Source organism: Talpa europaea (genome assembly GCF_964194135.1).
Source record: "Talpa europaea genome assembly, chromosome: 2".
NCBI lineage: Eukaryota > Metazoa > Chordata > Mammalia > Eulipotyphla > Talpidae > Talpa > Talpa europaea.
In genome coordinates this window covers 140,771,806-140,843,894 of record NC_140068.1, presented here as the reverse complement: position 1 = coordinate 140,843,894, position 72,089 = coordinate 140,771,806, and the positions used below count along the sequence as shown (strand labels likewise).

Sequence of the window (72,089 nt, the reverse complement as noted above, 5' to 3'; positions counted from 1 at the left end):
CTAAAAAGCTCAATATTTCCTCCTAACTCATTTCTCTGTTAAATTAGTCCTAACCAGATTATTTGCTGGCTTATTCAGTTATATGCTGCTAGAAAGCACTTTAGTGGCTTAAAGCTGAATAAACACATTTTCTCAAAGAATCATGTTTGGGAAATCTGGGTACAGCTCAGGTGGGGTCACAAAGAGCAGTTATGGTGCTGGCTGGGCTGCATGTCATCTGGTGACTCATGTGGGGAATAATCCTCTCCCCATTTTCCTCTAATTGTTGGCAGAATTCCTTTTTTGTGGGTATAGCAATAAGCCCTGATTCTTGTCACCTGAGAGCTGCCTCAGCTTCTGCTAGCTACCACTCATCACATGGCAAATGCGCCTTCCACATGGCCACATTTCTTTAAAGTGAGCTGAGCTGAGGAGATAGTCTTTAAATTAAGTCAACTGTAATGTGGGGTCCTTCCTAAGGAAACATGACCATAGTGGTGCATCCCATCATGTTTGCCATTGCTCAGAGGCAATTCTCAGGTTATGTCCACACTCAGATGGAAGGAGTTTTACAAGGCTGGGAAAATGAGGAGGCAGGAATCATGCAAACACCTTGGAGTGGCCCTCTATTGTGCCACCCCTGACCTGCGCTCATCCGACTCTACTTAACATCTTTATTAGTCCTACCTGCTGCAGGACTCTTCAATGTATTAATTCAAGGCTACCGCAGAACCTGCTGAGGGTGGGCACATAATTTAGAGGATCTGTATGTTATGTCATTATAACCTCAAAAATATTCTGAATTTTGTATTTGACCAAAGGTTTTCAGATATGTGATTATGAACCTGTTAGTGATTCCTCTCTCCTGTCCTGACAAGTGAATACCTCCAGCCATTTAAATTAGAGTATCTCTGATTTTGATCCAATAAAGACACATGGAAGGGAGAAGCAGGAATTGATGTAACTGGTGTTCATATTTCACTGAGTGGATTTATCTCCTGTTATCTTTTATACAAGACGTTACATTATGGTTCAGTGTATTTCTGAAATCAGCTTCTGCCGCACATAAAGGATTCTTTTTCTTTTAAAAGCCCTCATTTTTAAAACATCTCTTGCTACATAATTGTTACAAATAAACTATAATCAATTAAATGGTATTTGTGGAGGCACAAAGGCCCAGGTCCCCTGCGTGTCCTTCACTGTGAAGAATTGTGTCTCCTTCATCTCTGCCTCTAACCACGATTTGGAGCTTTTCAGGAGGAGCCACGGCCTCAGCCCCTGCAGCCAAGACATCAGGAGAACAATCAGGAATATCAGAGGAGCAGCCAGGGATGTCAGGGGAGCAATCAGCAAGTAGGAGATGTCCCTTCTACCATCCTTCGATTCAGCAATCAGTTATTAGGGAGTTTTTGCAGCGTTTAGATGAAGCCATCAGTGCAGCCCCCAAGGACGTAGAGGGTGAGAAGCTGTGTGAGATACACGCAGTGCGGCTCCGCCTGTTCTGTGAGGACACCGGGCAGCTCATCTGCAAGTTCTGTGCCCGGTTCCGCAAGCACAGAGGACACAAACATGTTCGCGCCAAAAATGCCTGTCTGCGCTCCAAGGTGAGTAAGGGCCCCGATCCTGCAATGGCACGTGATCTGAGGCAGAACTCCCAGATCTAAGGTTATTTAGGCTGAAACGCAAGATGTTGATCTGGAAATATAACTTTCATCATCTCATCCTTATGAAAATTAGTTCATGTTAGTTCCCCAGAACACATCCCATGGTCCATATGGACTTTCATAGGGTGGTAAGTCTCATCCCTATTCCCTATGCTCTGACGCCCCCTGCTGTAGAAAACGGTTGTCCAAACACACGCTGCCCTGTTTTCTCTTCATATGCATGTAAGTTAAAGAAATTGCATTGTGAAGGTCATGCGACGGATCAATAAACAGGCACAGAGATCACCAGAATTTATTTCTACTGCAGTCTGTGAGGTTCAGCAAATCCCCAAAAGAAAATTCCCTGGAGTTCTTTCATGTAGGCTTAGTTCCCACCCATTTGGGAGTGAATCCGGGGAATTTTGGAAAAGAGTCCTAATGGACACAGACAACTTTCCACATATAGGAGCTGGAAAAAAGCTTCTTTTAGATGGTTACTGTCTTGTTCTGGGTTCAGTGTTTCTGGCAAAGCTGTAGAGACCTGTATAGCTCCGCCTGAGGGTTAGCACATGAGAGTCAAGAAGCCAATAGTCATAGCCCTCAGGCAGGTTAGTTACCCTTTCCCCAGCCTCTGATTCTCCAGCAGACATGATGGCAGCTATCCTGCCACTGTGTATCACTGCACACAGTCCTCGGGGCACTTATACTGAAAGTGTAAGGACTCAACACTATTTCACATCATTCTGGTCTCTTGGAAGGCAGGGATTCCTGATGAATCTGTTCTTAACTGTACTGTGTTTCTTCACCCAATTTTAATCAGGAAAAACTCCAGGAGGCTGTTACAAAACCGGGGGAACAGGGAGACCAATGTGACAGTCTGAAGTTGAGCACAGGAGAGCAAACAAAGGAATTGGAGGTAAGGAGTTGAGTCTTTTCCATCCTAGAGCATACACAGAGGGCGTGGTTGGGCAGAGCATGAACTTGATGCCTTAAAGTCAACAGCCATGAGAAATAGATGACAGCCAAAGAAGCAACATGCTCTATTTGTATGTTCCTAGTGTGTATGAGAATTTTTCTGTAATCTTTTCAGCATTAAAATTGTGATTGTTATTTCGCTGAGCATGATCCCTTCCAGTTCCATCCATGTTGCTGCAAATTGCATGAGTTCACCTTTTTTGATTGCTGAGTAATATTCCATTGCGTATATGTACCAAATCTTCTCGATCCAGTCATCTACTTTTGGGCATTTGGATTGTTTCTATAGCTTAGCTATTATAAGTAGTGCTGCTGTAAACAGGGGGTGCAGGTGTCCTTTTAGCCAGAAAAAGGAAAATACTGGATGTTCTCACTCATAGCAGGAATTTAGAAAAACTAAATAAGGGGGGGCCTCCCTGGTAGCACAGCGGTTGAGCGCTGGGTTGCGAAGCTGCCCGCGGCCTCTGCGGCGCCGGTTCGATCCCCAGCTGCTTCCCGGCCACCAGAGGAGGGTCCCACATGGCGCGCATACCTCTCCTGCCGCCCGCTGCTCCCCTCAGCAGTGTACTTCGGTCCTTCTGCCTGCTCTGCTCCCCGCTCTGACTCTGGTGAATTCTCTCACCCCCCCGTGCTTCTGACTGTACCCAGTGCATGTATAAACAAAACAAACAAATAAATAAATAAATAAAAACATGCCTCTATTAAAAAAAAAAAACTAAATAAGGGATCAGGAAAAAGACTAATTATAATAAAGTAAAAATCAAAATCAACAAGCAGCTATAAACCAGAGACACACTACAGGGTGGTGGGGGGGAGAAGCGAGTAGGATCAAAACGGGGTGGGGTGGGAATTTGGGAATTGTATGGGGAATATAACCAAGATGAAAATGCATACATTGTTCAAAAAATGAAAAATGATGAAAAAATATGTAAAATAAAATAAAAATGCTCACACAAAAAAATAAAGAAATCCAAAAAAATATCGTGATTGTTTAGGATGCCCACCCTTGCTTGGTGATGTTCATCAAAAGCCTTCCCTTCACACACTCCCTCAGGAATGGAGATTTACACATCCTGTACCTGGTGGGTAACAGTGGGAGAAAGAACAAAGGTGATGGTGTTTAGTGGGTGGGTTTCGTGTGGAAAGGATTAACTAGTTGTGCAGATGGAGAGTGGAGATGGGGCTCCACAATGTGAAGATGATGCCGATGAGAATTATGACAGCCTCCCAGGTGATTCAGCAGCAGTAAACTTCAGACATTTGTCCACTTCCAAGGACTTATGTGGAGAGTATCTTTGTAGCTGAACAGACTTTCCTGTGTGTGTGTGATGGGGGCATAGTGGAGAGTGTTCAAATAAATAAATCAAAAAATTCACATGCTCCCCATCTTATACCTTGTCTTTATTGCATCAGCATCACACTGTGGAGCCCCATCTCCACTCCCCATCTGCACAACAGGTTCATCCTCCCAACCTGGAACTCTCCCCAGTTAACAGTGTCCCTCTGTCCCTGCTGTCACCTGGTCCACCATACCATGTTCTGTTTTTACATCTGACTAGGATATATATTGTCTTTTATTCTGTGACCATAGTTTCTTCCTGGCTCATGTATGTTGTAACACAGCAGAGTTTCCTGTTTCTTTCAGGTTGAGCTGTTATGGGAGATTTTCTTTAGGGAAGCAGGGAACACTCAGAGAGGAGGAGGGAAGTTCTTTATTTGCGCTGGCGGGCTTTACCAGCAAGGCCGGAGGAGATCTCTCTCCAAAATCTGAGCCCCCACAACCAGGGTACAGAGTATTCATTGACTAAAAAGGAATACACTCAGCTGGGGATGCATGACTCAGGGTGCCTGTGACCTTGAGATCACTTATCCGTTGTTCCCTAAAATTCCCAGTCTATGGTCTCTGTCCCAACTTCAGCTAACCAACAGGTCAGCCTGACATTTTCCACTACATTTCCCCCTTTTTAAATTTTATTCCGTCATTTCTATGGTGCTCAGATCTCAGGGTGCAGCCTTTGAACATGGTTTTTTTTTTTTTAGAATTTCAGTGTGTGTAAATGAAACTAGTCAGTCACTGCCCAGTGTACTGTTTTTGTTTCATCCTCCCGGACTTTCTGACCTCCCCTCTGGTGTATGTTGGTTAACACTTAGAATTTGCTGTCTTTGCCTCAGAAGCCTCTTTAACTCTCTTGAAGTCCCTGCCTGCACTGTCCCTGAAACTGCCTACTTAACTGTAACTTGCCCTGGGATTCAGTCCCCTTCTACAGATGGAGTCCCTCACTGTTCTTAGGACAAGGGCATCAATCTGACCAGTTGCTGCTTCCTGCTGAAAATGGGTGACGCGGGCAAGCAGTCAAGGCTCCAAAAGAGGCCAAGATTGATTTTAGCCTACTAGGTCCTTATCCCACCTATAAGGCCATCTATTCTATAGATATTTTTTAATAAGTTTAGGTTTACTTTTTTCTCCTAGAATTGTGAAAGTGTCCTAGCTCAGACTAGTCATCAGTATGCCAATTTAAGGAAAATAGAGCAAGGCAGAGTAAGTGGCCTCTAATTCACCAAGATGGTGATTTATTTTTGACTGCCATTTTTAGGGTCATCCAAGGTTTCTCTCATCTCTGGGCTTCTTTAGAAAACGTCTTCTCCTGTGCCTGGTTCTTCATAGTCAGAAGCAACTGACCGTCAATTCTGTCCTCCCATCGTGGCCTGTGGTTTGGGCTGCCCCCCCCGTCTCTCTCAGAGAGAGGAACAGCCCCTCTTGCAGTGACCTGAGCAATGACACTGAGGACATAGCATGGGGGTTGCTTCTTCAGACACTGGTGGCTGAGGTGTCCCGGCTGCTGGCAGTAGAAGCAGGCTGGCAGCCCACGAACGGGGTGAGGTCCCGAATGCCTGGGACGATGGGGCCTGGGGCGAGTCAGAGGAGGCGGGGGGGGGGCTGGCAGTGCCAACTGCCATATACTGGGCCCTTCTCTTGTCTGTCTCCCTCATTTTTCTCTGTTTTTCCTCAGCCTGACTGGTCTCCTCCTTGTCAGTGTCAGTCTTCGATCTTCAAGACCATGGTCAGTCTCTGGAGCTAATGAAAGAAACTTTGCTAGAATCACTTGTCCTTTTACAGTTGTAGTGTGTCGTTGCAGCACATACACATTTGTTTTCCCTAAGATCCCTCTCTCACAACTAAACACTTTCTACTTTTCTTTAACACTTGCTTTTGCCTTTTTTCACTTTTTCTTCTTTTCTTATGCTACTTTTTAACACTTACTTTTTTGCTTTCTTAAAAATTTTCTTTCTCAAATAAGAAAAATACCAGATGGTCTCACTCATAGCAGGAATCTAGAAAACTTAAATAAGGGACCAGGAAAATGAATAACTATAAGAAAGAAAAAATCAAAATCAACAAACAACTATGAACCAGAGACACTCTATGGGAGGTGGGGGGCGGGGAAAGGAGGGCTTGGGGTCAAAATAAGGGGGTTGTAATTGTATGGGGAATATAAAAATAAAATTTAAATTAAAAAAAAATTTCTTTCTCAAACCTACTTATTTTTGTCTTTTCATCTCTTATTGCTTTGACCTTTTAAACACTTTCTTAAAATTTCTTTTCCTCCCTCTCAGACCTTCAACACTTGCTTTTGCTTTCTTAAAACACTCTCACTCTCTTTAAGATGTTTAACATTTGCTTTTACCTTCTTACTTTTTCTAAGATCCCTATTTCAGACCTTCAAAATATCCATGTTTAATACATTTTTTTTCTTTTAAATGCACATCTCACTTTACTTTCATTTAGGGTTATGACATCCTCTGTTTTTAGTAAGACATTGCAATAGGCATGATACTATTATCTCTTTGAAATACATGACTTAAATGGAAACACATGTTTTAAAAGAGAACAGTTTTCTTTTTTTACAATGAGGATTCTTGTCAGTCCCGTATGCACAGAACCCTGATTGTCAAACTCTCTCCTGAGAGACGCCTCGATATGACTGGTGCAACCACAGTTGTTGGGTAACCATGTGTATGAGACCTTCCTCCCTTGTTTGTGGACAGCTCACTTGCTCCAAGAGACCTTTCTGGACCTTTTTCTGAGGCATGAGGGATCGACCCCAGAAACATTAATTATGGGGGCTGTTTATTTTATTTGCCACTCAGTCCCAAGGACAGTGTTTCATGTCATCTGACTTACTCCACCTGCACAGGCCACCTGCCACCATCACAGTGGCCCATTCTCATGAGCCATGTGTGGATTCTTCACTAAGGAAAGGCCTGTGTGATAAGTGATTTAATGGAGACTCATCTGAAGGCAGGCAGGTCCCTGAAAGAATGTCTTGCTGGGGGGAGCACAGGGTCTCCCGGCCTCCTCTTTGAGCCGCCCACATGCTGCTGTGATCACAGTCTTGTTGGATGGAGGGTTTACAGAGAACACCCCTCACGCCAAGCCCCATGATATGGGTATTCCCTAACTCTCCTTTTGTCCTTGTGTCTCTGCAGGACATGAAAGACACCTTGACCAGGTAAGCGTTGTCCTTATTTGAAGGGAAGGGTCTGAGTACGTAGAGCTCACGGGATGTCCCGCTGAAGAAATCCGTCCTCTTCTGAGTCTAGGAGTTCAGTCCCAGAGTCCGCGTCTTCGGAGCCTCACACTGACTGCAACGATTCTGAGCTCCACTGTGATGAGAGCAAAAAGTTAAAGACTGACAAAGGTATGGAAAGTCAAGAATTCTTCAGTGTTAACCATGTTCACAGTGGAGATTTGAGGATCCCCCAGAGCTTCCTCAGGGACACAAGATACTGGGGACCTCTGGAGATCCCTGACATGCCTGCTCGCCCATTGATTAACTGTGTCCCCAAGTGAATCAAATCCTTCATTCCAGTGTCCCTTTTTCTGGTTCTTATAAAAATTGAGTGCCTCAAATTTTGTAAGGAGCTAAGTACAGTAACTGGGCCATAAAGTTTACTGTTAATATATCAGGATGTCTGAGAACAAAACAAGAAAGGTAGATGATGCAAATAGTTTTAGGACCTTGACCCAAATGACATTTTCAAATCCATCATCCACAATTACAGAGTTGTCAGGCTCAAAAATCTCAATGAGTTCCCCCAGCTCATATCTCTGCTAAATTTACCCTAACCAGAATATATTTGCTGGCTTATTCAGTTATATGTTGCTGTGAAACACTTTATTGGCTTAAACCTGAAGACACACATTTTCTCAAGGAATCATGTGTGGGAAATTTGGGCACAGCTCAGCTGGGGTCACAAAGAACAGTTATGGTGTTTGCTGGACTATGTGTCATCTGGTGACTCATGTGGGAAATAATCCTCTCCCCATCTTCTTCAGTTATTGGTAGAATTCCTTTTTTTTTTTTTTTTGGATGTAGGACTTAGGCTCCGATTCTTGTCAGCTGAGAGCTCCCTCAGCTTCTGGAAGCCACCACTCATCACATGGCATATGGGCCTTCCACATGGCCTGTTACTTTTTTAAAGTGAGCTGAGCTGAGAGATAGTCTTTAAGTCAGTGTAACATGGGGTCTTATGTAAGGGAATAAGACCATAGTGGCACATCCCATCATTTTTACCATTGCTTGGCGGCAATTATCAGGTTATGCCCACATTCAACATGGAAGGAGTTTTACAAGGCTGGGAAAATGAGGAGGCAGGCATCGTGCAAACACCCTGGAGTCATCCTCTATCATGGTCCCCCCTGAATTGCACTCATCTGACTCCACTCAACGTCTTTATTTGTCCTATTTGGTGCAGGACTATCGATGTATGGATTCATGGCTCTGGCAGACCCTGCTGGGGGTGGGCACATAATTTAGAGGTTCTGTATATTAGGCCATTATAACCTCAAAGATATTGTGAATTTATATATTTGACCCCAAGGGCTTCAGATAAGGGAATATGAAGCTGTAAGTGATTCCTCTCCCTGTCCCAATTAGTGATTCCTCTTCCCTGTCCTGACAAGTGAATTCCACAAGCAATTTAAAATAGAGTATCTCTCTGATTTGATCCAACAAAGACACATGGAAGGGAGAAGCAGGAATTAATAGAACTCATGTTCACATTTCACTGAGTTGATTTATCTGCTGTTATCTTTTACACAAGACTTTGTGTTATGGTTCAGTGTATTTCTGAAATGAGCTGGTGTCACCCCTAAAGAGTTCTCTTTTAAAAACCCTCATTATTAAAACATTTCTTACTACATAATTTTTACCAATAAATTGTAATCAACTAACTGGTATTTGTGGGGGCACAAAGGCCCAGGTCACCTGCATGTCCCTCACTCTGGAGTATATTGTGTCTATTTCTTCTCTGCCTCTAACCATGATTTGAACCATTTCAGGGGAACAACCAGAGACATCAGAGGAGGATCTAGGGACGTCAGACGAGGACTCATGGATATCAGACGAGGATTCATGGATATCAGACGAGGATTCATGGATGTCAGACGAGGATTCATGGATGTCAGACGATGATTCATTGATGTCAGATGTGGAGCCAGGGACATCAGATGAGGAGCTAGGGACATCAGACGAGGAGCCAGGGACGTCAGACGAGGAACCAGGGATACCAGACGAGGAACCAGGGACATCAGAGGAGGAACCAGGGAAATCAGAGGAGGAATCAGGGAAAACAAGGTAGGAAGCAGGAACAACAGGGAGCACCAAGGAGGAGATGACTATGGTGTTGGAGGCCACCCTTCAGCTATTCTTCGTGTGAGGTAGCAAATAATATGGAAGCTCCAGCTTGAAATGGAAGCCCATTATAAGTCGAGAGGGGGGCCCCCAGGGAGGTAGCGGATGAAAGCTGCCTGTTGTGTGAGGACACTGGGCAGCCCCATTGCAGGAGCTGTGCACAGTCTCCCCAGCACAGCGGACACAACCATGTCCTTGCCAAAGATGTGTGTCCGAGCTACGAGGTGAGTGAGCACCCCAGACTCCTGTAGCAGCACCTGCTCTAAGGTCCATGCTCACATCTGTGGTTATTTAGGTCTATACCTAAGATTGTGATGTGGAAATGAAAGTTTCATCCTCTTATTCTTCTAAAAATTAGATCATGTTGTTTCCCTAAAATACAATCCCACAGGGCCTCCCCGGTGGCGCAGCGGTTGAACGCTGGGTTGCGAACCTGCCCGCAGCCTCTGCGGCGCCAGTTCGATCCCTGGCTGCTCCCCAGCCACCGGAGGAGGGTCCCACATGGCACGCAGACCTCTCCTGCCACCCGCTGCTCCCCTCAGCAGTGTACCTCGGTCCTTCTGCCTGCTCTGCTCCCCGCTCTGGCTCTGGTGAATTCTCTCACCCTCCCGCGCTTCTGACTGTACCCAGTGCATGTATAAACAAAACAAACAAACAAACAAATAAATAAATAAATAAACATGCCTCTATAAAATTAAAAAAAAAAATACAATCCCACAGTCCATATAGACTTTCAGAGGATGGGGGGAGTCTCATCCCCATTCACTCTCGCTGTGATGGCCCCCTGCTTTAGAATACAGTTGTCCCATCATGTGCCAGCCTATTTTATGTCCACATGTGTGTGAAATTAAACCACGATGTGCAAGGTCATGTGACAGATTCCCAAAATGGTCACAGACACCACCAGATTTTATTTTTCCTGCAGTGTGCTAGGGCAAAGCAGTCAGCGAAAGAAGACTGCCAGGAGACCTTGATGTGGGTGGTAGGTTTAGGCCCCACTAAGTTGGGAGTGGAATCTGGGGAACTTTCTGGAGGAGAGTCCTGATGGACACAGACAACTTTCCACATAGAGGAGTTGGATAAAGGCTTCTTTTAGATGGTTACTGTCTTGTTCTGTGTGCAGTGTTTCCTCACGAGCCTGTAGAGGTGCCTGTAGTTCCATAAGAGCTTTAGCAGATGAGGCTCAAGAAACCGATAGCTTATATTAAACATACACTGGTTTTATTTAAGGTGCACTTTTGTTATCTGATAAACATGTCATTGTTGGTTTATGTTTCTTCTCTTTTGCAGTCAGCGTGACTCTGGATGAAGATACAGCTCATGATAACATAACTCTGTCTGAGAACCAGAGAGAAGTGACTTATGGACAGACCCTTAAGAAGAAGCTTCACACTTCCAGGACGTTTAGGGTGTGACCCTGTGTCCTGAGCTGTGAGGGCTTCACCTCAGGGAGACGTTACTTTGCGGTGGACATGGGAGAAGGAGCTGAGTGTGATTTGGGAGTTTGTCTGGAGAATTTGCCCAGGGATGTAGACGGGATGCTGGAGCCTCAGTCTGCTTTCTGGGCCATCAAATGCACAAACAATGACCACATTCACCTGACTGGTCCTGCACCCTCTCTTCTTCCTCGGAACCCATGCCAGATTTGGGGGTCTTTCTGGACTGTGAGGCTGGACATAACAGCTGGCTCCCACATGGAAACTTTTGCATAGGCCTCCTTCCGTGATACTCTCCAAGCCTTTTACAGGGTTAGTCATTCTTCTTTATTCCTGCCTCCACCAGAAACATAGGAAAAGAGTAAAATCTTTGGTTTACTCTTGGTTTAACCTTCCTTTAACCCTCAGAGGGACGACCAGACTTAGCGAGTCTATTGGGCAACAATGGAGTGACGTGAGAGAGATTTACAGAGATTAGTGCGAGGGTCTCGGTGAGGGGGAGATTATGAGTGAATAGGAAGTCTGTTGAAGTCTCAGTAGGAAAAAAGTTGCTCTATGCCAGACTCTGCTAGTGCCAGTTATCTTGAATTATTAGAAAATCTCACACATACATTCGTGACATTGTTCATAGTCTTTTCATGATAAAGATATGATCATATAGGCCTTTGTCACACCTAAATTTCCTGACCTGATTTGGGAAAGGACAGCAGCACAGTGGTGTAGTCAGCCTGGTCACAAAGCATCAATGATGACAGAATAAAAAGTCACTGAGTGGGCCTCCCCGGTGGTGCAGTGGTTGAGCGCTGGGTTGCAAAGCTACCCGCAGCCTCTGCAGCGCCGGTTCAATCCCCGGCTGCTCCCCGGCCACCGGAGGAGGGTCCCACCTGGCGCGCAGACCTCTCCTGCCGCCCGCTGCTCCCCTCAGCAGTGTACTTCGGTCCTTCCGCCTGCTCTGCTCCCCACTCTGGCTCTGGTGAATTCTCTCACCTCTTGCCCTTCTGACTGTACCCAGTGCTTGTATAAATAAATAAGTAAATAAATCTTTAAAAAAAAAATTAAAAAAAAGTCACTGAGTTGCCAAACATTACTGTAATGGTTTTTGATATAAAAAGATCCATTTTGTTGACATTGCAATCTTCTGAATCATCGGTCCAAGAAAGGAGTAGTGAAGTCAAGCAGAAAAATCTGTAAAAAAAAAAATAACGTAAACAAAAACTGACAATTATAAACCAAAGACATCTAGAAGGAGGGGAGGAGGGAGAGGGATCAAGGGAGGAAAGGAGGAGCACAGGGGGCTGAGGTGATGGTGCACGGGTGCATTGGTGAAGGAAATTCTATGGGGACTACACCTAAGGGAGTGGGGGAAGCAAATATTGTTTAAAAATGAACAATGATGTAACAAATAAGTTTAAAAAAGTAAGTAAACACATACACACACTCAGAGCCCACCTTGTACCCTGGATGTCAGGTGCAGTCACCAGACATTGCATCGATGCTGCTATCACCTGCATCCCCAGCATTATAAGGTCCCCAGCCGCGTTCCTAGGGTCAACTTGTGACTTGGAAGTGACAGATTACAGAACGGACCCCTCCAATATGCATTTTCGACACAGAATAATGGTGAGCTGCAGCCTATTGAGAAAAATCAGATGAAGAAAAGTTCTCTGCTCTCTTCTTGCTGCCATGTTGTGGAAATACATTTGTATGATGTCATCATCTCTTCTTATCAGAAGACAGAAGTTATCACCAGAGACCTCCTGACCCTCCTCAGCCCAGAGACCAAACCAGGGGGCAGCCACAGAACACACCTGCTGACCCTGACCCTTGTCTGCCATCACCTCGTAGAGAAGCCTTCCTGTAACTTGCCACCTACAAAGAAATTTATTTGTCTTGTCAGTGTATAAAAAAAAATTACAGGCTTTACTGAAAATTCCCTCTCAGCCCAAACTGTAACCACCCGATGGAGCTTTTCCTCTAAGGGCCCGTGTCCGTGCAGGAGGCACCTGTGTTGGGGAAAAGTCCCCACTTTCTCCTTTGTGCTCCCATGACCACACACACTTCCTGGCTGACACAGGATGTGGGGACATTTGTGTGTCTTGGAGGTCAACTCAATGGACACAACTGAAGTGAGAGGCCCCACCTCCCAGCTCTAGACACTCTCTGAGTCCCCCCTTCCCTCCTGGTGTCCTGGGTCCTGTGTGGCCCAGTGTGGCCTTCCCAGCCAGGGGCGGCTCCCTCCTCTGGGCAGGCCAGGTTCAAATTACTGTCCTCGGGAAATTATGTTCCTTCAACATTTGGATTCTGAACAACAACAACAAAAATTATGGTAAAGAAATCATTCAGACAAGGAAAATAAAAACAATTCTTGGAAAACTGTAACAAAAAATATAGTAAAGGGAAAATTAGACATTATTTGTTGCAGGCAAATTATAGAAAGAAAATAGGCCCTATTGGTCTTTTAGGCGAGAACGCTCTCATTATAGATAAATCACTGGCCACCCACATTTTTTTAACAAGGAGCACTCGGTAAAACAGAAGCATGCAAGAGCATATACTGGAAATTTTAATTTTTTTTTCTAATTTTAAGATATATTTTATTTTTTTTTTAAATAATAAATTTTATTTTTATATTCCCCCATACAATTGCAAATGCCCCATTCTGACCCCAATCCTTCCCCTCCCGCCCCCCCCCCCAAAAAAAAACTGTCTCTGGTTCATAGTTTTCTGTTGATTTTGATTTTCACTTTCTTATATTCATTTTCCTGGTCCCTTATTTAAGTTCTCTAGATTCCTGCTATGAGTGAGACCATCCGGTATTTTTCTTTTTCTTTTTGGCTTATTTCGCTGAGCATGATCCCTTCCAGCGCCATCTGGAAATTTTAATTTTGAGAGTAACTTGAAGAACAAACTGCAAATTAAATGAAATCTATGGTTAAGTGCTTCTGAAAAGACTGACGTAACTGACTCAAGAAGGGGAAGAAAACGTTAATACATGCTGCATTCATAAAGGTGCAGAGTCCAATTCAATAAGGTAACAGGAGTTGGAAAGTGATTGGCTTTGGAAAGGCTTGGTGCTGGGAAGAGGTGATATTGATCTACCTGCAAAGTTTGGTGCTTTTACTCTAGGAAGGGAATGTACACAATATATTAAATGTCCTTCCAAATGTCCCCTACAGCCTCCAGACACCCAGGGAGTCTGTCCTTGTGTTCTGGTGCCTGTGACAGGCCAGCTCCCTTGCACAGACCCAGTGTCCCTGTACCTGGTAGGCCACTCACCGCCCTCACCTAGAGGGGCTGGAGGCAGCTCCCGAGGATGTCTTGAGTGTCTCCAGGGAGGCTTTCTGCTCCTTTGTAAAATGAAAGCTCTGAGAAAATGGCTGACTCTAAAGGAAACTGCAGGAGATCAATGGGGACTGCAGGTGTGACTACCTGAGAGAGAAGAGAGGTGAGTGCCCCTCACGGTGCTTTGGGAATGGTAGAGGGCAGCAAATTCTCCCAACTGGGGGCCAGCCTGATGCAGAACCAGAGAACCCACTACCCCTGTCACTATATTGGATCAGACTGTTCTCAGATGGACTAGGGGATGAAGAAACTGAAGGGAGAATGAGCCACAGCCCCTCAGTGCAGCCATGCTCTGACATGGTTTCACTGATATGCAGGGATTTGTAGGTTTCTAGTTTTCACTCAACTTAAAACATGTTCAGCTGTTACTTCTTCAAAAGTCCTTTCTGCTCCCTGCCCAAGCTTCTTCTGCTTTCCCAAGGCCAGGGGCACAGCTCACTGATGCCTGCTCATTGTGTTTTCCTTCTGTGTCTGGGTTTCATTTTCTATAGTTTTTAGTCCTGTGCCTTCCAGTTCCTAATTGTTTCTTTTGCAGTGTCTAATCAGTTGATCCCATCATGTGCCTTTCTGTCTATATCCTAGTTTCCTTTTGTAGAAGTTTACTTTGGGTCTTTTAAAATCCTCTTAGCACCTCCTAAGAGGTGCTTGGCGGCCTAAGGGTTAAGTCTTAGCACTATGACAGTGATGCTCCTCCTTGATATTCTGAGTTCTACCCCTAGAGCACAGATGGTGCAGCAGAGCTCTCCTGTCTTGCCTGCTGCTCCCCTCAGTAGCATATTTCAGTAACCCGCCTCTTCTGCTCCCCACTGTGTCTCTGGTGAATCCTCTCACCCCACACACCTTTTGCTTACACCCCAGTTCTTCTACTCAAAAAAAAAAAAGATAACATCTTTGAAAAAAAATCCTCTTAGGGGTGTGTGTGTGTCTTGTAAACATGGAATGCAGTTAAAAAATTGCCAAAAAAATCCTTTATACTTATTCTAGCAGGTGTGTCAGTCCTGGTAAATTTTCATTAACTCATCCTTCTCTTTATTATGATTCACTCCTGTCCACAGGCAGGGACTTCAGTTTTCAGATTGCGCCTACCTGCAGACCTTGTATTTCAGCCACATTCTCCTACTTCTCTGGTGGAAATGTGTGGGGTTGGTTGTTTTTACATGATGCTACCACTTCTGAGCACTGGTTTTAGTGAGATGGACACGCTGGATCTGATGAAGATACTAGATGGAGATAAAAATATGTTTTTCCATCTTCCAATGCAGAGTCTGATTTATGTCTGATTGGATTTTCTTTAAAACTGGGCAACTGGGGCCCCCCTGGTTGCACAAGTGGTTATGTTAGGGGGGAAAGGATGTCCCAAAGCTAATTCCATATAGGCTTTGTGGACTCCACCCCCACCCCAGGTCAAAGCCAAAGACACTGGGAACTCCAAATCCCATCACCACCAAAGGGAAGGTGGCTGGGACCTGAGGGTGGGGTTAAGCAGCCAGGTGGATACAAAAGGCAGACACGTGGGCTTTGGGGATCCCCCATTTTGGCTCTCCGCCAGCTCGCAGCGTGGCCAGCTCTGAGAGTGCCTTTGGGTTTCCAGGTCGTCGGATTGGGTAGGACACATTAAAGACTTTATTTCTCTATTTTCTCCCTGAGTTGTACATTTTCCTTATTTCCTTTTCCCTTGTAAATAAACCTTTTATTAACCCTTGTGTGTGTGTCTGTAGTAGAGTATTCATAAGTCCCTTTAAAATGCGCGGGTGAGGACCCACAGCCAGGAACCCGTTTAATATCGGGGCTGCTCTATAACAGCTATGACACAACCTCTGAAGCTGTCCGCAGCAATTGCAGCATGAGCTCGATCCCTGGCCAGAGAGCTACTTACATGGTGCAGCCAACCTCTCTTGACTCGCCTGCATCTCCCTTCAGCAGTATATTTCAGTCAACCCTCCTGTTCCTTTTCCTCCCTTGTGTATGGTGAATCCTCTCACTCTTCACACCTCTGGCCTGTACCCCAGATCTTGTATCCATAAATAAACAAATCTTAAAAAAAAGAATTTGACAAGTGACACCATCCATCCAGTCCCAGTTTCCTCAGTGTAATACTGGGGCTCTACTCGCAGGTTGTTGTGACAAGTGCTCAGGCGCAAAGCCTGAGGCATAGAGCACAAAAAAGGGTTTTGGGGGTGTTAATTCATATGAAGACTGCAAAGCATTTTCACATGTGTGATTTGCTAATTGGGATTCTTGGACCACCATCATTTCATCTTTGTGGAATTTTCTCCCTTCTTTGGGATCCATTTCTCCAGAAAAAAATAGAACTTCAGCTAGAAATGACAGAGGAAAGGATTCTTTCCTGGGTTGGACTTAGCCAGATTAGAAGTCCTTGTCCCTTGCTGTGTATCCGGTCACCTGGGAAGCTGCCTGATAACACAGTGACCCTCAGCCTGGGCAACATTCAAAAGTCCGTAAAGAGGCCCCAGGCAGAGGACTGCTATGTAGTGGAGCTTCCACAGGGACACGGAGGGTCTCTTTCCCAGAAGTGGTGCCCATGGTCACTTCTTTCTCCTTACTCAGGTCCACGGGAGGCTCCCAGAGAGAGGCTTGAATGATTTGAGCACAACCCCCACCCCCAACACAGCACCCGCTGTGCACATGTTGTGGGTGCTGCAGACATTCAAGGTAACACCCAGGCTAGGGCCTCTACCCTGGGCCCCCTGAGGTGGGGACATTCCTGAGCCACAGGTGAGCAGGATGGAGGCAGGGCAGCGCCTGGGGCTGTCTTTGACCTCAGTGCCCACTTCCATCTACAGGGAACCGTGGCAAAGGATGAAATCCAGCCTCTGCACAGCCCATGGTCTGACAAGGGCTGTTGCCTGGGAGGATGCAGGAATTTCAGTGACAGCCTGTCCCTGGCATTGGCAGCGACATCGTCCTGGAAACTAAAGTGATGAAAGGCCGTGGGGCAAGCTGATCTCTGATAAAGATGCTTGTCATGACTGGCCCTTGTCTGAGAACAACCCACCATGCTCTCGGGTGATTCTCTCACGGGATGGTCAGTTATTGAGGAGACGCCCGCAGATGAGAAACAAGAGCACAGAGGCAGGGGCTGCTTAAACAGGGGGGGCTGCACTCTCCAGTCCCCACAACACGCAGAGGGAGGAGAACAAGCAAGGGCCCCGCCAGCATCTATGGGCAAGGAAAGCTCCAGGGAGCGCCTACTGGGGGCTCCTTCCTGTGGACCCTCCTCCCCTTCCCCCCCTCCGGGAGCCCCGCCCCAGTGCTGACCCCGCCCCCACGAACCCCAAGTTGCAGCCCCGGGAAGCAGGTCTGGAAAAGGAAGACAGCTAGTCTGACTGGGGGGAGTAAAGAGAAGGGAAGTATTCCTTGGTGGGGTGGGGGCGGGTCTGGAAAGGGAGAAACCGAGTCTGACTGGGGGAGTGAAGAGAAGGGAATGGGGGTGTCCTTGTGGGGTGAGGCGGGTCTGCCCGGGGAGCAGAGGAGGGGGAGAGAGAATCAGGGGTCCTGGGGGCCAGGCTGGTGCTGAGCCAGAGAACCCCCCTCCCCCCGCAGCTTCCTCTGCAGTGACTGTGGTGATGCTGGTGGAAGATGAAAAAGTAGCGTGATGCCAACCTGCGTGTTCCCCCGTCAATTAAAAAGAAAGTCAACATTTCCCGCTCCCTCAGGTGGTTTGAGAAGAGGGGGAGGAGGTGAACTCGGGGCGCCCTCGCCTCCAGCACAGCCCTGCTCCGGGAGGGGCTGATCGGGCCGGGAGGGTCTCGGGACGAGTCTCGGGACACGGGCGGGGCCGGCAGCGCAGGAGCTGGCGACAAGGCCCCGCCCCACTCCGGGCTCTGCGGGCCCCAAGTCTCGTCCCCCCCCACACACACACCCCCCGCCCACCCCGGGGCGTGAGCCTCGAGCCCGCCGGGAGCGGCGGCGTCAGCGGGGAGTGAGAGTCGCCGCCGGCCGGGAAGGGACGACGTCCGCGGGGTGACGCGCTCCCGGCCCGGGGGTCCCGCCGCTGCCGGGCAGGTGAGGGCGGGGGTGCAGGGTGTCCCCCGCTGCGGTCCGCAAGGTCTCCTCGCTCGCGCTCTCGCTCCTGCTGCCTCTGGTTCCCCAAGGAACTCCCCCTCCTGGTCGCCCCCTCTCTCCCCACACCCCCAGCATCCCCCGTGCCCTCTCCCCCTCCGGGCTCCCCTCCCCTCCCCCTCCTGCTCTCCCCTTCCCGGGCTACTTTTGTGAATAAAACTGTCCCCCCTTCATTCTGTCCTTGAGTCCGCTTCTGGCGGTGGGGGGTGGGGGAGGACCCTCCCCCTGGTCACTCTTTCCCCCCGGGGCGCCCCGGGTCGTTTCCGGGAAAGCTTTACAATGGCGCAGCTCACAGACGCCCTGGGCGCTGCTCGGTTTGTTGTCTTGCGCTTTCATTGTCCGGAGTTCCTGTCGCTGTGCCTGCTGCTTCCTCATTGCTTTTCTCCAGCGTCAATTCAATCATTAATTCCTCTCATTGTACGTTTATATCATATGCCAGAGTTTCCTTTTCTGGGGCCTTTGAAATTACTTTTAGGTGTCTCTGACTTTGGAGCTTATGAAATGCAGTTAAAATGACCCCCTGAAGGTTCTTTTTTATGTTTATAACAACCTTGTTGACCTGATCAATTTTAATTGATTGATTCTTCTCTTTATTATGGGTCAGTCTCTTCTTTCTCTGCATATGTGGATACTTTTTCCGAGAGGCTAAATTTTTATCAAGTTCTATTTTGTGCAACATAAAATCTACACTCCAAGTTAACTTCTTTATTGTAACTGCAAGATATCTCAGTGTAGAGGGACTCTAAGTGAATATGGGGCTGTGCTGAGTGGCAAAGGTAGTGGCCAAATCCAGGCCAGCATTTTTTTAAAGGTAGTGCTAACCTGCCTGTGTGTGTGTGTGTGTGTGTGTGTGTGTTTTATGGGAGGCAGTGAGGGTGGCCATGGAATCTGAAAGCAGTCAAAACTTGCTTGTAATGGCTTCCCCTTGTCTCTTTCGCAGACCACAGGCCCCACTTCAGAAGATCCAGGTCATAAGGTGAGTGAGGGCCATTACCTCAACCCCGGGTCAGAAGATAGAGCTTCTGTGCAGTAGTGCAGTGCCCTTTTGCAGCAGAAAGGCCAACACATCCTGGGGCTGGGGTCAAAGGATAACCCGCCAAGGAGCAAAGTCTCTAGGAGAAAATCTCAGTGGAGGCAGAGGGTCATCCTGATTTTTAAGGGGCGTAGCCTGATCAGTAGTTTAATTGAATTCCAGATTTTAATTCGGAGCACTGCCACTTCAAAGAAAACCATACTAAAGTTTCATCCATTTCCACTGTCTTCCCACAGCCCACAGCAGGGAAGGTGGCATACTAGGTTCCCTGAGCAGGGGCTGGATGAGGAAGTCCCTTGGCTCCTGTTCTTCCTCCCCTGTCTGGCTCTCAGATGAGGATTGTGAGAATCTAGGGGTCCAGTCCCTAGTGTCCCAACAAGACCTGCCTCCCCCACTGCTCCCCACCTCCCCACGCTTGGGTGGTGCCAACCCTGAATTCCCCTCCTTGGGGACTTGCTCTGGGGACAGCTCATGGTTCAGAAGGGACAGGTGTCTCCTGGGGTGTACTGGAGCTCGGCTTCCAGGATCACCTGGTCTTCCAGCTCTCTCCAGTTCTCTTTCTCTCCTGTTGTTAAAAACAACAAAAGGACAAAAAGCTTCTCACTGTCTTGTTGAGTTTGAGACAGGGCAAGCTAGGGTTATTAGGCAGTTTTAGGGATAGTGCAGGAGGGGACCTCTGAAGAATTTAGGGAGGCTTCAGAGATAAGGACAAGCAAGGGAAAGTAACCCATTCCATTAGGAAAAACAAACATGCCAGGACCAAGGACAACATTGTTAACGCTGGTCCTGGTTTCCTTCAGGTGGTAAAGGGAGGCGGAGATTGGAGAAATGGAGAGTGGTTTAATTTATGGTCACATTAGAAGGGCAGCTGTTTAACTTCAATGCAGGGATGCCCATCCAGAGGACTGGGCCATAAATTTAAAGATGCAACAAATGGGGGGAAAAAAAGCTGTTAGATAAGGAATGTGAAGATCCCCACTCAGTAGCAAATTAAGTGAGACAGGCGAGAACTAACCAATCACAAAGAGACTGGTGAAGTTTTAGAATAATGAGGGAAAAAATGGTATATATTCCCTAAGACACGACTCTACTTTGGCTTCCTTGCCCCTCCCAGGCCTGGTTCCCTGGCCTGGGAGTCCCACTTTATTTCTGCTCTTTTTCTCCTCAATAAACTTTTTCTTCTAAACAAACCTGCCTCTTCTCGCTTGCTTGCCTGAGCGTCTGCGAAGTTCCTGCTGCGGCTTCGTGAGACACCAACCCGTGGGGGTCTAGCGGCTGGGGCTCAGCGCTGCCCTGCAGCCTGGGATCCGTTCCTGGCTGAGAGACTAGGCCTGACAATTCCGGTATCAAGTTTATTATTATCCACTTCGCGAAACTGTTTATTTTGTTCTCTGGGTGTGTGAGTTGGGGCAGGAGACCCGGGAGTTGGAGGTCAGTAGGGTCAGATATATTTTGTCTCCCTGGAATCCCGCACAGACCCCCGTCCTAAGTGGCCCTACTGCTCACAGAGAAGCGGTTCCGGCCACTGATTCTCTGGACATTCAATCCAGTAGGAAAGAGTCTCACTCCCCCTCGCTGAGATCTCTCTCCAGCTGCAACTTTTGTGAGGAGTCTCCTCTCTTCTCTGTCTCTCTTAGCCTCTCTCCAGGAAGAGTTTCTGCAGTGAGGGGACATGGTGTGTCTGGGTGTGATGTAGCCACGTCCCCAGGCTGACATGAAACCATTGAAACACAGCTCATGGGGCTGAGGAGCTGAAATTTAAATGCTATTGCTTTTCAATAACTTCTATTTTAGTTGCCAAATGTAATGGGGATCAGTGTTTTGTACAACACATGCACATGGTGAGCATCTTCCAAATCCCCAGTTTTCTTTTCCAGACAGATATCCAGACTTATGGAGGCACAAAGGCCCAGGTCACCTGCGTGACCTTCACTGTGAAGAATTGTGTCTACTTCATCTCTGCCTCTAACCTGGACTTGGAGCTTTTCAGGAAGAGCCATGGCCTCAGCCCTGACTAACAATGGGATGAGGGAGGAAGCCACCTGCCCTGTCTGCCAGCAGCTGATGATAGATCCTGTGAGCTTCTACTGTAGGCACAGCTGCTGCCGCGGGTGCGGAGAGGGAAGCGTTGAAGTATCATCGTGGAGTTTTTACTGTCCTTCATGTCGGGCAGATTTAAAGATGGAGAGAGACTGGCTTAGAAATCTAGCTCTCTCTGAAGCCGAGGAGTTGCTGGAGCGCAAGGTACCGTGTGAGGAACACGGGGAGCTGCTCCAGCTGTTCTGTGAGGCGACCTGGGGGCTCATCTGCAAGAGCTGTGCACGGTCCCCCCAGCACAACGGCCACGACCATCTTATCAAAGTTACGTGTCCAGGGAATTCCTGTTGGCGCGGGGGTTAAACACAACGCTATCAAGCTATTGCCAGCCACTACAGCACCAGTTTGATCCCCAGCAGGCCAGGGAGCTACCCACATGGTGCAGCAGACCTCTCCTGTCTCGCCCTCTGTTCCCCTCAGCAGTATTTCATTTGGTAAATCTGCTTGTTCTGCTCCCTACACTCTCTGGTGAATCCTCTTACTCCCCGCACCTCTGGCTTGTACCCCAGCACTTGTATGTATCAATAAATAAATCTTAAAAAAATAAAAAGATACGTGTCCAGGCTTCAATTTGAGTGAGTGCCCCCGACTCTTGAAGCAGCACCTCCAAAGTTGAACTCGGATATATGGACATTTAGGCTGAAACCTGAGATTGTGACCCGGAAATAAAATTTTCATCATCTCATTCTTCTGAAAATTATGTTAGTTCCCCAAAATATAATCCCATGACCATATGGACTTTGATAAGATGGGATGTGATGCCCCTGCTGTAGAATATGGTGGTCCAAATGTACACCAGCTTATTTTATGTTCACATGTTTAGTGTAAAATTTGAGAAACCACAATGTGCAAGGTCGTGTGACAGATTCCCAAAACAGGCATAGAGACTGCCAGATTTTATTTCTCCTGCAGTGTGCTAGGGCAAATCAGTCAGCAAAAGATTTCCTGGAGACCTTGATGTGGGTGGTGGGTTTGGGCCCCCCTAAGTTAGGAGTTGAATCCGGGGAACCTCCCAAAAAAGAGTCCTGATGGACACAGACAACCTTCCATATATAGGAGGTGGAGAAAGGCTTCTTTTCCTGGTTACTGTCTTGTTCTGTGTGCAGCATTTCCTGGTGAGGCTGTAGAGATCCCTATAGTTCCACCTAAGGGTCAGCAGATGAGGCTCAAGAAGACGATAGCTTACACTGATCACAGGCTGCTTTTACCTTTTTTTTTTAAATTAATTTATTTATTTATACAAGCACTCACTGGGTAGTCAGAAGCGCAGGAGGGTGAGAGAACTCACCAGAGCCAGAGTGGGGAACAGAACAGGCAGACTGACGAAATACACTGCTGAGGGGAGCAGTGGGTGCGGCAGAAGAGGTCTGTCACGCCATGTGGGACCATTGCCAGCCTGGGATCGAACCAGCGCTGCAGAGGCTGCAGGCAGCTTCCCAGCCCAGCGCTCAACCACTGCGCCACTGAGGGAGGCCCACAGGCTGCTTTTATTCATGGTGAACTGTTGTTAGATGATAAACATGGCTTTTTTTATGTTTGTTCACTTTTGCAGTTAGCATGACTGTGGACCCAAACACAGCTCATGATAACCTAATTCTGTCTGAGAACTGGAGAAGAGTGACTTATGGACACATCCTTGAGAAGAAACATCACACTTCTAGGAAGTTTAATGTGTGGCCCTGTGTCCTGGGCTATGAGGGCTTCACCTCAGGGAGACAGTACTTTGTAGTGGATGTGAGAGAAGGAGCTGAGTGGGATTTGGGTGTTTGTCTGGAGGATGTACCCAGGGACGTAGAGGGGATACTGGAGCCTCAGTCTGCTTTCTGGGCCATCAAGTGCTCAAACAATTACCACATTCACCTGATGGTCCCACAACTTCACTTGTTCCTTGGGAGCCATCCCAGATTTGGCAGTCTTTCTGGACTGTGAGGCTGGACATGTGTCCTTTTATACCTGACAGATGGCTCCCATATTGAAACTTTCCAAAGGCCTCCCTCCATGACACTCTCTGGCCCTTTCTCGGGGTTAATCCTTCTTCTGTATTTCTGCCTCCGCCAGATGCCCCAGGAAAAGAGTAAATTCTCCCGTTGGCTTAACCCTCATAGAAATATAATAGAAACACTTTGGGGCAGAAATTTCATTTGTTTTCTTTACCTTGATTTCCCCATCCTGGGAACAGTGCTGAGCTGTCAGTGAATAATCAATAATAAATCTGCATGAAACGAATGGATATGGAGACTCAAGATGCTGTAGATGACCAGCCTGTGCTGGGGGGAGCAAGATACAAGCTGTGATCTCACGTCATCTTCTCCATCCCTCTGCAGTGGGGTCAGAGGCCTCATTTCCAAGGGTCTTTGAGCAGCATTGTGGCCAGCGGCTTGGAGAGCTGAGTGCTCCAGTGTGTTTGATGCCATTAAAAGCCTCCTGTGGGGAGGAGGTGAAGTTGTAGTCACCTCTGTCAACTGCAAAAACTAGAGGATAAGCATGTGGGCTAGCTTCTTTAACCACTGCCATGTGGATGGTTAATATGAACTGTAGTCCTGGGTGACTCCCAAGTGCAGACAATGACCAGACTTAGTGAGTCTACTTGCGGGAGAATGGAGTGACGTAGCAGTGATTTACCAAGGTCTAGTGAGAAGCTCCCACTTGGGAGGAGCTTACGTATAAAAATGAAATTTCCTGGGGTCTCAGTACCTGAAAAAAGATACGTGCCAGACTGTGCTGGTGCCAGTTTCTTCAAATATTAGGAAACCTCAAAAAATATTTATCAGTTGCCAAATTGTTGATAGTCTTTTTATGATTCAGATATATTCACTACATAGACCTTCACTACACACAGGTACACTCTGTCACATCTTTATTTCCTGACCTGATTTGGCAAAGGCAGCACCATGGTGTAGTCAGCCTGGTCACACAGCATCAATGATGATGAAATAAAAAGTTGCCAAACACTACCTTAATCGTTTTTTGTTTTCTTTTTTTTTTCACGTCAGAAGGGTAATGTGCCGACGTCGTAACAAGGTTTAAGGGAGGCACATCTCACACAGCCGCGTGAACACCCAATCATCATGCTGATGAACCGGAAAAGGATCGACCTTAATGGTTTTTTGATAGAAACATCAATGTTTGTTGACACTGAAGTCTTCTGAATGATCTGTCCAGGACAGGAGTAGTGAAGTCAAAGAGCAATTGTGTGAAAATACACACAGGCACACACACACAGACTGAGGATGTAGCCTAGATGTCAGGCGCATCCTCCCAGAGCATAGCATCGATGCTACTGTGTCCTGCCTCCCCAGCAGCAGCAGGTCTCCCATCCTGCTCCTAGATGCGGGGTTGTGCCTGGAAGTGACAAAGGCTGAATGGGCCCCTCCAGCGTGCATCTTTGACACAGAATAGTGGTGAGCTGAAGCCTATTGAGAAAAGTCAGATAAAAAAATGATCTGTGCTCTCTTCCTACTGCCAAACTGGATATCCACCGATATACTATCCATCATCTCCTCTCCACCTGAAGAGAGACATTATCAGGAGGGAACTCTTGATCCTCATCAGCCCAGAGACCACACTAGGGGATCCACATAACAAATCTACTGAAAGTAACCCTTGTCTACCACCGTCCCTAATACTTGCGTCGCATAATCACACACCTACAGAGTCATTTTCCTTTGTTGTGACAGCCATAAAAAAATGTATTGGGGTTAAGCACAGCACTGTGAAGCTATTGATATCTGCAGCCACTGTAAGGAGTTCGATCCTTGGCCAGTAAAGTAGCTACACACGTGGTGCAGCAGACCTCTCCTGTCTTGCCCACTGCTCTCCTCAGCAGTGTGATCCAGTCAGTCCTCCTGTTCTGTCCCCCACTCTGTCTTTGGTGAATCTTTTCACCCCTCCTCACCTCTGGCCTATACATCAGTTCTTCTACGCAAAAGTAGATAAGTAAAATCTTTGGAAAAAAATCTTGGGCCACCATTATTTAATCTTTGTGGATTCCTGGGTAATTTTCTCCCTTCTTTGGGATCCATTTTTCCAGAAAAGATGGTACTTCATTTAGAAATGACAGAGGAAAGATTCCTTCCTGGTTAGGATTTAGCCCAGATTAGAAGTCCTTGTCCCTTGCTGTGTATCCTGGTCATCTGGGAAGCTGCCTGATAACACAGTGACCCTCAGCCTGTGCCACACATATTCAAAAGGCCATGAAGAGGCCCCAGGCAGAGGGCTGCCATGTAGTGGAGCTTCCACAGGGACACTGAGGGTCTCTCTTCCCAGAAGTGGTGCCCATGGTCACTTCTTTCTCCTTACTCAGGTCCACGTGAGGCTCCCAGGGAGTGGCATGAATTATTTGAACACAAACCCTCTCACAGAGCACCCCTGTGTACATGTTGTGGGTGCTGCAGACATTCAAGGTAACACCTGACTAGGGTCTTTACCCTGGGCCGCCTGAGGTGGAGACATTCCTGTGCCACAGGTGAGCAGGATGGTGGCAGGGCACCTGCCTGGGGCTGTCTCCAACCTCAGCGCCCACTTGCATCTACAGGGAACCTGTGCAGAGGATGAAATCCAGCCTCTACGTTTTAACGAAAGCCGGCCCAGTTTCCCTCAGCCAATAAAAGGAAACAGAGTTTGAGGAAAAGGAAAGTGGTTTAATTTGACGATAAAATGAGGAGGGCAGCAGACTCATGTCTGAAAGGCAACCGTCTTCCTCTTTGGCAGAGGGCAGGGGTATTTATACAAAGGGAAAAAGTGGAGATGGGCGACGGTCTGCAAAAGGGAAGGGAAAGCGGTGGGCACTGAGATGGGTGGGTGCCAGCTTGTTTTTCTTCCATCACTGATGTTTACCTTTCTCTTCCTTGAAATGCAGGAGTGCTCATCTGGGAGACTGGGTCATAAACATAAATCTATCAAATGAGTGGGAAATTGCAACAAATAGGGGAATGACAAACTGCCGGAAGCCAGCTCCTGCAAACTGTCATGTCAGGGTCCCTGCAGGAAAAGAAGGTGTCAGGGAAAATGGAGGGATGAGGGGAAAGGGAATGAGGAGACACAGACACTTGATCAGGGTGCAAGTATCTCCTGCAGAGTGTCTCAGCAGCTCTTTATTTATACATTACAAGCAAACCCTGAGAGTACATAAGCATATGCATTAAAGCAGGAAGATATCAATCCTCACATCTTTCTCAAGAACAGCCAGGGGTCTATTTGCCCTCCTGCAGAGGTCATGACATTTATCATTCTTTGTTTTGAAGAAGGCACAATTGCTAAACAAAAGTGTTCTTAGAATAGTCATTTATCTTAAACAACCAAACAATCATCTTATTACTAATAAAAGAAACTTATGTAACTGAAACTAATATCTCGATGTTTTCCATAGTGAGCGATTAACTAAGGGCTGGGGGAATCAAAGGACGGGAAGTTATCTGGGGGAAGGAAGACAAAGGGATTTTTTCTAACTAACCTATAAATTTAAGACTATATATAACCATATGATCAAAGCAAAAACAGAAGTCTTTCATATAGAAATCATCATCTAATAATATATTGTTTTAATAAAATATTGATTCAATATTAAGGAACCAAGGGCCAGGAGGGCGTCAATGCTGGGCAAGCTGCACTGACTTTTCCCTAAACCCAAGTTCTCAATTAAGGGAGGAATTCTCCTAACCTAACAAAAGAGTTTTTCTGCCTATTACTCCCATACTTATCTCGCCAGCCTAGTTTCCGTATCTAACTTTACGATCAAGGGAAAATTCCTTTTTCTATAAGATTGCTGTTTCAAGGAACTACAAATATTTCATCTGAGGCAGGGCTGGAGATGGTTATAGCTTTTGGTTCCCAGAATAGTTAATACGTGACTTATCAGCTGTTGTAACATTGACTGTTTCCAAGTGCACTGTTGGTGCTACCATGGTTATCAGCTCAATCAGTCACAAAATTGTTGTTGACTTATTCTTGAATGCATTCTTTTTTTTTTTTTTTTTTTATAGAGGCATGCTTTATTTATTTGTTTGCTGGTTTGTTTGTTTGTTTTGTTTATACATGCACTGGGTAAGTCAGAAGCGCGGGAGGGTGAGAGAATTCACCAGAGCCAGAGCGGGGAGCAGAGCAGGCAGAAGGACCGAAGTACACTGCTGAGGGGAGCAGCGGGCGGCAGGAGAGGTCTGCACGCCATGTGGGACCCTCCTCTGGTGGCCGGGGAGCAGCCGGGGATCGAACCGGCGCCGCAGAGGCCGCGCGCAGTTTCGCAACCCAGCGCTCAACCGCTGCGCCACCGGGGAGGCCCTCTTGAATGCATTCTTTAACAACTGCCATGACAATTGTCACATCCAGGTGAATCAGCCATAAACAAACAGGAAGGATCCAGCAGGAGTCGGTTATGGAGCCTCCTGGCTTATCAGGAATTTCCCCATACTGGGAGCATGGCCACTCAACTGCTGTCTCTACCTTGAACTGCTATCTATAACTTTAAAACTCCTCTCCAGATGGTCTCTGCCTTACAAGACCACAAATCTCTACATCAAAGACTGTGGGAAATGTTTACAGCCTTTATTTCACAGAGGTTTTTAGGTGTGACATATCACTTGTTATAATAAACCCAAATTCTGAATCACTGCCTTCAGACAGAAGATGGAGCCAAGAGACACGTGAAGAAACTGCACTTGCCTTTTGGTCATGGACTGGGTGACGCAGATGTGGGTGTGACCTGTGGGGTGGTGACAATGGCAGCTTTTATCTTGATTTTGATTTTGCTCTTTTCCTTCTGGACTTGTCTGGTTATATTCGACCCTTTTCTGTGGGTCCCCACTGGAAGATGCCTTGTACTTGTGGCAGGTTTTGGGGCCTTGCTCTGGCCTGATCCCATTTGGATGGAGTTTTACCCACGAGGGGGTGGGTAACTTTGGGTGCTTGATTTAGAAATTAGAATCTTTGCCTTTGCTGTATTGTTTCCTAATTGTATTAAAGTTCCTTCCCATTAAAGTCTCATATGTTTTGTGTTGATGCGGCAGATGGCAGAACCTATTTAGAATAGGCAGGTTTGCGGGGTTTGGGCTGCCCCTCTCCCTGCCCTGTAACAATCCCAGAAGTCTGAGAGTGTGATCAGAAGTGGTCAGTGAATTTAGAGGAAGAAAACACCTCCTTAAAGTGGAGATACTCTCTTCAGCTTGCTTTACATCCAATTTTTACAGTAACTGGTAGATACTGAATTAGGCATCTGACTAAACACATAAAAAGCAGAAAAATACCAATTTTTTAAATTATCTAAGACCTGATTTTAGATATTTGCTTGAATTCCTTACACAGCATAAAGATCAGATTTAGAAAGCTATTTGCATAAAATGGGGGAAAGGTAAGGTAAGTATGATGGAGGACAAGAATAGAAAAACTGAAAAGGAGGTGCCCACAAGACCAAAAACCTGGCTCACAAAATGCCAAGAGCTGGAGGTGGGGGTAGAAGGGATTAGCATAGCCATTGACACAGCTATGGAAACTAAGATCTTCAGGTTCCAATGCCTAGATTACAAAGCAAAACATCCAAGCATGTATAAAGATATGGAGATTGAGCCCAACGGACCCCAAAGGTAAAGATATGGAGATTGAGCCCATTGTAGAATCCCGGATCCCTTCCAGATTCTCCATAGTTATCCAAAATCAGCAACTAACCGGAAGGCTCACAAGGGGTGAGCACCTCCCACACAAAAGACAGCTATATCCCTTCACAGGCTCGGGGCTGCACTCCATCTGCCCACCTGTGCCTAAGCAGGTTCCTCTTTTCACCAACCCTCTCTCTCTGATGGGACGGCATCAGATCAATTGTAGAGAATGAGGGGGAGGGGAATTTGAGGAGAACACAGACACTAGGTGCAGCCATCATCCTGCAGAGGGTCTCAGCAGCCCTTTACTTATACATTTCAAGCAATCCGGGAGAGTGCATAAGCATATGCATTAAGGCAGGAAGATAACAATCATCACATCTTCCTCTAGAACTGCCAAGGGGCTATTTGCCCTCCTGCAGAGGTCGTGATGTTTATTATTCTTTGTTTTGAAGAAGGCACAGTTGCTAAACAAAAGTGTTCTTAGAGTAGTCATTTACCTTAAACAGTCATTTTATTACTAGCAAAAAGCTTATGTGACTGCAACTAACAGTTCTATGTTTGCCATAGTGAATGATTAACTAAGGGCTGGGGAAACAAAGGGCAGGAAGTTACCTGGGGGACGGGAGACAAAGGGATTTTTTCTAACTAACCTATAAAGTTTAGACTAACGTATAACCAAATGATTAAAGTAAAAAACAGAAGGCTTTTATATAGAAATCATTATCTATAGCATATTGTTTTAATATTGATTCGCTATTAAGGAACCAAGGGTCTGGAAGGCGTTAATGCCAGGCAAGCCGCACTGACTCTTCCCTTGCCCCAGCTCTCAATTAAGGGAGGAATTCTAATCTAACAAAATAATTTTCTTCCTATTACTCCTCTGCTGTTACTCCTATTACTCCTCGGTCAGCCTAGTTTCCATATCTAACTTTAAGATCAAGGGAAAATTCCTTTCTCTGTAGGATTGCTGATTATTGTTTTAAGGAACTACAAATATTTCATCAGAGGCAGGGCCGGAGGTGGTTATAGCTTTTGCTTCTCAAAATGGTTAATATGTGACGTGTCAGTACTTGTAACATTGACTATTTCCAAGTGCATTATTTGTGCAGCCATGGTTATCAGCTCAACCAGTCACAAAATTGCTGTTGACTTATTAAGGGAGGAATTCTAATTTAACAAAAGAATTTTCTTCCTATTACTCCTCTGCTATTACTCCTATTACTCCTTTGTCAGCCTAGTTTCCTTATCTAACTTAAGATCAAGGGAAAATTCCTTTCTCTGTAGGTAACAGCTACCATACCAATTGTCACATTCAGGGGAGACAATCCTAAACAAACAGGAAGAGTTTAGCAGGAGCAGGCTATGGTGCCTCCTGGCTTATTAGGAATTTTCTTACACTTGGAGCATGCTTGCCTCTGCCACCCAACTGCTATCTTTAACTTTAAAGAGAATTTCCTTCTCCAATTAGTCCTTGCCTCAAAAGACCACATCTCCAATTAAAGACTTGGCCAAGGGATGTTTACAGCCTTTTGTTCCCAGGAGTTTTTTCACTTGTTAATGTAAGGCCCGATGTTGAATTACTGCTTTTGGCAGAGAATTATTAATTATTAAAAAATGTAATATTTGTATTTGCAGTACCATTTGCCATCCAATTGGTTATTCAGTAATTGATCAAACAGCATTTGCAGTTTTACTTTTAAATGTGTATTTTAACAATGGTAGAAACTAGTCATAAACAAATGAGGAGAATCTAGCAGGAGTCAGCTAACGAGATTCCTGACTATTCATGAATCTGCCCCATGCCCGGACCCCCTCAGACAACATGAGTAGCCTGGCTCCCAGTACCCCTTTCCCTAATAAACCTGCCCTTTAAATATAACTGACATCTCTGTCTTGTGGAGAAACTTGCCTGGGAAACTTGCTGTGTGTTGCTGAAAACAGGAGCTCTAGCGATACCTTTCCAGAGTGAACCCAAGGATCCCGTACTCTACACCCACCAACTCCAAAAACGACATCAAGTAGAAGCTCTGGTCCAGGTCCAATACTCTCATTGGAACAATTCCAGCCCTTCCAGCCATCTGCCAATGTCCTAGAAGAGTCAGGGTTATCCCTGGTTGCCTAAAGCCAAAGCACCTGAAACTGGATTTCAGGGTAAGATTTTAGAAGAGGATAGATAAAAGGAACTCATGCATGAGCCAGCCAATTTGGAAAAGGAGCGCGTATTGCCTGCCTTTTGTGTTAGAAAAAATAACATCAGTCTGTTCCCCACTATCAGTTTTTCCTGGGCTCCTGCAGGGAAACAGTGATGCGAGCTGCATCTTAGACATAGTGTTAGGGGAAAAAGGATGTCCCAAAGCTAATTCCATATAGGCTTTGTGGACTCCACCCCCACCCCAGGTCAAAGCCAAAGACACTGGGAACTCCAAATCCCATCACCACCAAAGGGAAGGTGGCTGGGACCTGAGGGTGGGGTTAAGCAGCCAGGTGGATACAAAAGGCAGACACGTGGGCTTTGGGGATCCCCCATTTTTGGCTCTCCACCAGCTCGCAGTGGCCGGCCAGCTCTGAGAGTGCCTTTGGGTTTCCAGGTCGTCGGATCGGGTAGGACGCATTAAAGACTTTATTTCCCTATTTTCTCCCTGAGTTGTACATTTTCCTTATTTCCTTTTCTCTTGTAAATAAACCTTTTATTAACCTTTTGTGTGTGTCTGTAGTAGAGTATTCATAAGCCCCTTTAAAATGCGCGGGTGAAGACCCACAGCCAGGAACCCATTTTAATACCGGGGTTGCTCTATAACAATAGGTTTGTAGCTATGTTACAGGGCAGGGAGAGGGGCAGCCCAGACCCCACAAAACTGCCTGCTCTAAATGGGTACTGCCATCCACCACATCAACACAAAACAAATGAGACTTTAATGGGAAGGAAATTTAATACAATTAGAAAACAATACAGTGATACCGGAATTGTCAGGCCTAGTCTCCCAGCCAGGAACGGATCCCGGGCTGCAGGGCAGCGCTGAGTCCCAGCCACTAGACCCCCAGGGTTGGTATCTCACGAAGCCGCAGCAGGAACTTTGCAGACGCTCAGGCAAGCAAGCGAGAAGAGGCAGGTTCGTTAATAGAAAGAAAAAGTTTATTGAGGAGGAAAAGAGCAGAAATAAAGTGGGACTCCCAGGCCAGGAAACCAGGCCTGGGAGGGGCAAGGAAGCCAAAGTAGAGTCGTGTCTTAGGGAATATAGGACCTTTTTTCCCTCATTATTCTAAAACTTCACCAGTCTCTTTGTGATTGGTTAGTTTTCGGCTGTCTTACTTAATTTGTTACTGAGTGCGGGATCTTCACATTCCTTATCTAACAGCTTTTTTTCCCCCCATTTGTTGCATCTTTAAATTTATGGCCCAGTCCTCTGGATGGGCATCCCTGCATTGAAGTTAAACAGCTGCCCTTCTAATGTGACCATAAATTAAACCACTCTCCATTTCTCCAATCTCCGCCTCCCTTTACCACCTGAAGGAAACCAGGACCAGCGTTAACAATGTTGTCCTTGGTCCTGGCATGTTTGTTTTTCCTAATGGAATGGGTTACTTTCCCTTGCTTGTCCTTATCTCTGAAGCCTCCCTAAATTTTTCAGAGGTCCCCTCCTGCACTATCCCTAAAACTGCCTAATAACCCTAGCTTGCCCTGTCTCAACAGGAAAGGCAAAGAATCTAGTTTCTAAATCAAGCACCCAAAGTTATCCGTCCCCTCGTGGGTAAAAGTCCACCCAAGCAGGATTGGCCCAGAGCGAGGCCCCAAAGCCTGCCACAGGTCTTCCAAGTGGGACCCACAGAAACGGATCAGAAACAACCAGACAAGTCTGGAGGGGAAAGAGCAAAATCAAAATCAAGACAAAAACCGGCATTGTCAACTCCCCACGGGTCTCTCACCCACATCTGTGTCACGCAGGCCACTACCAGAAGGCAAGCGCAGTTTCTTCACGTATCTCTCGGCTCCAATTGCCTCCTCCAGCTCTCCTGGCTCCATCATGCTTCCTTCCTTCCTTAGTCTTCTCTGCAGCTTCTTTGCTCCCTGCTCAGCTCCACCCTCCCTTGGGTGGGGCAGGGAACCTGGAACCTTCCCCTTTCCTGGGAACCACTCTGTTACAGCTACAGGTGGACCACTCAGTTATTATTTTCCCCCAGGGGCTTTCATATGAAACAAATACGGAGCCTCTCATAATTTTAACAAAATCCCTGGCTTCCAAAAAAAAAAATAAACTACATAAACAAACAAACAGGAAACTCCAAATACCAGATACCAAGTAGGCATCAAGTAAAAATACCAAATGTTTCCCAATTCCCACTCAACTGGGCCTAACACAACAAAGGCGCCCCAAATTGAGGGAGACTCATAGACTCCCTCCCAAACTGAGGGGAACTGGACTCCCTCCCTGAGGGGGACTCCAATTCCTCCCAAATGTGTGAAGGCAAAGGTCTCAGCGTGCACGCCAGGGGAACTTACACCAAATGCCAGGGGACCATGGTTTTCCATCCAGTTTCCATGTCCTCAAAGGTGAATGCATGGTGCAGAGAAGAGCTGTGCCTCTCCGGAGTAGGACTTGGGAAGTTCCCTGGGGGGAAAACTCCCGGGCAGCTGCTGGGACTCTCCCTCATCCTCCTGGAGAGAGGGTGCTCCCTCTCAGCTGGCGGGTCAGGATGCCACCCAATATGCCCAGGCCCCTCTCTGACAGTGTAGACAGGCTGTGACCCTCTAGTGGGCTCTGAGACCTGGGACGCTGGTTGTAAAGGACCCACCAGACTGGGACTGCTGTCAGCTACAAGCAGTGATTCCCTATTTTTCTCAGCATGGTTATGTAGGAATTATGAACAAAGACATCTGCGTTTTATCATAGTCAGAGAAAGCAAAACAACCTTGCCTCGCACGCCATGTATGTGAGTTCATACACACCACGCAGGTGACCCCTTGGGCTTATCGGACATGCCTGTCCTTGTGAGCCTCTGTTGCTAAGTCACGACAGAGGAGATCTCCAAGGACTAAGCAAGTTCGGGGCATCCCTCCCAGGCAGTTTTCCGCCCTGGCACAGGTGAATTTTCTCAGCGTTTCAGTCACCCCTTCCCTTCCTGTCCTCAGGTCACCTCTCCATCATCCTCATGCAACACAGGTAAGCCCTGGCATGCTGCCACGGCCAACTGCTCCATCATTGCAAGTCAGAGTTGGGGTTCGGAGAGCCAAAGTGGAATCCACCTCCTGGCTGTCTCGCCAAAATTGTTAGTGAACACTGGCCTCAGTTTCCCTCAGCCAATAAAAGGAAAAGTTTGAGGAAAAGGAAAGCGGTTTAATTTGTGGACAAATGAGGAGGGCAGCAGACTCATGTCTGAAAGACAACCGTCCTGCTCTTTGGCAGAGGGCAGGGGTGTTTATACCAAGGGAAAAAAGTGGAGCTGGGCGAGGGTCTGCAAAAGGGGAGAGGGAAGGGGTCAGCAACTGGGAAGGTTGGGCGCCAGCTTGTTTTTCTTCCATAGCTGATGTTTAACTTTCTCTTCCTTGAAATGCAGGAGTGCTCATCTCAGGGGCTGGGTCATAAAGATAACTCTGTCAAACGAGGGGGAAATTGCAACCAATGGGGGAAAGACAAACTTCCATCTTGTTAATGCCCATCAAAGACAAAGGTGTCACAAAACAGTGAAAAGACAAATTTGTTAATGCCTGTCTAAGAGACTGGTCATTTGTAAGTGTATCCTATGCAGTCCATGGTCTGACAAGGGCTGTTGCCTGTGAAGATGCAGGAATTTCAGTGACAGCCTGTCCCTGGCATTGGCAGGGACATCGGCCTGGAAACTAAAGTGATGAAAGGCCGTGGGGCAAGTTGATCTCTGATAAAGACATTTGTCATGACTGGCTCTTGTCTGAGAACAACCCACCATGCTCTTGGGTGATTCTCTCACCAGATGGTCAGTTATTGAGGAGACGCCCGCAGATGAGAGACAAGAGCACACAGGCAGGGGCTGCTTAAACAGGGGGTGCTGCGCTTTCCAGTCCCCACAACACGCAGAGGGAGGAGAACAAGCAAGGGCCCCGCCAGCATCTAAGGGAAAGGAAAGCTCCAGGGAGCGCCTACTGGGGAGTCTTTCCTCCCCACCTCCTCCGCCCTTCCCAAGTCTATCCCCCCTCACCTTGAGCCCCGTCCCAGTGGTAGCCCCGGCCCCGGCCCCGCCCCGCTGGCCCCACCCTCCCGCCCCCGAGGCGGGTCTGGAAAAGGGAGAAACTGAGTCTGACTGTGGGAGTGCAGAGAAGGGAATGAGGATGTCCTTGTGGGGTGGGGCGGGTCTGCCCAGGATGCAGAGGAGGGGGAGACAGAATTAAGGGTCCTGGGGGCCAGGCTGATGCTGAGCCAGAGAACCTGTTAGGGGAAAAGGATGTCCTAAAGCTCATTCCGTACAGGCTTCTTGGACTCCACCCCCACCCCAGGCCAAAGCCAAAGACACTGGGAACTCCAAATCCCATCACCACCAAAGGGAAGGTGGGGTTAAGCAGCCAGGTTTGGTAAAACCGGACACGTGGGCTTTGGAGAAGATCCTCCATTTTGGCTCCTCACCAGCTCAGCGTCCGGCCAGCTCTGGGAGTGACTTTGGGTTTCCAGGTCGGCGGATCGGGTAGGACGCATTAAAGACTTTATTTCCCTATTTTCTCCCTGAGTTGTACATTTCCTTAATTCTCTTTCTCTTGTAAATAAACCTTTTATTAACCTTGTGTGTTTGCCTGTAGTGGAGTATTCATAAGTCCCTTTTAAGCGCGGGTGAGGACCCACAGCCAGGAACCCGTTTTATATCGGGGCTGCTCTATAACAATTGTACGTTTATATCATATGCCAGAGTTTCCTTTTCTAGGATCTTTTAAATTACTTTTAGGAGTCTCTAACTTTGGAACGTATGAAATGCAGTAAAAGTAACTATCTTAAGTTTCTGTTTTCTGCTTATAACAACTGTATGAGTCCTGATAAATTTTGATTATTATTCTCTCTATTTTGGGTCACAAACATTTCTACGTATGTTTCTTTGCATATGTGGACACGTTTTCCAGGAATTGACTTCTTTAAACAGATTTATTTATTTAAGCATGCAAGAGCTGTGGTACAGGCCAGAGGTGTGGGGGGTAAGAGGATTCACCAGAGACAGAGCGGGGAGCAGAACAGGCAGATGGACTGAATACACTGCTGAGGGGAGCTGCAGGGGAGTCAGGGGAGGTCCACTGGACCACGTGCGTTGCTCCCTGGCTGGCGGGGGATCCAACTTGTGCTGCAGAGGCAGTGGACAGCTTCATAGGTTGTGTCTTAACCCCTTGTGCCACCAGGGAGGCCCAGGAATTGACTTTTTTTTAATTTTTTTAAAATAAATTTTATTTTTATATTCCCCATACAATTGCAACCCTCTTATTTTGACCCCAATCCCTCCCCGAATCCCCCCCCCCAGTGTCTCTGTTTCATATTTTTTTGTTGATTCTGATTTTCACTTTCTTATAGTTATTCATTTTCCTGGTCCCTTATTTAAGTTTTCTAGATTCCTGCTATGAGTGAGACCATCCGGTATTTTTCTTTTTCTTTCTGGCTTATTTCGCTGAGCATGATCCCTTCCAGCACCATCCATGTTGCTGCAAATTGCATGTTTATCTTTTTTTTTTTATAGAGGCATGTTTTTATTTATTTTTTATTTTGTTTGTTTGTTTGTTTTTTGTTTACAAAGCACTGGGTACTGTCAGAAGCGCGGGAGGGTGAAAGAATTCACCAGAGCCAGAGCGGGGAGCAGAGCAGGCAGAAGGACCAAAGTACACTGCTGAGGGGAGCAGCGGGCGGCAGGAGAGGTCTGGGCGCCATGTGGGACCCTCCTTCGGTGGCCGGGGAGCAGCTGGGGATCTAACTGGCGCTGCAGAGGCTGCGGGCAGCTTCACAACCCAGCAGAAGCTGCACCACCAGGGAGGCCCTGTGTTTATCTTTTTTGAATGCTGAGTAATATTCCATGGTGTATATGTACCACATCTTCTTGATCCAGTCATCTATTTTTGGACATTTGGGTAGTTTCCAAATCTTAGCTATTATAAATAATGCTGCTATAAACATAGGGGTGCGGGTGCTCTTTGGAATTGATGTTTCTGTGTCCTTTGGGTAAATACCTAGGAGTGGATTTGCTGGATCATATGGAAGCTCTATGTTTAGTAGGTCCAGAAATCTCCACATAGCTCTCCATAGTGGTTGGACCAGTTTGCACTCCCATCAGAAATGGCAGGAGGGTTCCTTTTTCTCCACAACTTCACCAACATTTGTTGTTGCTAGTTTTTTTAATATGTGCCATTCTCACTGTGTAAGATGGTATCTCATGGTAGTTTTGATTTGCATTTCCCTGATTGCAAGTGATGTTGAACATTTTCTCATATGCCTGTTGGCCATTTGCATTTCCTCTTCAGAGAAGTTTCTGTTTAGCTCTTCTGCCCATTTTTTGACAGGATTATTTTCTTGTTGTTGAGTCTCATCAGCTCTGCAGATTTTTGTAATTAGTCCTTTATCATTAGTGTCATGTACAAAAATGTTCTCCCACTCGGTGGGGTTTCTCTTTGTTTTTGTTGTTGTCTCTTTTGCTGTCCAGAAGCTCTTTATTTTGATGTAGTCCCAGCTATTGATCTTTGCCTTCACTATCACTGCTTTGGGTGATGTGTCTGTAAAGATGTCTTTGATGTGCATATCACGTAGTGTTTCGCCTATATTTCCTTCTATGTATTTTATGATTTCAGGTCTTATGTCTAGTTCTTTAATCCATTTTGAGTTGATTTTTGTGTATGGTGTGAGGTAGTGGTCAAGAGTCATTCTTTTGCATGTAGCGACCCAGTTTTCCCAGCACCATTTATTGAACAAACTTCCTTTGCTCCAATGCATAGTCTTTGCTTCTTTGTCAAAGATTAGTTGACCATAAATCTGTGGGTTTATTTCTGGATTTTCTATTCGATTCCATTGGTCTATGTGTCTGTTCTTGTTCCAGTACCATGCAGTTTAGATGATTATGGCTTTGTAGTATAGTTTGAAGTCTGGGAGTGTGATGCCTCCATTCCTTTTTTTTTTTTTTTTTCAAGAGAGCTTTGGCTATTTGGGGTTTTTGGTGATTCCATATGAATTTCATCAATAATCGTTCTATTTCTTTGAAGAATGACATTGAAATTTTGATTGGAATAGCATTGAATCTGTATATTGCTTTTGGTGGGATGGCCATTTTAATAATGTTCATTCTTCCAATCCATGAGCAGGGGATGTCTTTCCATTTCTTTGTGTTTTCTTCTATTTCTTTTAACAGTGTTTTATAGTTTTCTTTGTATAGGCCCTTCACCTCTTTCGTTAGATTTATTCCCAAATATTTGATTTTTTTGTTTCGATAATAAAAGGGATGGTTTTTTTATTTCTTCCTCTTCAGATTTATTGTTTGTGTATAGGAAGGCTACTGACTTTTGAGTGTTGATTTTGTATCGTGCTACTTTACTCAACTAGGAATTGAATTTTTAAAAAGATCTATTTTGTGGAACATAAAATCTACAAAGTGTCCCAGCGTAAAGTTATAGTGTATTCACAAATTTGTACAATTACTGCTATTTAAACTCCAAAACATTTTCATCTAACACACAAACCACATATCCTTAAGCAATAATTCTCCTCCCCCTACTTTCATACTCCCACAGGGACTCACCTATCTTCTCTTTTTATAAATTTGCCTGTTTTAGGCAGTTAACAAAAATAATCATACAACACGTGACCTCTGTGTCTGGCGTCTGTCCATTAGTACAGTGTTCTTTAGATTCATCAATTCTGGAGCATGAATTGGTATTTTTGTACGTTTTTATGGATGAATATAGTCATTTAGGTTTGAAATTTGCAAGATGTGGATCCTGAGGGTTGGTCTTCATGGTGTGAATTTCACACATTTTAATTTATTTTATTTTTTAATACATTTATTTATTTATTTGTACAAGCACTGAGCACAGTCAGAAGCCTGGGAGGGTGAGAGAATTCACCAGAGCCAGAGCAGGGAGCAGAGCAGGCAGAAGGACCAAAGTACACTGCTGAGGGGAGCAGCTGGAGGCAGGAGAGGTCTGTGCGCCATTTGGGACTCCTCCGGTGGCCCCGGAGCAGCCGGGGATAGAACCGGCTCTGCAGAGGCTACAGGCAGCTTCGCAACCCTGAGCTCAACCACTGCACCACCGGGGAGGCACCAATTGTTGGACATTTGGGTTCCACTTTGGGGCTAATTGGAATAATGCCCCTGTGAACAGTTATATACAAGGTTTTGTGGAGTATGTTTCAGTTTTGGAATATATACTCAAGAGATGGCTTCTCTGTCTTTTGGTTTACGTCAAGTGTGGAATCTATCCTTAAGAGTAGAGTTGCTGAATCATGTGGAAACTCTGCAACTTCTAAAGGAATGTCTGTTTCCCAAAGAAGCTGCACCATTTTACATCTCCACTAGCCATGTATGAGTTTCCGGTTTCTCTACTTGTCATTGTGGGCATTTTTAAGCTTACCTGTTCTATGAATGTGAAGTGGTTTCCATTGTGGTTTTGTTTTGCATTTTTCTAATTACTGGTGATGTGAGCCTTTTTCCATGTGTCTGTTGTCCATTTTCTATCTTTTGGGGCATAGTGTCTGTTCAGATCCATGGCCTCTTTTAAGTTGGGTTCTTTGTCTTTGTTGATGATTTGTAGGAACTCACTAGATACTAGTGATAATTCTAGGTAAGTCCCTTATCAGATACATGATTTTCAAAAATTGTCATTCTCTGAGTTGTTTTCACATTCCTGACGGAGTACTGTAAGTTCAAGTATCTGTTATCCTCCCCATCTTTTTTTCATTTTTGGTCTTTGATGTCTTCCAATATCTAGTCCAAGGTAACAAACACTTGTTTGTCCCTGAAGTTTTCTTACAACAGGTTTTAATAATTTCAGTTTTTACATTTAGATCTTTGTATATTTTGATTAAGTTTTGTACTGATTTGAGGCAGGCATCAAATTCATTCTTTTGCTTGTGGGTATGTACTTCCCCACAGTCATTTCATGAGAGGATTCTTTGAACATTGGATTGTCTTGACACTTGTCAAAATTTATTGAGTATAAATGTATGGGTTTATTTCTGGACTGTTATATTTCAGTGATTTATATGTTTGTTTTCCTGAGAGCACTTTTTCGTACTCTTGACCATGGTAGTCATGTAGATTTGAAGTAGCAAGATGTGAATCCTGCAATATTGATCTTTGTCAAGATTGTTTTGGCTATTCTGGATTCCTGGATTTTCAAATGAATTTTAGGGTAAACTGGCCAGTGTTATAAAGATGAAAGCAAAAACAAGCACCAAAGTAACGCAAAAAAGTACTACAGCTTGTATTTATAGCTTGAATCTATATGATTCTTAGAGAAGTATCGTCACCCTCACAATATTAATTTGCCATTTATGAACATTGAATGTCTTCTCATGTATTTGGTCAATTTCATTTATTTGAAAGATGTTCAGTTTACAGGGCACTGGATTGTTCATTTAAATCTCTACATTTTGTGACAGAAGATTCCTGCTCAGTGTTTTGTCACTTTTTTCTATTGCTACAAATGAAGGGTATTATTTCTACTCTGTCCCACTTCCTTTTGAGACAAGCTGAGCACAAAACACATGAGCAAAGCCACAAGATTCCTCCCAATGTCCAGACTCTGATCCCCAGGTTTTTTATTTCTGAGTTTTACAGTCCTAGTTAATTTCTTTATTGTAACTACAAGAAATCACAGTGTAGAGGGACTCGCAGTGAATATGGGGCTGTCTGAGTGGCAAAGGTACTGCCGAAATCCTGGCCAACATTTTTTAAAATTTATATATATTTTACATCATTGTTCATTTTTAAACGATGTTTGTTTTCCCCCCACCCAGGTGTAGTGCTAACATGCCTGTGTGTGTGTCTGTGTGTGTGTGTGGCAGTGACAGTGGCAGAGAGGGTGCCCTAGAATGTGAAAATGGTCAGGACTTGCTTTCCGTCACTTTCCCCCGTCTCTTCCTCTTTCACAGACTCCATGTCCCCGCTCATGTGATCTTCACTCAGGTTCACTGAAGGCCGAGGGCAGTGAGGGTCAGAGGAGGGCGGTCATCTCCCCAGGAGTATTGCAACCCTGGTAGAGCGAAGCCTTATACACCCTTCGTGGAAATAATATACCAAGGAGTCAAATTAGAGCAGTAATTCTCTAAGTCTGAAGAGATTTGTCCTGATTATTGCATTAGAGAGAAATAACCCAGCCAGTCACTTAATCGATCCCAGTTTTTCATTCTGAACACTGTCACTTCAAAGGAAGGGTCACTAACATTTCCCCTGATTCCATTCTCTCCCCACAGCCTCCCTGTGGGAAGGGGGCAGGACTAGGTTCTCTGAGCACCTAGCTGTGGGGAAGGGGTCGGCCTCTTTGCTCCTGTCTTTCCTCCCTGTCTGGCTCTCAGATCATCACTGTTGGACACTAGGGGTGTCTAGTACCCGTGTCCCACATGTCCCCACCTTCCCCACTGCTTCCCACTTTCCCCATATCTGGATCCTGCAAACTCCCTGGGTTCTCCCACAGAGAACTTCCATCCCCTGCTAGACAGTTCCTAAGACTGCTATTTCCCAGGTGTCTTTGGCTCTGCTCCCAGTACCAACTCTTACTTTCCAGCACTTTCGGATTCTTTCTCTCAGGTCACCAAGAAGTGACAGAAGGGACACTGTTCTGGTTTCCTTGGTTTATTTTTATCCTATTGCCATCTCCCACTGAATCTTTATTAAATTATTGCCCTTTTATGTTTTAAGTTGGGAGTTGGGGTTGGGACAGTTAGGGGAGGGAGGTTGGGGGAAGTAGAGTCAAGTGTGTTTGCCTCATTTGAATCCTTCATAGATCACCCAGTTCCTGAGAGGTTTTACTACTTACAAGGAAGTGATTTGGGCAGTAATTACTTATTTTTCTTTTAAGGTTTATTTATTTATGCATGCAAGAACTGGCATATAGGCCAGAGGTGTGTGTGGGGAGCGCGGGGGGGGGGTGTGTGTGTGAGGATTCACCAGAGACAGGGGGGAATAGAACAGGCAAATGTACTGAAATACACTGCTGAGTGGAGCGGCGGGCAAGTCAGGAGGGGTCTGCTGCGGCATGTGGGTAGCTCCCTGGCCAGGGATTGAACTGGTGCTTCAGAGGCTGGTGAAAGCTTCAGAGGTTGTGTCTTAACCCCTTGCACAACCAGGGAGGCCCTAATTATCATTCTTGATGTTCAATAGATGGGGAAAGAGATTCATTCTCCCTGACTTAGTTCTCTCTCTGCCTGCAATTTTTGTGGGGAAGCTTCCCTTGCTTCAATCTCTCTTCACTTCTACAGTGATAGAATGCTCTCTCTCCGGGGTGCCATGTAGCCAGTCCACAGGCAGATAGGAAGCAATTGAAACACAGCTAGTGGGAAGTAGAATTAGAAAATTTAAATCTTCTCCTTTATGTAAATTAAATTTTAGTAGCCAGTTGTGATAGGGATCACCGTTTCTCCAAGCCAGCAATAGGGTTTGCCTATTCCAAATCCAAACCATTTCTTCTCCAGACAGATTTCAAGGCCTTCAGAGGCCGAATGACCGAGTTTCTGTGTAGTTCCATCACTGGAAAATTCTGACAGCTTCATCTCTGCTTCCAAACCAAATTAGAGCTTTTGAAGAGCAGCCATGGCCTTAGTTACCACTATCAAGAAGATGAAGGAGGAAGCCACGTGCTCCCTCTGCCAGCAGCTGATGACGAAGCCTGTGAACATCGAATGTGAGCACAGCTTCTGCTGTGAGTGCATAGAGGACATTATTAAGAAACAACAACAGTGGGACTCAGACCTGGAGGAGTTCAACTGTCCCCTGTGTTGGAAAATATTTGAGAGGAAGGATCTCCGGCCCATGAAACAGCTGGAAAACCTCATTGAAACTATCAAGAAAATGGACCGTGAGAAGCTGTGTGAGGAACATGGGGAGCAACTCCACCTGTTCTGTGAGGACACTGGGCAGCTCATCTGCTGGTGCTGTGAGCGGTCCCTAGAGCACAAAGGACACAGCCATGTTCTTGACAATGAAGCATATCCCGAGTACAAGGTGAGTGAGTGCCCCGGACTCCTGTAGCAGCACCTGCTCTCGGGCTGAACTCTCAGATCTAAGAGTTTTTATACTGAATCCTGAACTCGTGATCAGGAAACACAGCTATTTTTCATCTCATTCCTCTGAAAAATAGTTCATCCTGGGTCCACACCGAATCAAATCCTACCTGCCCTCTGACTTTCAGAGTCTTGTCCCTATTCATCCTTGCCGTCATGACCGCTTACTGTTTAATACAGTTGCTTAGACCCACAGCGGCCTGTTTTACCTTCACGTGTGTGCACAATTTGAGAAACCACAATGTGTAAGGCCATGTCATGGAACCTGAAAATATTGTCAGAGACCCACTACTTGTAATTTAGCCTACATTCTGGTTGAGTAAACAAATCAGCTAAAGGAGAATGCCTACAGTGGTTTGGTCCCTACTATTGTGACTGATATCTGGGAAGCTTCCTGGGGGAGTCCTGATGGACACATACTATGTACCATATATAGAAATTTTGAGAAAGTCCTTTGGATGGTTACTACTTTGTTCTATATGCATCATCTTCTGGTTGAGGCTTTAGAGACATATAGAGCTCACCTGTGAGGGAGCAGATGAGCCTGGCTTCTGAGCTCAGTACCTACCAGATAAAGCACCAGGCCAGGTTCCTTAATCTCTTCCCAAGCCTCTGATTCTGCAGCACAGAAATGATGGTAAAAATCCTACCAACTGTTCTGGGTATAAGGGGATCATATTGTTACTGCACAGCCAGTCCATGGGGCGCTTCTTCTAAAAGGATAAGGAATCAACAATATTTCATGTTATTCTAATGATCTTGGACGGCAGGAACCACTTATTCTCCTTAAGAATTTGTCCGATTGACTGCACTTTCTTCACCCAACTTTTATCAGGGAAAGATCCAGGATGCTGTGGCAAAACTGAGGCAACAGGAAGATGAGTGTAATAGCTTAAATGTGACCATAAGCAGACAAATGCTTAAATGGGAGGTAAGAATTTGAAGTTATTTTTCTCAAGCTATTTTCCACCTAGAGCATAGCCAGAGGGGACAGCTCGGCAAAACAGTTGAAGGTTTATTCTCACTAGACCAGAACAAATAGATGACATCCAAAGAGAAATATTTTTTGTTTTTATTGCCCTACTGTCTGACTGAACTTATCTCCCTCTTTTTAGCCATCAGTAGCAGTCAGCTAGGATTCCCACATTTCCTTTTGCAGAGGCAGAATGTTGATCCTTCTTACACAGAACCAACCTAGACTGCAGATCAAATTGTAAATATCTCAGAGTTAAAATACCTCAAGTTTTAAATCACTTAATTGTTTGGACACCTCAACTGTAGCACTTTGGCACATTTACCACAGTATAGGGTCCACACTCCTCCTTCCAGGTTTAAGACCCATCCTTTGTGAGCACTGAAAACCGGGCAGTCCAGGTGACATTATACTACGCAGCTTTATGAGACTGATATGAGGTGGAGCTGCTATAAGAACAATTTTATTTTGACTGTAGACTGCGTTTCTCTAAGATTTTCCATGTCTGACCAGTCTCCTACATCAGAGGCCTATGCCTTCCAGAAATACTGATGTGATCCCTCCCTGGCACTCAGCCTGCACACTGCTTCATCATTTCCACCTCCCTCAGGGGTCTCTTCAGGCCACTGTCCTGGTCCTTTGTGTGTGGATGCTAAAGTTGAGCTCTCAAAGGAGAGTCATACTTCCTGATTCATTTCTGGAATCTCATGTTGTGAGAACTCCCACTTTTGCAAGTGTATAGGGAAACCAGGTCAATGCCAGAGTCCGGCTGTCCTGTATGTGTCTCCTGCACAATCAGTCTCCCCTCTCCACAACATCACGGTTACTGAAGCACCCCATGAACTGAGGAAGCCCCAGTGGAAATTGAAACTCTGTGTCTCCCAATGAAAAGTGAGTCCCACAAGGGAGATTATTGGATTCTGTCAGTCTTACACATAAGGAGGATCAAGTGGGCATAGGCTTGGTGGATGAATAGTTCAGGTACCTCTCATCTATACCTGTCTGAGTACATTGGGGTCAGTCACCTACCAGCCTGGTTGTCTTCGTATCTAGTCTTTGTTTCAATCATCACAAACTTTTACTTCCCAGCATTCCATTAGAAACAGTTAAACCTTCTTACATCCAAATAAAAATGGGCTCATGTAAGTATTTTGTCTTGGCAGTAGTTCCAGAATGAAGTTATCTAGCATTTTGAACCTAGGTCCCGTAATTCTTCATGGAAGAAGAAGAAAATTAGTTAGTTGGCTACAGAGAACTGTGACAGCATCTTCCACATCTGAGTGCCTGAGTCCTGGGCGTGGCTTTGCAGCAGGAACTGGCACACTGTCCTCAGATGTCCCATCAAAAAAAAAAGTCACAGTCGCACAGCAAACTCTAGGTTTACAAGTCTGTATGTGTCTTTCAGACTATATCTGGAAATTTACCATTTTCAGCATCCTATGTGTCCAAGGCATTATCTTCACACTGTGGAGCCCCCATCTTGCCTCTCCATCTGCAGAGCTAGTTCATCCAGCCAACCTGAAACTCTACCTCACTCAACACTGTCCCTGCTGTCCCTCCTGCCACCTAGTCTCCAGCCTTCTACTTTGATTTTAAATTTGACTGAGTACCTCTATAGTACAATCATAAAATTGTTGCCATTTCTCTGTGACTTCACTTACCGTAGTGTCTTTAAGATTTACCCATAACAGAATTTCATACATTTTATAATATTGAACACTTTTCCATTGTCTATCTGTACCTCATTTTGTTTCTCATTTCATCCATAAAAGAATTTTGGTTTATGTATGCCTTTTGTTCGTGCTTTTTCTTTGTAGGAGAAGATGGATCTTCAGAGAGAAAAAATCCTTTCTGACTTTCAGAGTCTCCTCGACTTACTCCGTGGAGAAGAGTTGGATTTTCTGGAGGAACTGGAAATGGAAAAATGGCAGACTCTCAAAAAACTGCAGGACAGTGAAGCCAGTGTGGAAAGGCAGAGCAGTGAACTGAAGAGTCACATCCTGGAACTACAGAAGAAATATCAGGAATCAACCCTGAATTTGCTGAAGGTGAGGCTGCTCACTGGAAGGGTAGAGAAGAGTTGTCTGTCCTGAGGCATTAAAGGGAGTGTGGTTTGGGAATTTGGGACAAATCCCTGTTTCACTGTAAAGCATGACATTCCTGAGTCATACTTTAACATGGTGTTTCTCTTAAATATATATCAGGATCTGCAGGTTGGCCTTCCCAGTCTAGAGGGTGTTTTTTTATATGAATCTGAGAAAACACACCCAGCCTGGATATATGTGGTGTGTTCCTTGGGCAGATGGAGCCACGGGCTATCCTTTACCTCCTGTTGCCTCTGTCCCATGTGCACAGGAGCCTGAGTATCTGTCTGTTTAAAGACTTGTCCACATGATTGTAGGATAATACACCGGGGCCCCCAGGATGAATGACAATGTTTTTCCTGGTTTCATGTGAATCACCTGCCCGGGGAGCTCTAATTGTACGTTCCTCTAGCTGCTTGAGGGATCCACCCCAATACCATTAATTGCTGGAGCTGTTTATTTTAGTTGCCACTGAAGAACTGGAGGCCACACTGTAAGGTTGACACCTGGCTTTGTCACCCCAGTTTCCCATTCTCATCAGCTCTGCATGGATTCTTCACTAAGGAAAGGCCTGTGTGATAAGTGATTGCTAATGTAGACTCATCTGAAGGTAGTTAAGTTCCTGAAAGCAAGTTTTGAAGAGGGAGCAGAGGATCTCCCAGCCCTCCTCAAGCAGCCCACACTCTGCTGTGATCACAGTCCATAGCAAGAAGGCTACTGGGCTCACATAGATCCCTTTGGCTGCCGTGCTCTAGATCTATGGGGCCGGATGTCACACATCTGACCTGGGAATTCCTCAGTAGCAAGGTGGGGCTCACTCTGCTTTGGATGGAGTGTATAGAGAACACCCACATGCCAAGCCCCATTTAATGTGGATATTTCTAAACTCACCTTTTATCCCTGTTTGTCTGTAGGGCGTGAAAGACACCCTGAACAGGTACGTGCTGTATGAGTATGGGGGCAGGGGTGGGGCACGGAGAATTCAATGGAAGGTCCACTGAAGTCTCTGTGCTCTGCTGATTGTAGGAGTTCAGCTATGAAGCTGCATGTCCCAGAGGCCGTGTCTTTGGAACCTTGTACTGTCTGCAATGTTTCTGAGCTCTACTTCGATGTGAGGGACATGTTAAAGACCTACCAAGGTATGGAAAGTCAAGAATTATTCAGTGCTGGGGGTGAAAGTTAACTTTAGTGTTAACCACGTTCTCCACCCATCTGTGGGCCAGACATATAGCTGTTTCTCTGGAGCCCCCCACTCTCCTGCTTTAGGGTGTTCCGTGCTTGTACAGGCCCACAGCTAACTGGGGATCTCTGCCCTCCTCAGTTTCCTGCTCTCCCATTTCTTAGCTGTGTCAGCCCAGGCAAGTCACCTTGTGTGCCTCATCAGAGAACTGAAAATACTAACAATTTTCCATTTATTGGTTGTCATAAAAGGAAATGCATCCACCCATGTTAGATTAGGACAATGTCTGGGACATAAAGGGTATTGATACTGTGTCAGGAAAGTCAGAACAATGCAAGAAAGACGAGTGTGATGGACTGAGATGCAACTAGTTCTAGGACCTTGACTCTGATGACATTTTCTTTTTAAATTCTATATTAAATTTACATATTTATCTTAAAATTTATATGTATGTATTATAATCTCTTATTTATGTTTTTAAGTTTATTTATCATTAATGGAAGTAATATTTAGTGATACCTATCACTACAGTGCACCCACCACACCATCTGCATCGCCCATCGGCGTGGTCCATTGTACTTCCTTTCCTCTTTGTTCTTTCCTCTGCCCTCTCCCTCCCCCTCTGGTGTTTACTTCTGTAGTCAGCTTTCACAGGTTAGTTTTTTTTATTATGTGTACTATATAAATATGCACACTATAGGGCCTCACTGGTGGCGCAATGGCTTAAGACGCAACCTATGAAGCTGTCCGCAGCCACTGCAGCATGAGTTCAATCCCCAGCCAGGGAGCAACCTACATGGCACAGCAGACCTCTCCTGTCTCCCCGCTGCTCCCCTCAGCAGTGTATTTCAGTCAGTCTGCCTGTTCTGCTCCCCACGAATCCTCTCACCGCCCTTCCTTCCCTCCCCCCACACCTCTGGTCGTACCCCATCTCTTGTATGAATGCATGAATAAATCGTTAAAAAACAAACAAATAAATAAATATGCACACTATATAATATGCATGATATAGCTGCTTTATATGTACCTCATATATTAGGTGTACTCCATATAATACATATAGATTTTGCATGTATATACTCCTGTTATATTTTAGGGATTCTCATAAAATATATTTTATATATTAATATATGTATTTTATGTTCATATTATATATCTGTCTAGATGTTTTATCAGATTAGATAATGGGTATGCACTCTATCAAATTCATGGAGAGAAACCACATACATGTATAAAATATAACACGTTTAATATTATTAGATATGCCTTGATATGTATTTTTTTTCCAAAGATATTTATTTATACAAGAACTGGGGTACAGATCAGAGGTGCGGGAGGGTGAGAGAATTCACCAGAGAGAGTGGGGAGCAGAACAGGCAGATGAACCGAAGACACTGCTGAGGGAAGCAGCGGGCAAGACCGGAGAGGTCTACCATGCCATGTGGGTTTCTCCCTGGCTGGCCGGAAATCGAACCCAAGGTGCAGAGGCTGTGGACAGCTTCACAGCACTGTGCTCAACCCACTGTGTCACCGGGGAGGCCCTCTCTAGATGTTTTGATTGTAACCTATATGGTATGTATATATCAGATTCGCTTTTTATCTATATGTGTTGCAAACAAATTGTTACCATGTGTGGTAAATTATGTATGTTATACATATACGCATATATAAAATATATGTGGAGATACATAAAATGTATTATTTTTACACGATTTTGTTTAGGAATTTTGTATTTCTGTCCTTAGGTAAGGGGGTCATGTAATTCTCTTTTCTTTGGGAGATGTGTTTTGCCCTTGCTTTTTTAATATCTCTGAGGCAAAATTGGTTTACATTATTGCTTGTATTTTGGAGGTCTAGGACCACTTCTGGTGTGTCACCACGGGGCTCCTGCCTCTGAGCCACACTAAATGGAAAGGTTGCTCAGTGGACTCTGTGAAGCACTGTGGGTATTTTCATTATCTTGAATAGTAAATTTTTTTTTGGCACATGTAGCATTTAATGATCCTCCTTGTAGCTTCCAGATGTCAGGACACAACCCCCTCACTCTCCCCAGCACCCTTAATCTGCTCCTCAGCTCCTCTCCTGCATCATCTCGCTTTCAGGATGGCAGGCTGCCTTGGGCACTTTCCCTTCCCAGAACTTTGTCGTAGCCCCATTGTACCATCTCAGTGTTGGGGGCCACTTCAGGTCCTGTTTTGGGCAGCATTTACATGAGTCTGAGTGCTCAGTGACCAAGGGCCACAGTTTATCAAAGTTGACCGAGGAGCAGAAGCTCCGATGCCTCTCCAAGTGCCTCCGCCAGCTTTCGCAAAGTAACCTTGATGCTATTTGTCAAAGTTGATCCTGGTATGATAAATCCACCAGCATTACCATGCCTCCTGGGAGCTTCCAGTGCTTTCAGGTGCAGCCTTGGCCTTGGCTCTTGCGGCCCGAAATTTGGGGTTTTACTCAGTCTGGATGGCGTGTTGGTGGCCCAGATGAAAGTTATCAATAGTGGAAGTTTTGGTTGATACATATCCCTGTTTATTATCTGTGTGTAAACCAGTGATCATTTCTCTCATGGCTTACTCATGCTTTCTTTCTCATGGATGAGAATTTTTTTTTTAAAGATTTGTTTATTTATGCATATAAGAGCTGGGGTACAGGCCAGAGGAGTCGGGGTGGGTTGGTGGGAGGATTCACCAGAGACAGAGTAGGGAACAGAACAGGCAGATTGACTGAAGTACACTGCTGAGTGGAGCAGCGGGTAAGTCAGGAGAGGTCTGCTGTGCCATGTGGGTTGCTCCCTGGCCAGCAGGGGGTTGGACTCATGCTGCAGAGGTTGCTGATAGTTTCACAGGTTGCATCTTAACCCCTTGCGCCACCAGGGAGACGCCTGAGAAATATTTTTATATAAAGTTATTATTTTTTAATTAATTAATTAATTTATTTATTTATGCAAGCACTGGGTAGTGTCAATAGCGCGGAAGGGTGAGAGAATTCACCAGAGCCAGAGCGGGGAGCAGAGCAGGCAGAAGGACCGAAGTACACTGCTGAGTAGCAGCGGGCAGCAGGAGAGGTCTGTGCGCCATGTGGGACTCTCACCCGGTTGTTGGGGATCGAACCGGTGCTGCAAGGGCTGCGGGCAGCTTCGCAACCCAAGGCTCAACCGCTGTGCCACCGGGGAGCCCCAGTTTTTCATCTTTTGGCTTGTATTCAGTTTTATTAGTAGCATAAAGATTGTCATAAATTTCTTTAATTTTTAAACATCCTTCCTCGGTTGCCTTCTCTTTCTCCTTGGGTCCTTCTTGCCATAGGTATAGCTGAGGACCGCTTTTCTTTTCCCTCTCTGTTACTTTCTTTACTTTTTTTTAACCTCAGTTATTGCTTAATTTCTATTTTTCCTTATTAAACAATTCTCTTTGGATTTCTCTTGCTTTTTTCTATTTTCAGTTTGCTACAGAGTATAGTGGTTTTGATCGTCTTTCGTTTTTTAAATCATACATGTAAAGACTTGATTTTCCTGAAAATTCTGCCTGGAAAATTTCCATTTTATATTGTTTTATATGTTGCACTTTTTTATTGTTCAGTCCTCTGCATCTTCATGTTTTCGTTATGAGTTTATCACATTTGCTTCTATTTTACTTGACTCTAGTTATTAGGTGTGTTATGTTGGTGTTGAGATTATTTCTTTAATCTAATCCCTGTGGAACATTATCTGAAGAGCTCACCCTTATAAGCCATGGGACTGGCGTGTGTCCTGAGACCTGGGGAAATCCTGGGACTTCAGTCACAAGCTATGACATTAGCCGGGCTATTTTCCTCTCTGATCCTTGGTGTGGGAGATTTTTAATAAACATGGGAAGGACTCGTCTGCTATAATCTCCATGATTCCTGGTTGTCCTACCTGAGAGAAGGGCTTTGGGGAGGACAGTATCTCTACAGGTAGTTCTGGTCCTTGGCTTTTCTAAGAGATGGTGATGGTGATAGAGATGGAGATGATGATCTGGAATTTTTTTTTATCACATTGATCACTGCCTATGCTAGAAATTTCACCAGGCCTGAAGCATACATTAACTCATTCAATATCTTCCCGCCATTCTTGTGATCTCACTGTATATTGAATTAGAATTTCAGAGAATGACTCACATAGATAGTAGGAAACAAGCTTGCATTTGTGCACAGGCTGGTTTTATTTAAGTCAACAGTTGTCATTGTGAAAACATAATCCCTGTTGGTTTTTGTTTGTTTAATTTTTCAGTCAGTGTGACTCTGGATCCAGAGACAGCTCACAGTAATCTAATTCTGTCTGAGGATGGGAGAAAAGTGACCCATGGAGACACCCAGAAAAAGCGTTACAACTCTAAGAGATTTCGTGCCTTACCCTGTGTCCTGGGCTCTGAGGGCTTCACCTCAGGACGACATTACTTTGAAGTGGACGTGGGACGGGGAACTGGTTGGAACTTAGGAGTTTGCCTGGAAGATGTGCCCAGAGACAGGGACATGAAGTTGAAGCCTGCATCTGGATTCTGGGTGATCAGGTGGAGGAGAGCAGATGGCTGCACTGCCCTTACTGATTATATAAAACCCCTTTCTCTGCCTGAGAAGCCCCAGATTGTGGGGGTTTTTCTTGACTATGAGGCTGGACGTGTGTCCTTTTACAACATGCCCACTGGTTCCCTCTTACACACCTTCTACCTGCCTTCTGCCTCCTTTTCTAAAACTCTCCGACCCTTTTTCTGGGTTGATCACAATTCTTCCTTATTCCTACCTCCTCCAGATGAGAAAAGACATGAATAAAGCCTCCTTGGTGGAACCATCATATCATAGAGAATATAATAAAATGCTGTGAAGACCACAAGTTGGCCTCTATTATTCACTTCTGTTTCCCTTTACCTAGAACAGTGCTGAGCACTCAGTGAGTACTCAGTAAATCTGCATTGAATGAATGGATATAAAAACTCAAAATGTGGGCCTCCCTGGTGGTGCAGTCGGTTTAGCACCGCTCTGTGAAGCTGTCCACAGCCTCTGCAGCGCGGGTTCAATTCCGGCCAGCCGGCAATGATCCCATGTGGTGAAGCAGACCTCTCCTGTCTCACCCGCTGCTCCCCTCAGCAGTGTATTTTGTCAGTTTGCCTGTTCTGTTCCCTGCTCTGTGTCTGGTGAATCCTCTCACCCTCCGTCGCATCTGGCCTGTGCCCCAGTTCTTGTATAAAAATAAATAAATCTTTAAAAACAAAACAACAAACTCAAAATCCTGTAGATGGTCAGCCTTCGCTGGGGAAAAAGCAAGATTATAACAATGATCACTGTAGGTTAAATGAGGAAAAATCAGGCCCTTTCCTCCACTCCCACTGCCCATTGTGGAGGCCCAGGGCAGAGAGACCTGGGCATAGGGCACACACGCCTGTCATTGTGGATAGTTGGGCCCACAGGGTGAGGGAGTACACATGTGCCATTGTGGGCATCTGTGCTGGGAGACCAGAGCTGTAAGAGCGGTGGCGCTATCAGGACTGCAGCTACAGGAGGACCACTCTGGGCGAGGCCACGAGAGATCAAAACTGAGAACTCCATAAAAAGAGGCCAGAGAAAAAGCATAAAGGTTTGCCATACTGGAGGCTTGCCCCCCCCACCCCACCCCCCCAGCCTCCCTGCCCAGCCGATGCCTGCCTCTTGAGTGGGTTCAGAGATCTGATTTTCAGGAGTCCTTGTCTGAGATGTCTTACCTGGGAGAGCAAGGGCTTTGGGAAGGACAGTTTCTCTGTCCACTCTGTCTCTGTCTTGGCTTCTCAGAGATGGAGATGGTTATGATGAAGATGATGGTATGCTATTTTTTTTTTATCACATTATCACTTCATATACCACAAATTCACCAAGCACTGAGCATACATTAGCTCATTGTGTATCTCCCCCACCATTTTTTGTGATACATAGAATCTCTGGGGCTGAGTGTTCCCAGTTTCTTTGATACCATGTGAAGTCACATGTGGCCGTGAGGTTGTGTGTCAGCTGCATGAACAAGCAGAAACATCAAAGGAGCTGGAATCTTCTCACTACTGACATGTTAATGTTAATCTGAAGAGAGACCAGAGCATGAATTTGACCTCTCGTCCTGGATGGCATCTTTAGGTGGACAGCTACCGGACCAGTGAGTCCTTCGGGCAATAACCTGTTAAAGTGTGAGAGAAGGTTTACGATGGTTACAGCAAGAGGCTTCAAACTGGAATGGGATGATGAATAAAAATGAATTTTAATGGCGGGGCGGTCTCAGTATTGGAAAGGAAATTGATACATTCCAGATTGCTAATGCCCATTTTCTTAAACTATTCTAAAATATAAAAAATTAGTTACTACTGGAAGGACTCAGATATAATCAAATAGACCTTGACTACACAGTTATAGTCCACTGTTTTAGTCAATTTAGGAATAAAGCGGAACCTTGAGAAATCCTAAAAAAGGGGTGGAGAGTATCAGAGAAAGGGGCCCTTGGGAAGATGAAGATGTGGGAGCCAGTACTTGTCATATCGTAAAAGAACACATATCTGTCCTCACAATCCACAAAAATTCCCAAAACCCAGATTTGCGCCTTCAGAGGAAGGGAAGTTGTGGGATTGGTAAAGGCTACATATGCTTTCCCTTTGCATGATCTAATGACCCAGGATCCACATGTAGGTTGCAGACTCAAGAGAGCATGGTTGGGTACATTTTCCAGACAGACTCCTAAATCCCACCCAGAATCTTCTCTCACATCCACTTCAAAGTAATGTCTTCCTAAGTTGAAGTGCTCACAGCCAAGGACACAGGGTACGGTCAAGATATCTTAGAGAATTTCTAAGGATCAACTGGGGGCCTTCATAGGTCACTTGTCTTTAATCCTCAGAGACAATTATGTGAGTATGAGCTGTATCCGGATCCAGAGTCACACGGACTGCAAAATAAAACAGAAAACAACAAAAGACATGTTTTTGATGTCTTTAGTTTTCAATAAACTAGCCTGTGTTCAAATATGTTTCCTGCTGGGTGCATGAGTCATCCTCTATCTGTTAAATATAAAGCAGAAATCCTATTAACACAGATAAAGGTATGGAAGATATTTGAATGAGCTAATATAAACGTAAGAGCTGGTGAAATTCCTGGTATATGGGAAATGATCAATAATGGATAGTAAAAATAAATGTCATCATCATCACCATCTCATCACTCAGAGAAGCCAAGGACCAGAATCACCCAAAATGATAGTGTTACTGTCCCCCCTAAGTCAGTCATCTCCTGTAGGACAAGTAGGAATCACAGATGATTGGAGCAGAACCACCTTCCCATTTTAATAATACCACCCACACCAAGAATAAGAAAGGAAAATAACAAAGCTAAGGACACAGGTTATTGAAAACCCAGAATTTTACCCTGACCTGAGGAAACCTGCTCCACGCTTTTTAAATTATAAGGTCTTCTGTTGTTTTTTTTTATTTTTTATTTTTTTAAATAATAAATTTTATTTTTATATTCCCCCATACAATTGCAAACGCCCCATTCTGACCCCAATCCTTCCCCTCCTGCCCCCCACCCCCCTAAAAGTGTCTCTGGTTCATAGTTTTTTGTTGATTTTGATTTTCACTTTCTTATAGTTATTCATTTTCCTGGTCCCTTATTTAAGTTTGCTAGATTCCTGCTATGAGTGAGACCATCCGGTATTTTTCTTTTTCTTTCTGGCTTATTTTGCTGAGCATGATCCCTTCCAGCGCCATCCATGTTGCTGCAAATTGCATGTGTTTATCTTTTTTGAATGCTGAGTAATATTCCATGGTGTATATGTACCACATCTTCTTGACCCAGTCATCTATTTTTTGCCCACACTTTTTTTTATTTAAATATTTTATTTTATATGCTTCTTACATCTTTTTTCATTTTTGTACAGTGTATGCTTTTCATTTTGGTTATATTCCCCATACAATTCCCCGCTCACCCCCTTATTTTGACTCTAGTCCTTCCTTTCCCGGCCCCGCCTTCCCTCCCCCAGGCCCACACTTTTGCAATAGGGAGAGAGCAGAGAGCTTTTTTTTATCTCAGCTTTCTCAGTCACCTTAATTTCAATGTAAGTCATATGCCAAAGTGGCATATTTGGGGTGCTCCATTCCACAACACTGTATTTTCTTTTTTTTTTTTTTTAATTAATTTATTTATTTATACAAGCGCTGGGTACAGTCAGAAGCACGGGAGGGTGAGAGAATTCACTAGAGCTAGAGCGGGGAGCAGAGCAGGCAGAAGGACCGAAGTACACTGCTGAGGGGAGCAGCGGGCGGCAGGAGAGGTCTGCGCACCATGTGGGATCCTCCTCCCGTGGCCGGGGAGCAGCCGGGGATCGAATAGGCGCCGCAGAGGCCGCAGGCAGCTTGGCAACCCAGCGCTCAACCGCTGCACCACCGGGGAGGCCGCAACACTGTATTTTCAAGTCACAACCCAGCCTCTATCAGCATGACTAGGAGACCTTGTGAGGCTGAGGTGGGTGGTGGGTGATGGATAATCTGACCTCTCCCTGTTTCCCTCTGGGTGGACGCATCCAACATTCCAAAAACACACTTAGATGTCATTGTCCTCCTCGTGAGAGGATGTCAGAACATTTCAACGTCAACACACATTGATTTTTTTTTTTAAAGATTTATTTATACAAGCACTGTGTACAGTCAGAAGTGCGGGGAGGGTGAGAGAATTCACCAGAGACAGAGCAGGGAGCAGATCAGGCAGACGGACGAAGTACACTGCTGAGGGGAGCAGTGGGCGCAGCAGGAAAGGTCTGCGTGCCATGTGGGACCCTCACCAGCGGCCGGGGATCAAACTGGTGCTGCAGAGGCTGCGGGCAGCTTCTCAACCCAGCGCTCAACCTCTGCGCCACCGGGGAGGCCCACACATTGATTTTTATATTAACTACATACCATGACATTTAGCAATTTGGTGACTTTCTTGGGACATCACTAATGCAGTTTGAGATATGGCTGACTGCACCATGGTGCCAGCCTTGGCTTACTTAGGTCGGATAATTTAAGTATGATAAGGATGTATCTGTGTATTGCAAGGCCTATTATGTCATATCTGGTGAAAGAGGCTACCAAAATACTACCAGCGAGAAATACTTTTTCAGATTTTAAAATATTTCAAGATAGGGCCTCCCTGATAGCCTGGGGGTGAAGTCTCAGTGCTATCACCACTACTACCCAGCCAGGGAGTCAACCCACATATGGCACAGCACACCTCTCCTGTCTTACCCACTGCTCCCCTCAGCAGGGTATTTCAGTAAATCCACCGGTTCTGTTCCCAACTCTGTCTCTGGTAAATCCTCTCACCCCTCCCATCTCTGGCCTATACCTCAGTTCTTCTACACACACAAAAACAAATTAAAATTAATAAAATATTTAAAAATAGGTGGCACTAGCACAATCTGGAATAAATCAATTTCATTTCTAGACTGAAGCCTTGTCAGAGTTCTTTTTTACAATGAATCTCCTCCCTGTCTGAACCCTCTCACTGTAAACCACTGTAGCTTTTCTCTCACACGTCACCTGCTTGTCACCTAAGTAGACTCCCAGGACATCAACTCTGTGGTTAGAAGGGTCACCATTATGTTGATGTTCCTGCTCTTCTCTGCAGTTGACAGGGACAACTACAATTTCCCCTCCTCCCCACACCTGACTTCTGATGCTATCAAACAAACTGAGAGCGCTCACCCCTCTGACCTCTGGCCACCCTGCTGTCAGACCAGGAACTGGGAAATCAGAGATCTGAACCCTCTGAAGATGGGTGGAGAGGACAATGTATAACTGTGGCTGTTATCTTACATTCTCCACTGATTAAATATTTTTAGTCTGTATATACATTCACCCAATGCAGATCTATCTAGTATCCACCCAGAGTTGGCACTGTTCCAGGTACAGAAAAATGTAAGTGAAGGAAAGACCAAGTTTCTTCCCTGATGGAACTTTTATTATATTCTCTAGGATGGTTACACCAAGAAGGAGGCTACGAAAACCTATTCCTTTCTTTACTATTATTGTGAATTTAGGAATAAAGCGGAACCTTGAGAAACCCCAAAAAAGGGCCGGAGAGTATCAGAGAAGGAGGCCCTTGGGAAGGTGAAGATGTGGGAGACAGTACTTGTCATGTTGTAAAAGGACACACGTCCGGCCTCACAGTCCACAAAAACCCCCAAAACCCAGATTTGCTCCTTCAGAGGAAGGCAAGTTGGGGGATAGGTAAGGGCTACGTAATCTTTCCCTTCGCATGATCTAATGACCCAGAATCCAGACTTAGGTTGCAGACTCATGGGAGCACCTTTGGGTACATTTTCCAGACAGACTCCTAAATCCCACCCAGAATCTACTTCCACATTCACTTCAAAGTAATGTCTTCCTGAGGTGAAGCACTCACAGCCGAGAACCCAGGGTAGGTCAAGAAATCTTAGAGAATTTCCAAGGTTCAACTGGGGCCCACCATAGGTCACTTGTCTTCGATCGTCAGAGACAATTGTGTCAGTATGAGCTGTATCTGGATCCAGGGTCACACCGACTGCAAAATAAAACAAACGGAAAACAAAAAAAGACATGTTTTTGATGTCTTAAGTTTCTTTCTTTTTTTTTTTTTTTTAATAAAGATTAACTTATGTATACAAGAACTGGGGTACAGACCAGAGGTATGAGGTGTGAGATGACTCAACAGAGACAGAATGGGAGCAGAACAGGTGGATCTCTGAAATGCACTGCTGAGGGGAGCAACAGATGAGACAGGAAAGGTCTGCTGCGCCATCTGGGTCTGCTCCCTCACTAGGGATTGAACTCAGGCTGCAGTGGCTGGGGATTGCTTCATAGTGCTGACACTTAACCCCTTGTGCCACCTGGAAGGCCCCTCTTTAGTTTTCAATAAACTTGCCTGTGTTCACATGTGAGCTTTGTTCCCTACTAGTGTCATCCTCTGACACTCTGTTAAATATAAAGCAGAAAGCCTATTGGCACAGAGAATGGTGTGGAAGATATTTGAATGAGCTAACATAAGCATAAGGGTTGGTAATATTCTTAGTATATGGGAAATGATCAATAATGGATAGTAAAAATAAATATCATCATCACCATCTCTTCACTCAGAGAAGCCAAGGACCAGAACTACCCAGAGTGATAGTGTTACTGCCTCCCCAAAGTCCTTCATCTCCCATTTAGGACAACTAGGAATCACAGGATGCTTGAGCGGAACCACCCTTCCCATCTTTACTAATAATGATCCACACCAAATAAGAAAGGAAAATAACAAAGCTAACGTGGCAGCTTATTACTGACAACCTAGAATTTTACCCAGGTCTCAGGAAACCTGCTCCACGCTTTTTAAAGAATAAGCTCTTTGTCTTGTATCAGCTAATGGATTAGCATAAGGAAACAAACTGGGCACCAATATACATAAAAATATGTAACTATTGACAGGGTCAAGTAAAATAGAAAATATATAATATAATATATAATATATAACACTTAAGTGTGACACTGCACAGTTGATGTCTTAAGTTTTCTTTTTCGTTGTTGTTGTTTTTTCTCATGGAGTGGTAGTTCTAAATGTAATAAGAGACACAGGAAAAGATTTCAGTAAATTAGATTAAATGCTTGTACAAGCAGAGAAAGACCTAAGTCTTGCTACCTTGAGATACAGACCTGGAAATGGGGAGGGAAACGTGAGATTTTTCTTCATGCCTGTCCTATTCTATTTAACTGATTACAATTTATTAGTAAAAATGCTTCAAAAAATTTAACAGTAAATTTAGTTTTATTATTACTAATAGTGTAATTATTATATTAATAATGAACAAAATATATGTGCAGTAATATAGAGTATGAAAATGTTTATATAATATAATATATATTACTGTAATTATTAATATATTATATTATAGTAAAAATACTAACAGGCTTTAATAATGAGGGTTTTAAAAAGAAGGTGATATATTTAATTAAGAGATAAGTCCATTTCACAAACAGGTTGCCTTGAACCTTCTTGAAATACCATGTATGAAAAATAAAAAAAGGCAAGTCAGCTCACTGAACTATGGACATGACTTTCAGAAAGTTCTGATTTTTCCTTCCTTGCATCTCTGTGAGTTCAAATTCTGAGATACTGTTTTTGGTGGTTGCTGCTGACATTAACTTGACACTAATTGACATTAACATAAAAATCTATAATCCCTTGTCTACAACAACTAGGCATGGGGCAAATATTAAAATTCAGAATATTTTTGATGTTTTAAATACATAACAATAATACACACTACATGGTGTACCCACCCCCGGCAGGGGCTAGGTCAGGCACATCCTCAAACGCATCAATAACCCCTGCAGCAAGTGGGACAAGTAAAGGTCTCCTATAGTGTCATATCAGTGTGACATAGGATTAACCACTGAGGAAGGACAGACCCAAGGTGGTGTGCCTGACCCCTGCCTCCTCCTTTCATAGTCTTGTAGCACTTCTTCCATTTAACTGTGGGCATAAACTAAGATGCCTCTGATCAATTACCTCTCACCACTGGCAAAAATAATGGGATGTGACCCTTGATTATATTTCATTATATGATTCCATTTTAGTAGCTGACTTACTCTAGAGATTTTTTTCTCCTGAGCTCCCTTGCAAGAAATAATTGGCCATGTTGGGAGGCCCATGGGCAAAATAATGAGTGGTGACTTCCAGAAGTTGAGGGCACTTCCAGCCAACAGTTGGTAAGAAGTCAGGGCCTAAATCCTATAACCATAAAGAAATGAATTCTGCCAACAACTGGAAGAAGATTGGAAGAGGAAAACCCCCCAATTGATCCACCAGATGAGCCCATAACTGCTCTGTGTGACCCCACCTGAGCTAGGCCCAGATTTCTGACACACGATACTGAGAGATAAAATGTTGTTTTTTAAAAACACTAAATATTTTGCATCCATACATAACTAAAGCAGTCACCAAATCATTTCCAGTTAGGTCTCATTGTGTGGTAAGTGAGTAATGGAAAATATTTAGTTGTCAGAGCATTTGAATTTTGTAATTGTGGCTAAGAGGTGATGGAAATATAACAAGCACTGATTAAGAGAATCGAGAGACAGGATTACAATTGGTGAAATGAGGTTTTCGTTATTATTCTAACATTTACCATGTTGTCTGGGTCAAGGCCTTAAAACCATTAACCTTAAAGTCCATTATCCTCACCTACTCTCTCAGACTTGACTGAGACATTAACAATAAACATTATGTACGAGACACTGTTCTAAATACTTCATACAGATCGATGTATTTCATCTTAAAGACAACACAAAGAAATGGGAATTGTTAGTATTTTTACTTTTCCGGTGGGAAAATCAAGGAGGTCATATGCTTGGCATGACACAGGTAATAAATGGGAGAAGAGGAATTTTAAAAGCCTGCCCAGGGCCTCCCCGGTGGCGCAGCGGTTGAGCGCTGGGTTGCGAAGCTGCCCGCAGCCTCTGCAGCACCGGTTCGATCCCCGGCTGCTCCCCGGCCACCAGAGGAGGGTCCCACATGGCGCGCAGACCTCTCCTGCCGCCTGCTGCTCCCCTCAGCAGTGTACTTTGGTCCTTCTGCCTGCTCTGCTCCCCACTCTGGCTCTGGTGAATTCTCTCACCCTCCTGTGCTTCTGACTGTACCCAGTGCTTGTATAAATGAATAAATAAATCTTAAAAAAAAAAAATACATGAAGCAAAAACTGACTAAAAAAAAAAAAAAAAAAAAAAAAAAAGCCTGCCCAAATCACCAGTATCCTGTGTCCCTATCCAATCACTGAGGCATCCTAACAAGAGAGAGTGTGGCAGCCCTGTGAAAATAACTAAACAACAGATGTGGCTATGAACTTGTCCAGGGGCAGTTCGTGAACTCGGTTATAACATGAGGTACATTTTGTCCACAGCACTTAAGGAAATTTTTTTGTTTTATTTTTTAAAGATTTATTTATTTTGGGCCTCCCCGTTGGTGCAGCAGGTTGAGTGCAGCGCTGTGAAGCTGTCCAAACCCTCTTCAGTGTGGGTTCAATTCCCAGCCGGCCAGGGAGATTACCATATGGCGCAGCAGACCTCTCCTGTCTTGCACACTGCTCCCCTCAGCAGTGCTTTCAGTCTGTCTGCCTGTTCTGCTGCCTGCTTGTCTCTGGTGAATCCTCTCACCCTCCCATGTCTCTGGCCCGTACCCCAGCTGTTGTCTAAAAAAAATTTTTAAATTTAAAAAAAGATTTATTTATTTATACAAGAACTGTGGTATAGGCCAGAGGCACGGGAGGGTGAGTGGATTCACCAGAGACAGAGCGGGGACCAGAACAGGCAGACAGACCATAAGCACTCCTGAGGGGAACAGCGGGCGAAACAGCAGAGGTCTGCCACGCCATGTGGGTATCTCCCTGGCTGGCCGGGAATGAACCAGCGATGCAGAGGCTGTGGACAGCTTCACGGCGCTGTGCTCAACCTGTTACACCACCAGGGAGGCCCTTAAGGAATTGTTAACTTCACAAACCTTGGTAGCTCTTTAACATTTTCTTCAAATCCAAGTAAAGCTCAGAAACATTGCACACAGTCTGAAGGTCCAAAGACACAGCCTCTGGTACATTCAGCGTCACAGTCAAACTCCTAGAATCAGCAGAGGACAGAGACATCTGCAGTGAACATTCCATGAAGCTCAATGTACCGCTACTCCTTCACCCCTGTACTCATACAGCACTTACCTGACCAAGGTGTCTCTCATGTCCTAAAGAGAAACAAAGGCACAAGGTGAGTGTGGAGCAGCATATTTTATGGAGCTGGACATGTGGAATAAACTGTAATCATTCCTCTCAAAGAAGAGACGACACAGTCACAGACACTGACAGCTACCAGGTAGAGTGATACCTCTCCATCCCCTAGAGAACCAGCATGGCATCTAGTTCTTCACCCACTGAGTCTAGTAACTTCCTTACTGTGACCTGGTGCTTCTAATCACCTCAGCCTGTGTGCTTCCTGGGGAAGAGGGACAGGAGCTTCCCATAGTCCCTCTAGAGATTTTCTTTCAGGGACCTAAAATCCTTCCAAGCAGCCATATTAGAGGCTTATTACAAATGTCCACAGTGGTGAGCAGAGGCAGAGCCGCTGAAAGACCTACTCAGGTGGTGGCAGCAGGTGTCACCTGGTAACGGAGCTGTCACGCTACATTCTCACAGCGTGATCTCCAGTTCTATGGAGGGAATGAGAAGAAACAGCTCTAGGATATATGTGAAGGGGCTGGATCCTTCATGCTGCCTAAGCAAGGCCCCAAAAGAGCTCTTGAAGCAAGGACTACAAACAATTCAGAGAGAGTGTCTTGTTCATTGTGGCTGCCCCACTTTATCACCCACAAGTCAACTGGAGGAATCTAGGAGAAAGTCTGCAGTCAAGGTGCTGTGCACGAGGGACAAAGACACATGGTAGCTCAGAGAATCATAGCGTGCTTATTTCCAAGGAATCTAGCCTAGGTATGCAAAGTGAATCACATAAAGGCACCTATAGATTACTGGCGGCCACCTTTCAAATAACGATGTGTATTTAAAAGAAACGCTACTTTAAATTCCCTACAGTGATTCCGCACTTCCCAGAGAAACTGGAAGACCTTGCCTTCTTCCCCTGCTTCTCTCCACTGTCCCCTTAACACTTGGGCACAGACGCCTCTTCTGCGTCCTCCCAGGGCACAGCCTCACCTGCAGCAAATCCTGGGCTGGGCCCTGACATTTCTTCTCTAGCTCCTGCATGTGGCTCTTGAGTTCCTGGCTCTGCTTTTCCAGACTCGCCTCATTGTCCTGCAGAATCTTCAGAGTCTGCTCTTTTTCCCTCTCCAGTCTCCACAGACAACACTTCTCCTCAACACGGAGGAAGTTGTAGAGATTCTCAAAATCATAATGGATTTTACTTTTCTCAAGCACTATCTTCTCCTAGAATCAAGAAAGGATGCTCAAAAGGTGCAAACAAACCAAAACTCATTTGGAGATGAAATGAGATACGAAATGAGGTACATAAGCACTATGGGAAACTCTTCTGCCTTAGAAATATGGGGAGGCTCATGGATGAGCCTTGAAGACATAATGGCAAGTAACATAAGTCAGAAAAAAATGACAACAATTTCATGATTGTTTTTCTATAGGTACGTAGTCAAATTTTAAAAGAAAGTAGAAGGGGCCTTCCCTGGTGGTTCAGCAGTTAAGTGCTGGACTGCGAGGCTGCCTGCAGTCTCTGCAGTGCCAGTTCGATTCCCGGCCCCCCAGCGAGGGTCCCACAGGGCGTGCAGACCAATCCTGCTGTGCCCGCTGCTCCCCTCAGCAGTGTGTTTCGTCAGTCTGCCTGTTCTGTTCCCCGCTCTGGCTCTGGTGAATTCTCTCATCCTCCCGAGCTTCTGACTGTACCCAGTGGTTGTATAAAATGAAAGAAAGAAATAAAGAAAGAAAGAAAGAGAGAGAGAGAGAGAGAGAGAGAGAGAGAGAGAGAGAGAGAGAGAGAAAGAGAGAAAGAGAGAAAGAGAGAAAGAGAGAAAGAGAGAAAGAAAGAAAGAAAGAAAGAAAGAAAGAAAGAAAGAAAGAAAGAAAGAAAGAAAGAAAGAAAGAAAGAAAGAAAGAAAGAAAGAAAGAAAGAAAGAAAGAAAGAAAGAAAGAAAGAAAGAAAGAAAGAAAGAAAGAAAGAAAGAAAGAAAGAAAGAAAGAAAGAAAGTTAGTTGAAGGCGGGGACAAGGTGGGAGGAGGGACAACAGGGACATTGTTCAGGGGGATAGAGATTAAGGTTGGAAGGATGAACAAGTTCTGCAGATGGAGAGTAGAGTTGGGGACACCCCAATATCAACATGATGGCCAATAATGTGAACACAGAGGATGCTGAAAATGGTAAACTTCATTTGTTTATTTTAAAGGTCACAGACATTTATAAAAAGTTTTTGAGGGCCTCCCTGGTGGTGCAGCAGTTGAGCGCTGGGTTGCGAAGCTGCCCACAGCCTCTGCAGCGCCAGTTCGATCCCCGGCTGCCGGGCGAAGGTCCCACATGGCGTGCAGACCTCTCCTGCCACCCGCTGCTCCCCTCAGCAGTGTACTTTGATCCTTCTGCCTGTTCTGCTTCCCGCTCAGTCTCTGGTGAATTCTCTCACCCTCCCACGCTTCTGACTGTACCCAGTGCTTGTATAAATAAATAAATAAAATCTTAAAAAAAAAAAGTTTTTGAGATACTGTGATACTTTGCCATGAGTCATCTGAGGTGGAGGAACGTGCATGTCCCTGCTGCAGAGTTCAGGCCCAGGAGGCAGGACTCAGATGTGGGAGAGGCTGTCACAGTTCTCTACAGTCAGCTAAGTTATTTCCATCTTCTTCAGCTGATGAATTATGGAAGTAGGGCCAAGGTCAAACACTAGTAATCCCAGTTTATGTATTTGGATGTAAGAAGGTATATCTCTCACTGATGAAACTTTGTGAAGCAACAGTTTGTGATGAACGTCACCAAGACTAGACATTAACAGCAAGTAGGGGAGTCTATGATTATCAGGAAAGGGGCAGAATTTGACCAGAGTTACCAGAAATATTAATCAACCAAGCCTGTGTCCCATTCACTGTTTTGTCTAAGATGGCAGAAGCAAATAATATTTCTTGTGGGTCTCACTTTTCATTTGGAAGATACAGAATTGCAATTTCCACTGCTGATTTCTCAGTTCATGCAGCACTGTATGACTGTGACATTGTGGTCATGGACATTATTAGGAAAAGTGGAACTTTTGAGTAGGAGGCAGGGACAGCTGGACTCAGGCATTGATGTGGTTTCCCTATATGTTTGTAACAATGGAAGTTCTCCCTTCACTACCCAAGATCCAAGAAATGAAGGAAGTATGACTGTCCTTTGAGGGTTCAAGCTTAACATCCACATACAAAGGATCAGGACAAAGGCTGGAAGAGACTCCAGAAACAGACAGAATGACTAAATAGTACAATTAACTGTAAAACGATGGATTCCATCAGTGTGTTTATAGGGGTGTGGGCTCTGATCCTGTGTAAACTGTAGAAACAGTCTTAGAGACCCACAGTGTGCAGTGGTCTGTGTATGTACCTGCTGCAGCTCCATCCTCATCACCAGCCTCATGAACCGAGTAACATAATCTCACCCAGAGTGACCCTGTTCTCAGTGCTCACAAAGGATGACTTCTGAACACAGAAAGCAGAACTTCATACCCTGCACTGGGATAAGCGTGCCAAGGTGATATGGTTAAACCTTCAAAACAGGAAGTGATTTAGAATTTGAATTATTTAAATGCTGAGATCTTTGCAACTTGAAACCTGGTCTAGGATGGTTACATGTAAGAACGTTCAAAACTCTGCTTATACAGACTGAGATTTTGAGCATCCTAGACAATCATGGTTGCGAGGGTAAAAATAGGTAGATAACTTCTCATAGTCACTGGGGCCATAAAATAAAGGATGTTTCTTCTTAGATTTTAGCTATTTTGCCTGGTCTAGTGAGAATAAAACATGAAGTACGTTGCCCAACCATCACTTTCTCAATGATATTGCATGCAAAGTAGCTTGAAATTAATGAACTCAATCTCTTACCCTCCATTGCCTTATTTGCTCTTTTGTGGTCAACTTCAGGCTCTGACTTTGGTTTTCCTCTTCCCTCAGTTCAGTCAGAGCTTTCTGGAAAATTTCCTGATAAAAATAAGGTGGGACATTATAGTTAATCTGTCAAGCTTTCTCAAGGAGACTGAATGGATCCCCATCTCCAGGACTATTAATAATAAGGAAGACTTTAAATGTTACTGACTCTCACGATTTCAGAGAAGCGCCCTCAGGAAAGTCTGTGCAGTAACATATTTGATCCCCTTATAACCCTGAGAAGTTGGGAGGATTTTTACCATCATTACTGTGCTGTAGAATCTGAAGCTTAGGAAGGGGCTGAATGACATGCACCATCACTGGTGGGCGGCTGAGCTGTGATCCAAACTCATCGGCTGACCAGAGCAGCTGACCCAAAACCACAATACTGCCAGGGAAGTGCTGCATGTGCACAAGATAATAACATACCCAAGACGACATTCTCTAAATTTCTGTATATGATGAGATGCGCGTCCTTGCAGGCTCTCTTCTAGAAGGTCCCCCATAAATCACTCCCATGGGCTGGGGAATACTAACCTCCGAAGTCAAGGAACTCCAGCATTCTTGTGTTGCTGATTTCCTTACCCTATTGACTTCAGGATTCCTAAAATGTGGTGTGTCTCTACCCCTGTTTTCAGATTCACATGACCCTGCACATTGTGGTTTTTCAAATTATACACACAAGTGAAGATAAAACAGGCCGGTGTTGATAGAGCACACTGAAGGCTATAGCAGGGATCATCCCAGCAAGAGTGAATAAGATGGGATGAGACACAGACCACCTGAAGAACGTCAGGAGGACAATTAGAAATTTATTCAGTGGGGACTCATCATACACCAAAAAAAACCCAAAAAACAAAAAACAGAAAACAAACCATGATGAGTGTTTTAAGATCATAAAATAGGATTTCAGGCCAAAATAATCTTAACTCTGAGAGTTCAACAAGAGAACAGGTACTGCTGCAGGCCTCTCATCCACTACTCACCCTGTAGCCTAGGGCTGCCTCCTCCACAAGTTCTGTGGTGTGTCCTCTGTGCTGGGGGGAGCGCTCACAGCGCCAGCAGATGAGCTGCCCGTCGTCCTCACAGAACAGGTGGAGCCGCTCCCCGTGTTCCTCACACAGCCTCTCACGCTCCAGCTCCTTGATGCTCTCAATGAGGTTTTCCAGTTGCTTTATGGGCCGGAGATTGTCCTTCTTAAATGGTGCCCGACACAGGGGACAGTGGGACCTCCTCAAGGATGATGTCCCTTGTCGTTGATTAACAAGTAAATCTGTTATGCACCCGCGGCAGAAGCTGTGCCCACAGTCGATGCTCACGGGCTCTGTCATCAGCTGCAGGCAGATGGGGCACGTGGCTTCCTCCCTCATCTTCTTGGTAATGAGGGCTGAGGCCATGGCTCTCTGAAAACTCCAATATTGTGGTTAGAGGCAGACAGAACTTTTCACAGTGATGGAAATACACATAACCTGGATATTTGTGCCTCTACTAATCTTGAAATCTTCTGTCTAGAAAGGAAGTGGATTGAAGTTTGGTTGTTATTTATGGTCACTAAAACATAAAATGAAATTTAAAATTCAGTTTCCTATCCACTAGCTGTGTTGCAGCGGCTTACTATCTGCCTGCGAATGTGGCTACTTGACACCCCAGAGACAGAGAACATCCCATCTTCATAGAAGACCTTCTTGGAGCTGGTGCTAAGAGGGAGAGAAGCAGCACTGGCTTATCATCAAAGTTTCAACAAGATTTAGAAATCTGGGAAGGAGAGTGAAACACTTTCCTAGTAAACAAGAATACTTAGCACCTGAAAACTTCTTCGTAGGTGGCAGTAACACTTAGGAACTGGGGGGAATGTGAAAAACTCCCAATCACATTTAACACTATTTACCTCACGCCCCCAACTCTCCCTAACCCAACTTCACCCCCAAGCAACAAAACCAGCAAACAGTCTCTGTGGAGACCCTACCAGGGTCACAGTCAAAATCAGCAACAAAACAGGAAGAAGCAGGTATTGGGAAAGAGCTGGGAAGAGGAGTGGGCCCTGGAGCAGGGTCTCTGGAGACCCCCTATGAGCACTGTCTCTTCTCCAAGCCATGACTGTCTCCCAGGAGATTTAGGGTGACTGGATGGAGGGAGTGTGTAGAACCCAGGAAGCAGTGGGTAAGGCCTGGCCTTACCTGGGTGTTCACCCCCTAGCATCACAGTGAGGATCTGACACCCAGAGACACGAGGGGAGTGATTAGGGGCAAGAGTCAGTCCTTCCCACATGAGGCTGCTTCTGGAACCTAGTGTTATCCCGCTTTTCCCATTCCTGGGTGGCTTTTGCCAGAGAGTGTCATCAGGAAGAACATAGAGAACTACTTTCCTTTGACATGGCAATTCTCTGAATTCAGAATTGGGATTCAACTAAAGTTGATGATTTGATTATTTTGCTCCAACAATAAGGACAAAGCTCTCCAGTCATAGAGAATTAAATGGAGACTTCTTTTCCTTCACACCTTATTTCCCTCAAGGGACCGTAGATTCATCTAACCTAAGGGCTCTGTGCTCCTGGAAAGAAAGGCCTCCCCCTCCTTACACCCAGGGTGCGGGTCCTGGGCCTTCACTTACCTCTCATGCACGATCTTCTGAGATGGGGCGTGAAAGAGAAAGAGAGAGAGATGGTGAGAGAGGGCTAGAGAGCAAACCAAACCAAAAGTGCTTTTGCCTAACCAAAGTGCTTTTGCCACTGCTGCCCTCCCACCACGCACACACATGCACACACAGACACATTAGCTCTTCCTGACACACCTTGACCTGGCGTCGTTCACCTCCTGTGCCACTCAGCACAGCCGCACACTCAGGGTGGGGTCCCTCCAGCTGCCACTCCCTGCAGCTACAAAAAGGAAGTGAGCTCTGATCTAAATCAGAAATGAAACTAACATGTAGGAAGGCAGACTCCTGGACATGGGGAGGAAACTGTGACTCTGTACACATGTCCCAAATGGGAGGGGGACACAGGAGAGGACCCCTTCATTTACAGCAACAGCAGAAGGGATAAATGGTGGCCTAGGACGCTTCTGTCACCCCCACAGTCTCCGCAAATCAGCAACTTGCAGAGGTCACTTCACAGACTCTGACCTGAGCTCTGTCTACTTTTGCCACCAGGCTGCTTGGGAATCCTAGACTCTCCTCAACCATATTATCCTTGCAATTTCCAGTGCCTATTGTTGCAAACTGCTCTGGAGGGTGTGGTGGGAAAAGGGGGTGACAGCAGCAGGGCTCATGGATACTGCAACACTTCCCCACATCATCCTCCCACTCTTGTCTTCTCTTGCTGGTCTTGCTTTTCTCTTCAGTTTTGCTCTGCCTGACTGATGCGTATGCCGGAGTCACACACAGGAGAGCACAGGAGCCATGAGGCCCCTGCAGTGAGTGGTCTGCACCACATGGGAGCTGCGTCATCAGTGGCCTGTGCCGCTGGGGGTCAGGGGTCAAGTATTTAGTGCCTCAGCGCCAGCACCTCTAGTTCAATAAAGAACACTATATTGATTTACAATTAATGGAAAAAACAAAACAAGGTTCCGCCATATTTATAGCCTCTGGTATAAAAGGCATTTTTGATAACAACATAATATTTTTGCTTAAGAACTAACTTCTGCAGAGTCTGAGGGGCTGGTCGGGAGAAGGGGGAGCCAGTCAGGCGAAGTGAACTGGGATTCTAGAGCTGCCTGGCTGCTCCCTGGGCCCCAGTGCTTGGCTTGGTGCTGACCTGAGAGCCATCTGGGGTCTGTTCGGCAGCTGACCTGCAGAGGAACCTGGATGTTGCCCAGCCACAGGCCTGCCGTCCAGTAGCTCAGGCCCGAGGCCCAGTTGTGACCCAGGTACCTCTCTTCACACCCAAGAGAAGTTTCTTCCAGGTCTACACTCCCATTCTTGTGCCCAGAGCCTCTGCCCATTTCTACTCATGGACTCATCATGTCCTGGCACAGCTTGGGGAGGAGACACCACACAGGGGCAGGACACCCCTCTGAGGCATTCAGCTCTGGAAGAGGTGGTCCCCGATCTTATGGTGACTTCTCTTCTACCTACTTGCACCATCACTGTCGTGGTTGAGACTCTGGACCAGTCATCCCAAGTTGCCTTGTCAATGGACCAAGAAAGGAGATGAGGGACCCCATGAAGGATCAACCACCCCCACACAGCAGCAGCAACAGACAAGAGCACAAGCTCACAACAGGGTCTGTCCTGTGACCACTGCCTCCCTGGCACCTGCTGTGTGAAGTAGGAGATCATGTAGAGCTCAGGGCTGAGAGGGGTGAGGGATGCAGAAGAGCCTTCAGAGAAACGTCCCCTAAGTGGGGAGAGCCCAGTGCTTCATGTGATGTGTGTCATGTGCTGAGACAGCTCAGGAGAGACCAGAGGGAGCCCCCCTGGGAGCTGCATCTCCTCCAGACAGTGGGGAGGTTTCTCCCTAAGAGTCTGGGTGCAGGAAGTCAGATGCCCAGACTGGGGAGTGTTCCCCTGGATTGAGCTGAGTGGTCTGTGGAAATCTGTCAGGCACAGAAATCCTTAAGGAACTTTCCTCAAGTCCTTCAGCTCTCTCCCCTCAACCAGGATTACTGTGGCCTCCTGTGGGAAGATGCACCTCTCCCTCAGTTGAAACTTGCTTAGGGTCTTTATTTTGTTCAGGGGCTCTGTTATGCTTCCAGGCATTGACCACTGAACATTTCCTTACCTGCTTATTTCCTGCTTCCTTCATGGGAATTCAGCTCCGAAGGGTAGAGATTTGAGTCAGTATCATCAACTGACGAATCCCGAGTGTCTAGAAGTTACAGCACAGTGTGATCTGTGAAACCAGAAAGTGGTATTTTGACATGCTCTTGACGCAGCCCCGAGGAAGTACGTGCACACAATGGGTGATGGGGGGACATGTGAGGGGTGTGGTGGTCATAGTGACTGTTGCATGTGAGTGACACAGGCTTGTGTGTGTGTGTCAGATACTTCATGTGGTATGTATGGTGTGTGTAGTAAATATATGTGTGTGCGTGCTATATATATTTGGGTGGATGTGGTATGTGCCACGTGCCAAAACCTGGGGTTTGGGTTAGTATGATGAATTGTCTGTGGTGTGTGTAGTGGCTGTGTTTATGTGTGCATGCATTTTGTGGGTGGTAAGCACGGTAACCTCTGAGCAGTACCAGAAATTTCCAGAATTCCTGACAGTCACTGGATTCTAAGAGAGCTGTTTCCATTAATGGAAGAGAAGATTTGGGACTCTGGAAGGAGCTTAAAAGAGATTCCACCTGCATGCAGCCATCTGGCGTTACATATCCAACTGTGCCATAGAGTTTCTGAGTAGGGAAGCTACTGGAAACTGAGGGTAGCCTCATGAACCTATATACACAGAAGACTGGTGGGTTCCTTTCTCTCTTGCTCCTCTATCTTCAACTTGAACAGAAGACTTGGAAGAGAAATGAGTAGAGACCAGGGAGAGGTACTGGCAAAAGATATGTGGGTGTGAGACACGTGGAGAGATTGTTTCTTGTCCTTGGCAGACTCAATGGCTGTCATAAAAGAAGGTGCAATATTTTGCATGTTGTCTCTCCTTCTGACCCAGTTCTTTGGGAACTGCGTGACCCTTCTCTGGTGCTTCCTTACCAGAAGCTGTCAATAGTCAGGCCCCACGACAGGCCAACCCTATTTGACTGGGCATTTGTATGGTTTCACCCCTTTTAGAATCTGTACCTTTAATAGTTTAGGGCCCCAAAGGTGACCCTCGTGTACAGAAAACTCCAGACTTAATACCTACATTAACTGTAGTTTCAAGCCTTCCCTCTGGGTGGACGCATCCAATATCATAAAAACCACACTATTTGCTCTTCCTTGTGAGAGCATGTCAGAACATTTCAAAGTCAACACACATTGACTTTTATTGCAACTATATATTATTATAACATATAGCAATTGGGTGGCTTTTTGTGGGTATCATTAATGCTGTTTGAGAGCAGGCTGACTACACCATGGTGCTGGGCTTGGCCAACTCAGGTCAGATCATTTCAGTCACACATGGAATGCACCCGTGTATCACTAAGATACACAGGTAGTTGATCAATCTACTTGATCAATCTGAATCATAATAAAAACTTTCAAAATCCTGACACTGATAACTAATTTTTGACATTTT

The 72,089-nt window shown here is 45.4% G+C and overlaps 2 protein-coding genes across 2 annotated transcripts; one reads left to right on the top strand and one right to left on the bottom strand.

Annotated features, from left to right (window-relative positions):
- Nucleotides 1-42,603: 42,603 nt before the first annotated feature.
- LOC311188393 (E3 ubiquitin-protein ligase TRIM38-like) lies at nucleotides 42,604-52,089 on the top strand (the record flags this gene model as incomplete). The annotated part of the gene is made up of 5 exons (XM_084259493.1): nucleotides 42,604-43,014; nucleotides 45,864-46,094; nucleotides 47,045-47,067; nucleotides 47,157-47,269; nucleotides 51,551-52,089. 5 exons carry the CDS (start codon nucleotides 42,604-42,606, stop codon nucleotides 52,087-52,089), a joined length of 1,317 nt encoding a protein of 438 aa, XP_084115619.1.
- Nucleotides 52,090-57,328: 5,239 nt separating this feature from the next.
- Nucleotides 57,329-67,320, bottom strand: LOC311188392 (E3 ubiquitin-protein ligase TRIM38-like; the record flags this gene model as incomplete). The annotated part of the gene is made up of 5 exons (XM_084259492.1): nucleotides 57,329-57,846; nucleotides 61,816-61,928; nucleotides 62,024-62,046; nucleotides 63,008-63,238; nucleotides 66,910-67,320. The coding sequence occupies 5 exons, from the start codon at nucleotides 67,318-67,320 to the stop codon at nucleotides 57,329-57,331; spliced, it is 1,296 nt and encodes a 431-aa protein (XP_084115618.1).
- Nucleotides 67,321-72,089: the final 4,769 nt, after the last annotated feature.